The 72089-nt window shown below is 35.1% G+C and overlaps 3 protein-coding genes across 12 annotated transcripts; 2 read left to right on the forward strand and 1 right to left on the reverse strand.

Moving 5' to 3' along the window:
• Positions 1–5215: 5215 nt before the first annotated feature.
• Positions 5216–18286, forward strand: LOC132636448 (uncharacterized). Of its 8 annotated transcripts, none has more exons than XM_060353315.1 (11): positions 5216–5336; positions 6376–6424; positions 8302–8706; positions 9581–9697; positions 10599–10681; positions 11918–12378; positions 13361–13536; positions 14395–14480; positions 15677–15810; positions 16811–17116; positions 18076–18286. In XM_060353315.1, exons 3-11 carry the CDS (start codon positions 8362–8364, stop codon positions 18255–18257), a joined length of 1890 nt encoding a protein of 629 aa, XP_060209298.1. In that variant the 5' UTR covers positions 5216–5336; positions 6376–6424; positions 8302–8361; the 3' UTR covers positions 18258–18286. The 8 variants fall into 8 exon arrangements, with proteins under 8 accessions (XP_060209298.1, XP_060209303.1, XP_060209300.1 ...); XM_060353317.1 differs by having other exon boundaries at positions 5261–5336; positions 6344–6424; XM_060353316.1 differs by lacking the exon at positions 5216–5336 and adding an exon at positions 5622–5922 and having other exon boundaries at positions 6344–6424.
• Positions 18287–23076: 4790 nt separating this feature from the next.
• On the forward strand, positions 23077–28910 carry LOC132636449 (ras-related protein Rab11B). Its single transcript, XM_060353322.1, has 2 exons — positions 23077–23507; positions 28199–28910. Exons 1-2 carry the CDS (start codon positions 23284–23286, stop codon positions 28626–28628), a joined length of 654 nt encoding a protein of 217 aa, XP_060209305.1. The 5' UTR covers positions 23077–23283; the 3' UTR covers positions 28629–28910.
• Positions 28911–34041: 5131 nt separating this feature from the next.
• LOC132636450 (probable E3 ubiquitin-protein ligase ZFP1) lies at positions 34042–43336 on the reverse strand. Of its 3 annotated transcripts, XM_060353323.1 has the most exons (7): positions 43180–43334; positions 42602–42697; positions 38248–39073; positions 37480–37868; positions 36507–36605; positions 36173–36340; positions 34042–34511 (listed from the first exon to the last, which is right to left on the reverse strand). In XM_060353323.1, exons 3-7 carry the CDS (start codon positions 39026–39028, stop codon positions 34380–34382), a joined length of 1569 nt encoding a protein of 522 aa, XP_060209306.1. In that variant the 5' UTR covers positions 39029–39073; positions 42602–42697; positions 43180–43334; the 3' UTR covers positions 34042–34379. The 3 variants fall into 3 exon arrangements, with proteins under 3 accessions (XP_060209306.1, XP_060209307.1, XP_060209308.1); XM_060353324.1 differs by lacking the exon at positions 42602–42697 and having other exon boundaries at positions 43180–43336; XM_060353325.1 differs by lacking the exons at positions 42602–42697; positions 43180–43334 and adding an exon at positions 40769–41215.
• Between the last annotated feature and the right edge of the window lie 28753 nt (positions 43337–72089).

Here is a 72089-nt window from a genome sequence, read left to right on the forward strand (position 1 = left end):
TCATGGACAACACATATGCCCGAATCACTCAATTGCTTGACAGATTGACTACACATAATCAAGCATGGTATTCGGGTAGTACTGACGGTGTAGCATACGGGCTCCGTTAATCAACAATATTGTGAAAGAAAACCAAGAGAGGAACCAAACTCTTGCTCAACTTGCAACCAACATTACTTTGCTTACCAAGAGGTTTGATGAAAAGGAGACAAAGAAAGCGAATGTTGTTGAAGATGTGCAGACTTTGCCAAAAGGATGTACCAAGGTCTCGAGTTTCCATATCAAAAGGGACTACCTATGAAATATGAAGATACTAATTATGTTAATAACTCTCAAGGGGGTTATCAAAGACAGAATTATCAAGGGCATGGCTATCAGAATCAGTGGAGACCTCAGCAATAAGGGCAAGACAATCAATATGGCCGAAATGATTATGATGGTTCGAACTAAGGGAACTACAATAACAACAACTTCGAGAATAGGAGTTTCAATCCCTATGTTCTGCCAAAGGGTCAATCAAATGATCAAGGGGGATCTAAGATGGAGAGCTTGCTCGAGAGGGTGCTAGCCAACAAAGAGAAATCCGATAAGACATTAAAGGGGTTGAACGAAACTGTGGGCTCTTACATTACTTCCATCCAAAAGCTTGAGTCACATATGAGAGAGATCTTACATTACTTCCATCCAAAAGCTTGAGTCACACATGAGAGATATTTCGAGAGAGCAATACCCTCCAAAAAGGGGAGCTTACCCGAGTGATACAGTTCCACATCCAAAAGGTGGAGGTAGTGATCCAATAGCCAAATGCCATGCCATCACTATTTAAAATGGGAAACTACTTCAAGGTGTGGGTGCGAAAGCAGTTGAAAAGGGGCCTATAGAAGAAGCAGATGCAGAGGCGCCATTAGAGGTGCCAAAGAGGTTGAGGAGGTGCAAGATGAAATTCCTAGTATGGTTGAAGTGGACCTGTGCCAGAGATTCCAAAGGCTCAAGATGTGAGCAATGTCAAAATAAAAAGTAAGGTGACGGGGGCACTCAGGCCCTTAACTTAATAGATAAAATATTCACCTCCCTTTCCTCAAAGTTTGGTGAAGACGATTGAGGATGCCAAGTGCCAACGATTTTATGATCAATTGAAGCAGCTATCGATAAATATTCCATTCATTGATTCTTTCAAGAGATGTCGGGTTTTGCTAAATATTTGAAAGATTTATTGACAAAGAAGCCATCAATCAAACATGATACAGTGAGTGTCACTCACCATGTTAGTTCTGTCATCTCCACAACCAGAGTTCAGAAGAAAGAGGATCCAAGGGCTTTTACTATTCCTTGCACTATTGGCTATCATGATTTTACACGTGCTCTTTGTGATAATAGGGCAAGCATTAACCTAATGCCGCTTGCTATCTATAAGTAATCGGGCTGGGAATGCCTAGACCAACTAGCATGTGGTTGTAGATGGCTGACAGATCGATAAAGAGGTCAGTTGGGGTCGTTGATGATGTGTTTGTTCGAGTTGGCGAATTTCTTCTCCCGGCAAATTTTGTGATTCTTGATTATGCAGTAGATAGAGATATTCCTATCATCTTAGGAAGAATTTCCTTACTACCGAAGGGCTCTATAGATTCGGATAAGAACGAGATCAAGCTTCGAGTGAATGATGAAGATGTAACCTTTCAGGCCAGCAAAGGGATGAAATTACCAAGTGCTTATGAAAGCATTTCGGTTATTGATACTATAGATGTGATAGATGAGGCTGTTGAATTCAAGATAGAGGAAGAGTGCCTTGGGGAAATATTAGCGGCTATCATGGTTAATTTATATGTAGATGACATGGAGGGATATGTGGAGATAGTAAATTCGCTTGAAGGATTGGGATATTATTCTTATCAATCGAAGACATTGTCTCTTAATCTTGAGAATTGGACCACTTCTCCAACCAAGCCATCAATTATTAAGCCTCCAAAGCTTGAGCTCAAGCAACTCCCACCACATTTGAGGTATGAGTTCCTCAGTCCGGATAATACATTAAAAGTTATTGTGTTTGCATTGCTGAATAATAAGCAAACGAAGAGGTTACTTGAAATTCAACTTGAAGAAGATAGTTCGCCGAGTGTTGAATATCATGAAGACTGAACACACCTATGCAAGAGATGGTCAAGAAGGAGATTATTAAGTGGTTTGATGATTAGTTACCCTATTGCGGATAGCAAATGGGTTAGACCGGTACAATATGTTCTGAAGAAGTGTGGCATCACAGTGTTGCTAAATGCTCTGTGACATGCAAGGACCATTTCCATATGCCTTTTATTGATCAATTGTTTGATCGGTTAGCGAGGAGGTCCTACTATTTCTTCTTGGATGGGTATTCCGGCTACAACCAGATAAATATTTCCTTAGAGGATTAGGAGAAGACCACGTTCACTTGTCCTTATGGGACTTTTGCGTTTAGCCGAATGCCATTCGGCCTATCAATGCTCCAGCCACTTTCCAGCGTTGTATGATGTCTATCTTTTCTGATATGGTTGAGGACTTCTTGGAGGTCTTCATGGATGATTTCTCTGTTGTCGGTGATTCATTTGATAATTGTCTTGACCATCTGGGTCGAGTATTTAAGAGGTGTTAGGATACCAACCTTGTTCTAAACTAGGAGAAATTTCACTTCATGGTGAAGGAAGGGATTGGTCTTTTCTCATAAAATCTTTGAAAAACAAATTGAGGTTGATCAAGCCAAGATTGATGTTATTGCCAAGCTTCCTCCTCCCTTCTCAATCAAAGGGGTTCATATTATCTTGGGGCACTCGGGGTTCCATCGGTGGTTCATTAAAGATTTCTCGAAAATAGCCAATCCTATGTGCAAGATTCTTGAAAAAGAGACTACGTTCGACTTCGATGAAAAGTTTCACAAGGCATTTAAGGAATTGAAGGAGCGACTTACTTCGGCTCCCGTTATTGTATCACCTGATTGGTCTCTTCCTTTTGAACTTATGTGTGATGCTGGAGGATTTGCTATCGGAGCAGTGCTCGGTAGAAGGCACAACAAGATCATGCACTCGATTTATTATGCTAGCAAGACATTGAGCGATGCACAGATGAACTGCATAGTGACTGAGCAAGAACTACTTGCCATTGTATATGCTTTCGAGAAGTTCAGGGCCTATTTGTTGGGGTCCCAAGTGGTGGTGTATACCGACCATGTTACACTGCGGTACTTGATGGTGAAGAAAGATGCCAAGCCACAGTTGATTCGCCGGATTCTCTTATTGTAAGAATTCAAATTTGAAGTCAAAGATCGGAAACGGTTAGAGAACCAAGTTGCTGATCATCTATCCAGGCTTGAGGAAGCCGTTAGACCGATGGGAGAACTTGAAATCAATGATGCTTTCCCGGATGAGAGGCTCTTAGCAGTGTCATGTGATATAGCACCATGGTATGCTGACATAGAAAATTTCTTAGTGACTGGCCTTATACCCGATGAAATCAAGGTATATTAGAAAAAGAAGTTCTTGAGAGATTGTCGGCAATACTATTGGGATGAACCTTACTTGTTCTGAACATACACCGACAATATCATTTGACATTGTGTTCCCAAATCTGAAGTGATAGATATCTTAAGAGCATGTCATGACTCTCCGATTGGAGGTCATCATGGTGGAAATCGAACGACGGCTAAGGTACTCGAGTGCGGGTATTACTGGCCAACTCTCTACCATGATGCAAACACGATGGCAAAGTCTTGTGACCAATGCCAACTCTGAGGATCAATTGCTAAAAGACACGAGATGTCTATGAACTTTGTGTTGGAGGTAGAACTCTTTGATGTTTGGGGCATTGATTTCATGGGGCCCTTTGTGAGTTCATGTGGAATGAGATACATTTTGGTGGCCGTCGACTACGTCTCCAAATAGGTAGAAGTAGTGGTTTTACCCAACAATGAGGCGAAAAGTGTAACAAGCTTTCTGAAGAACTTTTTCACCCGTTTTGGCACCCCAAGGGCAATTATCAGTGACGGTTCTCTTTTTGCAACAAAGCTTTTGCGGGACTGCTAAAAAAATATGGTGTCAAGCATAGGTTGGCCACCCCATATCACCCTCAAACTAGTAGCCAGGTGGAAGTCTCTAATCGGGAGATAAAGAGCATTTTGGCCAAGACGGTCAATGCAAATAGGACCAACTGGTCCCGCAAGCTTGATTATGCTCTTTAGGCTTACAGAACGGGATTCGAAACTCCCACTGGAACTTCCCCTTACAAGCTGGAGTTTGGCAAGGCGTGCCATTTGCCAGTTGAACTTGAACACAAGGCTATGTGGGCATTGAAAAAGTTGAATATGGATTGGGAGGAGGCAACCAAGCTTCGGTTGTTTCAACTTAATGAAATGGATGAATTCCGGTATCAAACATATGAGGGTGTTTCCTTGTACAAGGAGAGGATGAAGCATTATCATGATAAAAAGATCCTCAAACGGGATATCCAACCATATGATGATGTCCTATTGTACAACTCACGACTGGAGCTTTTCTCGGGCAAACTGAAATTCAAGTGGTCCGGGCCTTTCCAAGTGTAAGTGTTTCACCCAATGAAGCAATTGAATTGAAGTCTTAAGATGGGACTTGAACTTTTAAGGTGAATGGCCAAAGGGTGAAGCAATACCATGGCTGTACTAACGGTGACATTTTTGTATTATGATATGATATTTTGCTTGTATCAATTTAATACTGACAATAATCAATTTAATATTTACATATATTGTCAGAATACAATAAATTTATTTACTTTAAAAGTTAAAAAAATGAAAAAGAAAAAGAAATTAGTACACGTATGATGTTAGAAAGTGTAAAACATAAGAAATACACATAAAAATAAATAAACAAATTACACAATTGAATATTTTCCTCATTTTTATGTATTTTTTAAAAATTACAACTTTTAAAAATATTTACTCTACGTAACCCAATATACAACATTATAATGGGGAAAAATCATTATACATAATGTATCAACTTCGTATAAAGTGTATAAAAGATTTTTATGCACGATATATTGAAAATTGGATGTTTATACATAAATATAGGCTACATATAGTAGTCTCTCTGTCTCAAAAAGAATATTACATTTCTATATTTAAAAATAAATTAGCTTAAAACTTTCTTCTTTACCTTTAATAAAATAATTTACAACCACATAAATATAAATATAAATATGTACCAATTGTTCTGGGTAAAGCATATTTTAAAAAATAGACATAGAACTTAATTTTGCAGGAGTCAAAATTTTGCGTTCTCTACCAAAGAAAGCTCTCACTGCATCCAACGTTTCTCTCAAATCCTCAACAAAAAGTAAGTTCTATGCCCACTCTAATCTACATATTTTGTTTGTTTTCTGTCTGCAAATTTTCTTCTAGCATTATTATTAGGCAATTGGGTTGCGGAATATACTTCAAAGATAAAAGTATATACTCGTTTCTTGTTATGTGAATTTTTGTTTTCTATATAATAAAGAAAATTAAAAACGGAAACAGGTGGTATTACTTGGTTGTGAACCAATGGGACTTGCTAATAATATAGTTCTGGGATGAACAACATAACTTCATAAAATATTCAAGTCATTATCGATTAAATGAGTACTACTTAGTAGGAAAATAATTTTCCTTTTTGTGAATTTCATATTTTAGTATCAAAATCAGTTAAGAAAGACAAAAAATTAAAAAGTTATGCAGGGCGGGGCGGGGCGGGGCGGGTTGGAGCCTTCACGGGTTTGCCCCGCACCGTTTGCCCTGCCTAGGTGTGGGTAAGTTGGGGGTATTGTAAATGAATTTGAGTTTAGCAGATTTGGCTTGTATTTTGACAAAAAAAACATGTGTTTGGGGGCCTTGGGTAACACCAATGAGGTAGAATAATTACTATTTTGGTGTTTTATGCCAAGGTAAGTCCTATGCCACTCTAATCTCCATATTTTGGTGTTTTCTCCTTTTCTGCAAATTTTCTTGTAGTATGCAATTGGGTTGCAGAAGATACTTGAATGGTTGGGGAGCATGAGGTGTGGGTAGGTTAGGGTCTTGCAAATGAATTTGAGGTTAGCAGATTTGTTTTGTAACAACCCACAAGTAAGGTCTGGGGAGGGTAGGATGTCTACAGACCTTACCCCTACCTTTGTGGGTGTGGGGTAGAGAGGTTGTTTCCTATAGAGCACAAAAAAACATGTGCTGGGGGCCTTGGATCCTTTGGTGGGGCTCGTTATGTTTTTTGGGGTTGATAACTACAAGTGCTGATATAATGCTATTGAATTTGATTTTTGGGTTTTCTCTAGTTTTAGCCCTTCGTGATAAAGGTTTTAACTTTTGTAGATTTGGCCTTGGTTTTTGTCATATATATGCAGATAATAGGAGTGTTTCAGTGCCGACAATCCATAACAGGGGCCAGAAAAGGTAAGTCCTATGCCACCCCGATCTCTATATTTTCTGTTTTATGTCTCCCTCTTCTGCAATTTTTTGTTTTTAGTATCATTAGGCAATTGGGTTGAAGAAGATACGAGAATGGTTTTATGGGTAGGTTAGGGGTCTTGTAAATGAATTTGAGGTTAGCAGATTTGATTTGTATTTTGACTATAAAAAGCATGTGTTTTGGGCTTTGAGTCCTTTAGAAGGGATTGTAATGTTTTTTGGGGTTGAAAACTACAAGTACTGATATAATGCTTCAATTTTGATTTTTGGGTTTTCTCTAGTTTTAACCCTTGAAGCTTGTTTCTCTGTATTGGTCTGACTGTGATGCAAGAACGGAATTGGGAAGAAATCTAGCTAAGAACTAAGCTAAGCTAAAATTATACCACTAAAGAAAGTTAAGGGATATTTTCATTGATAGAAACCCAGAATGGTTACATGGTAGGAATATAAGGGAGAAGCCCTACCTAGCTTATGGGATCTAAAGAATTATTACAAGGAAAGTTGGGGTAATTGAGTAAATAGATAAACTAAACTTAGGTACAATAGATGAAACTTGTGTCCTTCTGCTATAAATCAACTCTCTACAGCTGTGAACTACACCAATTGCACTTGGTACAACCATTGCAAGCATCAGCTCATCTTTCTTACAATAGCTCCTAAATTGATATTGCATCAGAATGTCCTTCATGAGAAAGGTTTCACTTTTGTAAGATTTGGCCTTGGTTTTTGTCCTACTAATGCAGATAAAATTGGCCAAGTAATTATGGAGAAACGTATGCTGTGATGACCGAAAGTTTTAGAGTGAACGTGTCACGTGTGTACTATCTATGTTAGATACAATAACAGTCCCGTAGTTGAAGGGTTATTATCATTGAAACAACGTGTTAGAAGGAAAGAACATCGCTTCTTAGTTGCCGGATAATTTTTTCTTTTGTTCTAATGTTGGTGAGATTGCTGATAAAATTTGAAGGTTACAAAAATAGTCTTTGGACCAAAAATGTGAATGAATATGAAATCTGACAGTTGAGACTTCGTACTATTTTGAACTAGATGTTGTCTTAGATTGTCCAGCTGATGACAATAAGTTTCAGTTATGAAAACATGACCATCTACAAGACTACAACATCTTACACTAGGTCCTTTTGTCCAAGTGGAGTGCTCGACGTAGACAATTAGCCAAAAGGTTGAATTTTGCAATTTGTGCTTCATAAGAATATTAAGATGTGTAGACCCTTGTAGAGTTTCCAGTGTAGACGGATCCAGAAGTGAGTCCATAAACTCGCAGAACTTGTCTAGCTGACTTTTATACCTATAATTAGGTGACACTTGGTAACTCAAAATTTACACTGGGTATGTTGTTGTTGTTGGTAACTCAAATTTTAGAATGATAATAATAGATAAAACGATGAGCAGAAAGAACTAATATAGAATTCTCATACAGATTTTAGGATTCTAAGCAAGCTCAATCCTCAAATTCCTAATTATCATCTAGTTCCCTGCCTGGAACTTACTGAATGATTTGTCAAGCTTCCACTCTCTTAAAGTATACATGGTTATTTAACAAGCTAACCCTTAAAAGGCTGAAGCTCCCCTTCTCCTTTTCTTTTATTTGGAAGGAAACAAAGTTTCCAGAAATTGTCATTGAAAAAAAATTAAGACTAACAAGTTACTCCCTCTGTCAAATCCTATGATGACTACCATAAATGATTGTAATGGTTAGGTCTCACTCTATTGTTTTGTGCCTTCACTAATTGTTTAGTGTCTAAATGACATTGTTAATGTGTTTAGATATATTTATCTTTTGTTTTGTGCCTTCACTAATTTTTTTCATGTTTCACTACTCTTCTCTGAAACCGCACCAGCTGCTTCTTCTTAAACCCTATTATATCATAGTAGAGGTTTATCTCCAAACTAAACTGTCAATGGATATGGAAGAAGATACTCCGACCGCCCAAAAATCCCATATGAGGAAACGTGGAAGGCCTGAAGATGATTATGATCGTGGAGTGAATCCATCCACCCAAACTAGAAGGATAAATGCAATCATATTAGCAAATACAAAACCAAGTTACTGTCTAAAGAGAGGGATAGGGAGTTTACACCATGATTGTCAAAGTTTACGGTCTGAACATCGGAGAAGACTGAGGCGTTTGCTGCAAAAGTTGATGAGGCAACATAAATATGCTGAGGCTAGTGGTGTAATGAGTGTACTTCTTAAAGGGACAACCAAAGAAAAAGCCATATTGAAAACTCGGACCAAGTTTACGGTACTAATCATTTCAATCCAATTACTCCCTCTATCCCAATTTATTTGATACAGTTCGGATTTCAAGAGTCAAACTTCTTTATTTTGACCTTGAATTCGGACATACAATCTTAAGTTTTTGAAAAACAATAGACATTTAGAACTATATAAAAAGTACTACAAGTCACAATAATTAACAATTTAAAATATTTAAAGGGCATACGAATAGATTGCGGTCAAAGATTTTCTTGTTTCACTCTGGAAATCCGAACTGTATCACATAAATTGGGACAGAGTACTTCGTTTCTTATAAGTCGTTTGGTTGCTGGTTCGAGACTTAAGAGTTATGCAGATATTAGTAATGCAGGGATTAGTTATAAGGGAATCTAGAGGGGTTGTTTGGTTGCTGGAATAAGGATAATAATCACGGGATATTCCATAAGATTATTTTACCGCGTTTGTTAATGGGTATTATTTAGTCTCAGGATAAGTTATCCCATATAGAAGGTGGGATGAAATAATCCCATGGAATATCCTTGTCTGTCCCATCCTACCAACCTAACGACTCCAATTTATGTATTATTTATGCAGGGATTAGTTATGTAGTGCTTAGTTATTCATGTATTAGTTGTTCCGTCTTCTATCCTGCATAAAATAATACATATATTCCCTTATAACTTATGCTTGTATGAGTTATGTGGGTTTCTAAAGTGCAAACGAAGCACCGGATTAGATGTGTTGAGTTTTATACAGAGCAAAAGAATGACACCAAACATGGTATTACTTGTCCAGGATTTAATTCATGAAGAACTTTGCTCCTAACCAGCTACCAAATGCCCCTAAAAGTTTTATTGAGCAAGAATAGTTATGATTTAATATGATTTCTAACATTTTAGGCTGCTTTGGAGCTCATTGAGCATATTAAAGGCGAGACTATCAGTACAAGAAGGATACAAAACATTTATGAGCTCTGGATGAAGAAGCTTGGACCTATGAAATACTGGGCTATGAAGGTACAATTAAAAAATATTAAGTATTTGCTTATATGTTTGTTCATTAGTTATATATTTCTCCAAGTTGCTCTTTTTCAAATTTTCTGTATCATTTACTATTTCCTTGTGAACCTTTATATGCAATATACTACCAGTAAATTTACTTTTCTTTAACCCAAAAGAAGTTCTAAAGAACAAGATCTTCTTTTCGTGGAAATTCTAAGTTTGTTGTTGTTGTTCATTAGCTTTATACTTCTCATTGTTGCCTTTTTTTCAACTGTTTTCTATAACATTTACTATTTCCTTATCGGGTACCTTTTATATGCAATGTGTTAGTAAATTTACTTTTAGTAATCCAAAAATAGTTCTAAAGAACAAAATTTCCTTTTCCTGGAAATGCTAAGTACATTGACTATTGTTTTTGTTGTTATTTTGGAAATCGAATATATAATATATAGTTCAAGGTGGTTAAAATACTAGTGACATAACTATATGGCCTCTGTAACTACTTTTGATGAAGATGATTGACATTGTATAGTTAAGATAGCCATGGAGCTCTTCAGGATCCCTGAGGGTAAAATTGCCATTGATTATCATGTTTATAAATGGATTTGTGTCTTTGTATTATGTATGTAACTATGTAAGTCACAAGGTGCTACTGATAATGAAGTTTGAGATTGAATTACTATATGTCTGATGGCATGTCACATGTGAACCCTGACTTTGAGGAGTTTGATTAATTATCATAAATTTGATGCTAAAATTAGTAATCATAGATGTTTGGAGCTCACTTTTAAAAGCATTGGGTTTGTAAGTGGTAGTGGTAGAGATGTTAGTATGATTTTGTGTTGCAAACTTTATGAAAGAGTTATAATTGAATTTCACCTTTATGGTAGCTCATTTGAAGTGTGAATTGTGGCAGGATCGTTTTGCTGTTCAGTTGGAATTCATCCTTTTCTGTCTCAGAAGTGGGAACACACAGGATGCACATCAGGGTGCCTTATAGTAAGTCTTGGCATTTAATGAATAAGAATTTATCTTTCTCATCTAGGTTGGCGAAAATCAATTGCCTATTAACGGAAGAAAGTTTCATTTAGTTTTTGAGAAAAGAGCTAAAGTTCTAAAATAGGGTCCAGAGCTGAAAACTGTTGTGCTACATCCCACTCTTTATAATGGTGTCGATATTGTAAACTAACATTGTACTATCACCTTCAGAGGAAAATGACATTCTCTTGGAGAGAAAGACTCCTAATTAATGATAATTCTATTTGCAATTTTTTTTTTTTTTTTTTAAGAATGATAATTCTTTTGCAACTTTATTTATGAAGCTGCAGCACTATTGGCTTATTGGTGTGATTCTTCTTAAACTAAATCATTACAATAATGTGGTTGACACTGTCAAAGGAGCAGGTTCTTGTAATATTTTGCGGTGCTTAATGTCGTCAAAAGAGTAAGAGAATAACCCTGCCACTCCTCCACCCCAAGTTGTCATTGTACATTGAAAAATAAGAACCCACCTTCTCATAAATAGTAGAATAATGGAGAACAAGGGTGGTCCATGGATAGGCCAGAATAGTCCAATTAGGAGAAGTATGTCACATGAAATAAAGTGACTGATTACACATTCAGGGTGTGTCAAACTTGTTCCACATTTTAGGATGACACCAATTATTATATAAACTAGATGGTCTTTCTTCGGGAGCGGTGTTGATAGTTGCTACTATTGGAGTTAATAAAAAGAATTTTAACCGTAAATACCTGTTTGATTTTTGAAAATGGCTGGTTTGACAAGAGTGGTTTGGATTGCGCAGCCATTACATTTCGGAAGATACAACCTACTTTTCTTATATATTTCACTTGGATTTAGATGAATCAGAAATCTGCCTTTGCGAAACGTGGTGGATATGTTAATCTTAAATGTGTCCATGATAGTCTGATCAGGCAAAATTGAGAAATATCACTTTCTTCTGTTTCTCTGGATGTCCAACTTTAAACCAAGTAAATATGAGTTGCATATTGAGAAAGCTCTGTGTTCTGTTATCAATGTTTAATATAAAAATTTGTTGGACAAATATGTAGGAAATGATAGTTCGTCAAATTTTTGGTGGCAAAACTGGCTACACAAAATCTTTTCTTTTAGGATGAATGCTCTTTTGGAATGTCAATCTAGTGTAGCATTTTTATATATGTTCGTTAAATTCCAAAGGCTTAATGTACCCCCCTGGCTGTGATTTGTATCAGTCTCATGCAGGAACGTGGTTTTGAGAGTGATCCAGTCTCTAATTTACTTGTGGGCTTGACCTTTTACCAGTTATGGTATTCTACTATCCCAAAGGAGTTGCATTTGCAAGAGTTGGATAAATCTGATAGCCCGGTGCAGTCAGAGACCTTTGAGGACAGATTATTTATGTCCATTTTAAATTCAGAGGGGCATGATGCTGTTGAAGGCGAAGAGGCTAATTCTCCATTCCATTGTGATTCAAACACCTCTATTAGGAATGATAAAGAGATCTTGGGAATTGATGTCAGTCAACAGAGAGAAGTCCCCATGGTCGTTGATGATAATGTGCCGGGAGAAACACAAAATTACAATTTTCAGCCACAAGATTTTTACGTGAATTCTGCTGAAAGAAGTGATCATGAAGGTTCTTCTATGGATCTGAGTGGTGATGTGCCCTATCATTCCATATTCTACAATCGCGGTGAGTTGTGCTCATGGCTTAAATATAGGCTGCTGTATAGTCATATATGAATTTCAAAAGTTTAGAAAAATTTGCTTTTACATGCAGAAAACACTAGAGCCTGGTTTATGGCAATTAGATTTGGACTGAAAAAACATTGTCGGAAACAGCCTCCCTACCTCCCAAGGTGGGGGTAAAGTCTGTGTACACTTTACCCTCCCCAGACCCCACATTGTGGGATTTCACTGGGTATATTGTGTGGTTGTGGTTGGACTGAAAAAACGAGTTTACCTCGTCTTGAAGCAAAGTTGAAATTATTGATGACTGATTAGAGTTGATTTCAAGAATGAACGTGTCTCATAATCATTTGAATAATTACCTTTAGTTTGTACAGGTTATTCTATAATATGAATTTAGCCACTAATTTTGCTTTGGGTTTAGCCATTTAGGTAAGTTTCAAGTATTAGCATAGGTATACTTTAGCCAAAAAAACAGTTACATATAATAGCATAGGCATGTAGTTATAGGCAAGGATTGTCTGGATCTTCTTTGGGCCATTTAGAATGAGTGGCACTAGCATGCTTCTGAGTGCGATGAGAGGGAGAAGCAGCCATAAGCCTCCCCTTATTTTGGGTTGTTGCAAAAACATGCCTCATGGGAGAGAGAATTGGACTTTTAAATTAATTTATACTTCGGATGGTGGCAACTGGTCCTCGAGTGTATGCTTCAGTTTTCGAACGGGATGATGTGGAGATGAAGGAGTCACAACTTTAGGTGAGAGAACATCCTCTTGGAATGTTCTCAAAAGGCTGAAAAGGCAGTTGACATGAGGTGTATAGAATATGTAATTTCTAAGCCCTTCAATCCCTGTGAAGGTGGATATTGTGTTAAGCTTCAAAGTTCATGTATTTCTATCTGCTAAGAATCGTATTTGAGATATCTTATGTTCTTCTTACTGATAAAAGATTTAAATCCTGATATTTCTTACTCTATTCAAATGTAGGTCTTCCATTGTGGTTATTGCCTTTACAATTGCCTTCCTCAAATGAAAATTTAGAGGATGACCTCAATATGCACCGGACCTTGCGTAATGACCACTATAAGAGTGCAATAAAGTATTTACGACATGCTTTGTATTCGAGTCCGCCAGTACTCGAAGCTTTTCATCCTTTAATACAGGTAATTTCTTATGTCCAAGAAAGAATTCGTACGGGTAATTTTTCATCAACAAAAAGAAATCATACGGGGATTTTTTCAAATTATATTTAGAACAGCTTTTATGTACACGTGCTAGGAAGTTCATGCATGTTCACGCTATCCCCAACTCTCGAAAGAGGATTCCATAACCCCTTATTGGTTGGTTATATGTGTCTGTTTGTGTATCTCTATTTTCTGCATGCTGCTCAAGAAAGATACATGTCCTTTGTGTTAGCTTCATCAGATTAAACCAACAGAGGAGACCTCCTTTTTGTAAAGAAACCTAAATGAGACAAGTTGAACGCAGCTTGAGCTCAAAATTAATCTTGTATATTAAACCCGCCCCTAAAATTAGTTTCATCTCAAGCTGTTTGTGCTCAAGAACGTTAAAAAATGTAATACTTATGAAAGCTTTGTAAATATAAACTTCTTTAATGGTATGTCCGGATAAATCAATTATGCAGTTGTCTCGATATTTGCATGATAAGATATTAATGTTTCCTAGTATAATTCAAAATGTTTATTTTCATATATTAAAAATATAAATTAAAGCTTGAACTTGCTTATTGGCCTTTTCACTTTATTGAGCAAGCTGGACTTTGCTTGGCTGAATGACACCTCTACCTACCCTGCAAAAAAGGAGGTTTGGGGTGGGTGTTTTGGTGGTATGGGGGGGGGGGGGGGATGGAAGCAATACAAAACGGAAATGCTAAAGAATTCAAGAATATCTTTGCAAATATTCCATCTTATTTATCCTATATTTCAATGTGCTTTTGAGTGATACATTTAAGTTAATGTATGATATGCTTTTCATTTACTTGAACGTCACTATCTTGGCAGATGCTGCTGCTTGGGGATCAGGTGAAGGAGGCTCTTGATGAGGTGGAAAAAAATTCTCCATACTCCAACACATCATTTCAGTTGAGGTAACTGTTTCTTCCTTGTAAAGTTGAATATAAGCCTAAAAGATAATAGCGATGACGACTTTGAACTTCTCAGACAAAAACAGTGTTGGGTACTAGTATATCAGGATTTCTGATATTGGGTTTGATGTGAAATGAATGATCAAAGATTGAAGTGGTGTTGGTTATACATGTTGCCACTTAAACTTTTATTCACTATTTACAAGAGATCATTTATGGAAAGTGATCCAACCTTTAGTTTCTCTTAACCAGCCCCAATTTCTATATCTATCAAGCGAATCTCCAATTCCTGAAACAAGATGCATTTGACTCGATATTTACATGAAAAGATATGATCAACCCTAACTTTGTCTATATCAATATTAAGCCAAGCCCCAATTCGTAAAAGAATTTATCCGGAAATTTGGGGATTGATCATTTGTGACATAGATTATAGCGCTTCCAGTGAACAGTGATCTTCTTGTAGGGCCTTTTGTGCAGTGTGCAACTTTTTGTGGTCCATTGTTCAGTACTTAGCTTCAAGGTACCCTGTTCTGTACCATATGCCTATGTTAGAACATAAAAGCTCTTAAAACTGAATAAAGCGTAAAAACAGCAAGAAAGGATTAAAATTCCAGCATATCATTAAACATGGAAACTTCAAAATTGAAACAAGGAAAAAATAGCCAACTTCATATCTAACGTTCACTTACAAAGTGGGTTGAGATAGGAAGGTGGAAATTTTTTCCTTGTTTAAATTCTGAAGTTTCCATGTTCTTGATATGCTGGAATTTTAATCCTTTCTTGCTGTTTTTATTCTTTATTCAGTTTTAGGAGCTTTTATGTTCTAACAGCTTCATCATCTTTTACTGCTGCACCAGCTTTCTCTGTCTGTTGGAAGGATTTGATACCATCATTTGCTCCCTCACTCTTCAGCTATCTTACTCCTTATACAAACAAAAGGCATTTACCACTTGTGCAATGGTACTAACACAAATGCGCTGCTCCCCGTATCTTAGAGCTCATGGGCCAGGATCCTTCTCTTCAGACGTACTTTATTAAAACAAAAGGATTACAAGAGAATATTCAATAATATATGACAATTTTCTGTATTGAGTTTCTTGTCATGTCATTAGTTGAGTGCTTGCTGTAAATCCAATCATTATCTCTTTCTCCGGTTCATCTAATTTCTTCTGGTTTCGTTGTTCTTTATCATGCAGGTTGAAAGCAACTATCTTGGAGCATTTTGACAGTGGAAACTATGTCAAACTTGCAGCAATCTTTGAGGAAAATTTGGAAAAGGATCCTACATGTAGCCACTCATTAGGGAGACTCATCAGATTGCATAGAAGTGGTACATCCTTACCTGAAAAATCATTTTATTCACTTTATTTTGGACAACTTTGTAGCAAGTGTTTGGATCAGTCCAGACTGATAGAAAAGCGTACCCCAATGCCAGAAGGCTCCTGCTCAGACAGGCTCTGGGGGAGGCAAATGTAGACAGCCTTACCTCCTCATTGGAGAGGTTGGTTATTCGAATCTTGGTCACCCATATAAACAAGAGCTTCCTCCATTGCTACAAGGCCGCATTCACAGTCCAAACTGATAAGGCAAAGCAAATTAGGAAATTGGAAGTCGAGACTATTTGCTCGGCTTATTGATGTACCCCCTAGAGAACTGAATGATCTGCATTAGCATTACATATATATATATACACACACCAGCGAGTTTCAGATCTCAAAATATAAGGAAACCAGCTTTGTTTATTTACAGAAAACTCTTAGGAAACAAGCTTTGGAGGATTACCTTAGTTTTAGATTTGTTGATTATAGGAGATGATCACTGGAAAATCAGAGGGTGTTTGAAACTTGTGCAGTAGATTCTACCACCCCTCAGACCCTTACCTAATCGATGAAGACATCTGTTTGCAACAAGAAGATGCACGTGATATTGACGGAAGGAGAATTCAATTAACTTAATAGAGAGATCTTGACATCTTTTGGTTGGTTGGGTTAAGCTCATGCATTTGGAGTCCTTGCATGTTTTTCAAGTTCCTCTCCATGAAAGTATAATTGCAGGAAAAAAAAAAACACCAAATAACATTTTTTTTTAGAAGTGCAAATTATGATTTCATTTGATTACATCGACCTTATTTGTGTGTGTGTGTTAGGGGGGGGGGGGGGGGGGGGATTATATTTTGACTTGAAGTCATGTGTTCTTCAACCTGAAGAGAAGTCCCATTTTGTGGAACTGTCCCAAACGAAACCTTATTTTGCAATTGATGCATCATTCATTGTATATTGATTTTTTTTTTTTTTGTCCTGTTTTTCCTTGGGCTTGGTTCATATCAACAGCAGGAGAGTATAGCACTGAAAAGCTGGTGGAAATGATAGCTTTGCATTTGGATGCTACTCATGCAAAATGTGACACATGGAAGGAGTTGGCTTGTTGCTTCCTGAAACTTTCTCAATGTGAAGAAGACTGCATGTCTGTGTGCTCCAATGGTGAAGATAGCAAGAAGCAAAAATTCACGAACCGGATTAGTCAGATTCCAAGAATATTTAGCGATTATGAATCCAGCAAGTCATGGAGGTTCCGTTGCAAATGGTGGCTGACACGCCACTTCAGCCAGAATATACTCACTTCAGATATTGCTTCAGGTACTGCTTCATGGCTTTCTCGATAGCATGTAACTTACTTGACATGTTTACCATAATAAATGTCCAAAATTGAAGCTTTTGGGGGCTTGATCTTGTTTCGAGGTGATCTATTCTGCCGTATTGGATTATTTGGGTCTAAGCTCTCAACCACCTTGCCCCTTACGTTTCATAGTTGGAGGAATTTCTTGTGTTTGTCTATTCTCAACTTTCTATCAGCACGACAATCTGTTCACGTATTGCTGAACCACTTTCGAGTTTTCTTTGCCTAAAAAGAGTTGTGAAAAGCCCATGGACTCCAACAGAGAAAGCGTCTGGTGATCCGGCCCTTACGTTTTTGTAGTTTTTCGAAACCAAACTCTTATTTGATGCCAAAGCCAAAAATTGTTTTTAGCTAGTAGAACAGATGTACAAGTTTAGTTTAGAAGTCTTAAAATCCCAATTATTAAAAATTCTTATGACATGGTATTCTGATGATTTTGTTTGTACTGCTGAAGTACGGCATCCTGCTTTAAAGTAGTTACCATGGTTTTTAATTTTCTTCCGCTGAAGTAAAACATCTTGCTTTAAAGTGAGGCATAGTACTTCTAAGGGATTTTCATCCTTTTAGACGGACTTATTTAGGTATTGCTAGTATGTGTTTGTATTCAACGTTGTATTGGATGTGAAGCAATGCATATAGAGTTTACCTACATACACTACAAGGTCATCTGAAAGATATCTACAGGGAACACTCTGTAAAAAGTGAGATTTATAATATTGAAAATAAGTTAGATTACCTACTATACCTAGTAATGGCTACTTGAGTGTAAAATTGCTTTATATTTTAAGTGAGATGTATATAAGTTAAACTCATATATATATATATGTATATGTGTATATATATATATATATATATATATATATATATATATCCGACAAATCTTTACATTTTAATATTCTGGTTTGCTTGTTGAGCGCAGGTGATTGGGAACTGCTGACATACAAGGCAGCCGCTGCATGTTACCTTTATGGACGAGAATTTATCTATGTTGTAAAGGTTAGGGAGTGTTTGGAAGAGGAACCAAATAACAAGAATATGTCTTCCATTTTGCAAATGCATGCCAACAATTGTACTGGATTTTATTTCAATGTACAAAAGTAATGAATATGCAGAATTGCCATCTTCTTTCCCTTCTCTTTCTTTGAATTTAGGCAAGTTATCCCCCCCCCCCAACCCCACCCCACCCCGGGCGTGCGACGGTTTCCTTCTTGGAGTTATTGTCGTTTCAGGCAGTGCTTGTTTAGTCATAGTCCATTTGAAGATAGGGTATAGGCCAGAAATTAGAACCCACTGATTTGCTTGTTTCCGTCTTCTCCCTCGGTGTGGCCTGGATCCATGTGTTCCTAGTTGAGCCTAAATGGATGAATGAAGAAGCGCGCCCGGGTAAAACTTCAAAAGCTCTTGATTTGCCTATCCTCCTAATTCTTATTCTGGAGATCATTACGAACTGCCTACTTTTAAGCTTATATCTTACCGTTGCAGTCAGACTTATTTTATGTTTCTTTTCTCTTCAAAACGATTAGAAGGAAGGCAATAGCTCTTCAAAAGTCCTCTTACATGCAAGTAGGGAGTTCAAGAGATCTTGAACTGAGGGGTAATTCCATTGCTTGGACTTTACACAGTATATAGGATTGAAGGCGGCCAAGAGTGTTATGTAAATATGACCGGTAAATGGTTCCTGAGAATATTGGGTCATGTCTAAATCAGGATTTATAGACATTTTTTTGGTTGTATCAAAGAGGTGTTCCCTCTGCTAAAAGGCAAAAGATTTTGCCTTAAAAACTTTTTATTACCTTTTTTTTTTTTTCAAATATCAATTTTGACAGATCTTTACTGTAATAAATTTGAATTCAGTTACAATTGGATTTTGCCATTCTTAAGCCGTAAAAGTTGGTACTTTTGTCTTGATGCATGAGGATTTACATCTAACCCCTACTTCCTCTATTTCTACTATTTGTCATAAATTCTCATGTATCAAGACAAAAGCACCAACTAAAATTAGAAATAAACAAATTTAAATATGGTAACATCTAATTCTACTTCTTTATCACTAAGCGATCATTTAGAAGACATGGCTGGTGATCCCGTTTGTGTTTCCTTTCAACGATGAAGCTTAGCCCCTATCGTCTCACTGATCCCTATTATTTGGAGGTCATATCTAGCATTCAGAATTTGTCTGGATTAGGTATTGTTCTCGCTGCTCGCACCTAAACAACGTTTTACCTCTAGATGTTCAATCAATTCTTGCGCATGTATTTCGGGAAGAACTCGCTTGCTCTGATTCGAGTGGCATTTCACCAATAACCATAACTCATTCTTCAACATCAGTCGGTTCGGATCTTAATTTCTTCATTCTAATTATAGATAGATTACTCAGGCTCGGATCCATAAGCGATGATAATCTCTTATAAAGACTTGTTTTTGCTACGGTCCGGTAGGTTCCCTTTAGTGTAAAGTTCACATTACTTTTTAGCCTAGGATATACATGATTTTAGTTTACATCGCTACTACCCCATGTCGATGCAAATTGAATTTCCAACGCAACAAGAGGCTTTTGCCAATGCCACCGACATTGCAATTTAATACACCTTACCCCACCTTGTAAGTCAACAAGCCTTGAAATTGATTAATTACACTTGAAAATGAGGTTCTCTTTTTATTATTATTACTTAAATAGGAAGGTATTGACATTTTTCTCTATGATATGATGAAGAATATTCTTAGCAAAATATTAAATAATTATTTTTGGCGTTTGGTTGTCATAAATATTTTTTCAGTAAAAGGCAAAAATGACTTATTTATAAGTATCTCCACTATCAAATTCATATTAGTGTTCCAAACAACACTTGAAAAAAGTATTGTATATATCTTGTAAAAGGACTACTGAACTAGGATAATACAAAGAATCATTTGGACCTTAGCACTGTTCACACAAATGCAGATATCAGGATGACCTATCTTGTAACACCTCGTAAAATTCGTACTAAATTATATTCATGACTCAGGAGGTTAGAAACCCAAGAAGGAGAGTGTTGGAATCGAAAAATATGTTTCAGTTCAGAGAACCCAGTGTTACGCTCCAAGGGACGGTCCGTAACGTGTGTTACGACTCATCATTCATACCGTAATGGGTAGGCTTGAAAAATCACCGTCTCGTAACTTTTGGACCAAAGGACGGTTCATCGTGACAAACCGTAACATGAGTTACGGCCCGTAACGTGGCAGCGTAACCCGACCCCAAAATTCAGAACCTCATTGGAAATTTCACGCATGTTACGGTCCAGTGTTATGGACCGTAACATGTGTTACAGACCGTAACATGTGTTACGGACTGTAACAAGGTCTGTAACGGTGCCGCGACTGAGACTATTAAAAGACGGGAATTCAGTTTTTATTTCACAATTCCCATTCCTCTCAAGCCCTAACACGAAAATTCTCTCCTCTCAACTTCTCCAAGCATCAAGGTAAGCCCCTTAAGACTATCCTAAGTGAATTCCATCAATTTCTCATGAATCCTAAGTAGAAATTTCATGTTCTTAACATAAGGTTTTCAAGAAAACCCACCTAAAGAAATTCAAGGCCAAGGATTTGGATTCTTCTTCCAAGAACAAATTTTTAATACAAGTTTGGAGCATTAACAGGTATGTAGAGTTTTTATTCACGTGTGGGAACATCTTTGTTCTTCCCCACGCCATATACTTCCATGATTATACGCAAGTTTTCCAGAAACTAGGGTTTTAGCCATGTTCATGATAACCGTAGGTACATGTACTATATTATATTAAGCTTTGTGATATAATCTCGTTCTTGTGTTTTTGATATTTCATTTTGATTATTGAGAATCTATCCGTATTCCATGAAAACCCATATCCCGTGTTCCATAGGTTTTTGCATGCATGTTATTGAATAAAAATGCTTATTTCATGAATATCCTAAATGTCTACAAGTTTTCATGCAATTGTATTAGATAATTATCTTCATGCCATAATTCAAGATACATACATGCTAAATACAAGTTATTTCATGAAACCATATTTGCAAGTTATTTTGTGAATTCATGATTACAAGTCATTTACAAGTTAATTCACGAAAATCATGGGCTTCTTAGCCAACTATATCATGTTCATATTTTTGGGAGTTGCACAAGTTACCGAGAAGGCTAAGATAACCTGAAACTACGTAGCCACTGTAGGACAAGGATCGCTCCGCCCAGTTAGGATGATTCCTTAATTTTCCACTGAATGGATCCATCAGGCACGTTACACCTTATACCCTGGCAAGGTATGGGGGCTCTGCTGGTCCGGCGAGGTACCAGACTCCACGCACCCACGTGGTGATACCATGTTGTCGGTTTATGAAATGTTCTCCCTACTTACCATGTTATTCCATGTCCCACTTATTTCTTTCAGTTGCTTTACATACCAGTACATCCAATGTGCTGGCGTCCCCTTTTATTGCCCGAGGGCCTGTATTTCACGATGCAGGTACTGATTTACAGGACGACGCATCTGTTTAGTAGGACTCTGCACGTATCAGCTTATTGGTGAGCCCCATCTCATTCGGGGTTTAGACATTGTCTCTCTTTATTTAGTTATGCATTTAAAGGTATGCTGGGGGCCTTGTCCCAACAAGTATGTTTCACGTTCAGACGTATGTTAGAGGTTTCATAGAATAGACAAGTCAGTTGTGTCATGTCAGACTTTCAGAGTTGGTTAGCCGGTTTGGCTCTTTTATGGTATTATCCGCATTCATGATTTAAACAAGTATTTCTATATTATATTGTGACTTACTATGTTTTACAAAAGCTCATCATGCATTTATGTTATATTTCCGCTCATGTATGCCTCATGATGATTCAACAAGCCATGTGGGTTGCTCGGTCACATGCAGTCAGGCACTGAGTGTCGTGTTACGCCCAGGCCACGGTTCGGGACGTGACATATTACAGAGTTATCTGGTACTTGTGCGGGTGGGAGACGACATGTATCCCATAAAATTATTCGACGTGCGCGCAAGCTCGCTCGGACATTACAATTTTACAAAAAAAGAGACTTTTACCTTTCTTCTGTATAAAACTTAAATTCATAAATTTCAATATTTTAAATGTATTTCATGTTTAAGGGTGATTTGATTTTAAAGTACACTATAAAAATTGTTTAAATTAATTGCCAAAAAAAAAAATTGTTTTAATTGTATGATCTTTTTATAGAAAATCACTAAATAAAATAATAATCTAATTTTCTTTTTATAGAAAATCACTAAATAAAATAATTAATCTAATTTTCTTTTTATAGACACATGTTTTCTATTTTAGTAGAAAATGAACCTGAGTAAACTGATTTTATAGCCCTTTATAAATTTATTTATAGTTACATTTTTTTTCTTCCAAAAATCTTTAATTTTACACCTAAGAAATGTGAAATAACACACAAAAAATTTAGTAAAATAATTTTCTTCTATTAAAATCGTAAATGGTCGACCTCAACAATATTCCACTCATTTTCTTCATCATCACCATCTTATATTTTTCACACCAATTTCCTCATTATCACTATCTTATTTTTCACACCAATTTCCACTCATTTTCTTCATTATTATCACCATCTTATTTTTCACTACCGTAAAGGAAACTTAATTCTACTTTCAAATTGATAACATAACTGATAACACTGTAGCAAACAACGACAACAACATACTAGTGTAATCTCATAAGTGAGGTCTGAAGAGGTTAGAATGCACGCAGATTTTATATCTATCTTTGTGGGATAGAGAAACCGTTTTCGATAGACGCTCGCTTAAAAAACATAGTCGATGCAGAATGGTAAAAAAATAAGACAGCAAAATATCAATATATAAAACAGATAAAATAACACATAGTAATACTGTAGCACTTTAACAATTAACTCAAAACTGAAAACTCCCCGTGTCTCCCATTAATAATCCTTAAACACCCTTTATTGCCACCTACCTTCTTAGCATTAAACCTCAACTTTCTTGAACTCTGAACTCTATTCACTTCATATATCTCCAAGTTTGATTTACTCAAAAAGCAAAACCTCAAGACCCATTTTTTTCGTTTTAGTTACTACATATATATTTGTTGTTGAATTAAGAGATAAGTTTTAGTATGGCAGGTGGATATAGAGCTGAAGATGACTATGATTATCTGTTTAAGTTGGTGTTAATTGGAGATTCTGGTGTTGGTAAATCTAATCTGCTTTCTCGATTTTCAAGAAATGAGTTTAATCTTGAATCTAAATCTACTATTGGGGTTGAATTTGCTACAAGAAGTATTAAGGTTGATGATAAGATTGTTAAAGCTCAGATTTGGGACACTGCTGGCCAAGAAAGGTGAAGTTTTTCTTTTTCTGAGATTCATCTTTTCATTGCTATAACTTGTTGCTTGTATGTTTGATCTATAAATACTGGAAATCCCATCATATAGCTGAAACCACTTGACTGATCTAATCCTACTTCAAATTTGTGGATAAGTTGCTAATTTAACTTGCTAAGGTGGGGTTTGTTCCAATGTTTGCTAGAATTTGAAAAAAAAAATGAGTTACTCCCACCGTCCCAATATAAGTGTCTTAGTTTGACTAGGCACGAAGTTAAGAAATAAAGAGAGACTTTTGAATCTTGTAGTTCTAAATTAAAGATGTGCATAATGTACTAAAATGTCTTTTGAATCTTGTGGTTATAAACTTGCCATGTAGGATTTGGAGTTGTCAACTTATTAAATATAGAAAGAAGCACTCTCTTTGGGACAGATCAAAAAGGAAAGGAAGACATTTAAATTGGGACGAGGGAGTAACAAACTTCCCGTAGAAAAGTTACACTCTCCGTCCCAATATGTCTGACTCTCTTAAGGAACTTTCTATATTTAGTAACAATTTAACTTTAAACTTTCTATCAGCCACACAAATACATGTGGCTTGTTTTAGACCACAAGTTTCAAAAAGTGTTTCTTTTATTCTTAAACTCCGTGCCCAATCTCTAAGTCGACTATGAAGTATTCGGGTCGATGATAAGATCGTTAAGGCCCAGATTGTCGACACTGGTGGCCAAGAAAGGTGAAATTTCTATGTTATGAGTTTGCTTTCATCTTTAGTGATAAATAGCATGCTAGGATTTTTTGGACTTCAAATTGGGTTGAATCTCGTTTGATCTATTAACATTGAAAATCCCATTTTGTAACTGATCTTGTCTACTTGAGATTTATGTATGAGTTGAACTTTCTGAGTTGGGGTTTGTTTCAATTCTTGCAAGAATTAGAAAAAAGATGAGTTACTGCCTCCGCTTCAATTTGTTCGTCTTAGTTTGACTCGATACGGAGTTTAAGAAAATATAGAACTTTTGAATCTTGTGGTCTTAAACTAAAGATTGTGTGTGGTCTATCAAACTGGCCTTTGAATCTTGTGGTCTTAAATATGCCAAGTAGGATGTTTGGTGTAAACAATTACTTCACCAAGAATCTTGTGGTCTTAAAGTTGTGTGTAAGTTGCTAATTTAAGCTGGGTTTGTTTCAGTTTATGTTAGGATTTGGAAAAAAACGGAGTTAATAAACTCCCCCCCCCCCCCAGAAAAAGTTGCATCTTTTTGAGTTTATGCAAGATTTAGAAGTTTGGTAGTTCCAGAGCTAAGAGAGAAAGTTTCATAATTCAATTAAGATATATAAAATCTAGCTATGTTACTCGGACTTTCCAGTTGTCGCACCCGTATCCTATCCTCCAAAATACACTACTTTGGAAGATCCGACATGCACCCGTTGGCATTCTTGAAGAGCCCGAGCAACAGCTAGAATGCCTCTTCAGAGAAAAACCACGCTACTTATGTTATGTTACCATCTAGATTTTTTTCCTTGATTCTTTTCTTGGGATTTGATTTTTTTCCTCTTTCCCTGTCTCTGTGGTACCTTGTCTTTGTATGTATATATCTTAACTCTATGGAGGATGTGAAGGATAGGATTACTCTGTCTCGCTGATGGTATTATAGAGTTGCTTCTGGTTTGTTAGCTAACAAGTACTCCTCCGTCCCGATTTGCGTGAGAGTGTTTGACTGGGCACGAAGTTTAAGAATGAAAGGAGTACTTTTGAAACTTTTGGTCTAAAATAAGTCATAGATGTTTATGTGGCTATAAATCATCTCATTAAGGGGAAAATGGGAAGCTTAAAGTTAAATAGTTACTATTAAATATAGAAAGGTGTCAGTTTTTTGGGCCTAACTAAAAAGGAAAGAGTTTCACATAAATTTGGACGGAAGGACTATATAACTTAGCGGAACGGATTTTTCCTATGGGTCAATGCCTCCAGTTAGTGCCTCCAGTTAGTGACTATAGATTCTTTTAGACAACGAGCAAGTGTAGTTGTGGATCAGGTCTTCACTGATCGACCTGAATTTACTTCTGACTATGGGTAAACTCTACTTATTTTTCTTCTACGGTGGTAAATTAGAGGAGGGAACACACTTGCGGGAAACTCCTTGCCGAGGGCCTGTGCACCCCCGGGATTAGTCGGGGCTCAAAGAGACCCGGACACCCGGCGCTAATCAAAAAAAAATTAGAGGAGGGAACAAAGGACATCTACACGTTGAACTTCCATACAGACGTGATTCTTCTTTACCACAAGGGATAATTATCTTGAGGTTTAAGGATTCAATTATGGATATCATCTAATTAAAGGAAAAAAAAGAAGCGCTTCAAGAATGGATAATAAGGAGTGGAGCAAATTTGACCTCAGGGCTTTGGATTTGTGGGTCAGGGCCTCAGGGGTATGTATAGGTTGGAATCCTACTGCAGTCAAAAGCCTAGTATTTAAATGGAAAAGGGCAGAGGGGTGGGCCTATTATCTGTCAAGTTTCGAAACGTGCGCCCCTACCCCGCAAGAATTTCTCAGTTATTCCAAAAAATGGAGCAAATTTAGCTGGCTGGCAATGTTATGTTTTGGAAAAAAGTTGAACATGTGCATGTATGGTAGTATTAGTCTATTATCTCCTAGCTAACATCATCTCATTTAATCGTTCATTGACTTCTGCTAGAAACTTTCCTTTTCAGGGGAGACTAGAGGGCTTATTTAATGAATGGGTACTATTTTCCATAACTTATCTTAAAGAAAAGGGGTACCATTTGCACTTTATTAATTCACGACAGTTGACTGTTATCTACTTCAGCAGCTTAGGTGTAAGAAATAATCTCCCTCATAATGTCATTTTTAGGTGGTGGTTCAGTATTTCAGTACCAGTTACTCAAAAATAAAAGTGGTGGTTCACTATTTGAAATTTCGGGCTAGACGCTATTACTATACATGTGCTTGAAATAGTTAACCGTTTTCCTAAGAGAAAGAATAAGGTGTTTATCCTTATAGTTCTTCGGTTGTGGTTCTCTTTGGTTAGTCTTATCTTTTTTGCTTCGCTTCTTCGCCGTTTTATTGTTTAGCCTGCGTTTTTCTTCTGGCAGCTGGTCTAATTCCTGATAAGTTCATCTTAGGGTTTGGTTTTGAGTATGGAAATATATGCTTGAGGTCTGTTCAACTCGGTTCAATCTTTGCTTTGAAATCTTTTCTGTTCTACTTTGGCACGGTTAGATTGACACTTTATTAGAAGTGGAGACTAGGGCCCGTTCGTCCATGAGAATTATTCGCTTTTTCCCAAAATAATTTATCACTTTATCTCAGAATGAGTGTTTAATTATAAAATTTTCAAATCTAACTGGAGTTGGATTCCAAATTTGGAAAAGTGCTCCAAACTTGTTTTCCAGCTCCATCTTTATAAATTCCAAATTAAGTGCTCTTGTCTCTCCTTCGCGAGAAGTATAACCAAAACAATCTAGAAAGAAAGGAATTCTAGATGTTTTGATGATATTAGCAGTTCAGTTCAGAAGATTAAGTTGGATTGCTTTAGACTCTTTTGCTTTTTGTCCAATCAGAGATATATAGAAGATATCGCTTCAATGATAGACACCCTCGTTTTTTGTTAGGTTTCTGAAGCAGTTTTTCTGCTTTCACTTGTAAATATGGTTTCAGCACAACCTCAGGTGTTGTTTATATAAATATATACAATATGTTACCTTCTCAGAAAAAAGGGTATAACCGAACACAACTCCATCTTCAGCTCCAACTTCATAAACTCCAACAACAACCCAGTGAACTCCCACAACGTGGGGTCTGGGGAGGGTAGAGTGTACGTAGACCTTACTCCTACCAAAGTAGGACGGCTGTTTCCGAAAGACCCTCGGCTCAATAGAATGCATAAAAAGAGGTCAAATAAGGCCAAGAAATTCAAAGCGATATGAAATGAAAATAACGAAAGCGACTAAGCCATGATGAAGCAGTTTGCAAAGGGGCAGTAGCTATCACAGATAAAATAAAATAATCAAAGTACAGGAAATAATAGATAGTAGCAGAAATCAAAGCACAAGAACTTATATCGCGATAATGCGACTACTAATATGAAAGGATAAACAATACTATCTACTAGCCTTCTACCATAATCTGAGTCCTCCATACCCTCCTATCTAAAGACATGTCCTCGGTAAGCTGTGACTGCGCTATGTCCTGTCTAATCACCTCTTCCCAATACTTTTTCGGCCTAACCCCTACCTCTTCTGAAACCATCCATGACCAACCTCTCACACCTCCGCACTGGGGCATCTGTGTCTCTCCTCTTCACATGTCCAAACCATCTCAGTCTCGCTTCCCGCATTTTGTCTTCCACCGAGGCCACTCCCACCTTGTCTCGGATAGCCTCATTCCTAATCCTGTCACTCTTGGTGTGCCCACACATCCATCTCAACATTCTCATCTCGGCAGCTTTCATCTTTTGAACGTGAGAGATCTTAACTGGCCAGCACTTCGCCCCATACAACATAGTCGGTCTAACCACCACTTTGTAGAACTTGCCCTTAAGTTGTGGTGACACCTTCTTATCACATAGCACTCCAGAAGCGAGCCTCCATTAACTTCATAAACTCCAAATAAAGTGAAAAATATTTGGAATCTATGGACGAACACCTACTAATTTATTCTTCCTTTTCTGGTGTCGGATAGCAGGTACCGTGCAATTACAAGTGCATACTACAGAGGTGCGGTTGGTGCATTGCTTGTATATGATATCACTCGACATGTCACATTTGAAAATGTCGAGAGATGGTTAAAAGAGCTTCGAGACCATACCGACCAAAATATCGTCATAATGCTCGTTGGGAACAAGGCCGACTTACGTCACTTGCGTGCTGTGTCAACAGAGGACGCCAAGGCCTTTGCTGAAAGAGAGAGTACTTTCTTTATGGAGACTTCGGCACTTGAGTCCTTGAATGTTGAGAATGCCTTTACGGAAGTATTGGCCGAGATATACAGGGTGGTCTGTCGGAAAGCGCTCGAAGTTGGGGACGATCCTGCTGCCTTGCCAAAGGGGCAAACTATAAATGTTGGCAAGGATGATGTTTCAGCTGTTAAAAAAGTTGGTTGCTGCTCTGTCTAAGCAAAAATTCAAGAAATCAGTGAGTTAAGCATCCAAATGCTTACTGCAACCAGCAAATGCTTCTCCTATAGTTGCATTCAGTATTCTCAGTTTTGATTATCTTAGGACTGATGTCTCTACTTATATTATTCCAACCTTGTATTGTTTCATTAACTTACTTTTAGTTTGTACCCTATTTTGCTATAGTCTGACTCTTGCATCTTGCATTTTCACACAATTCAAGGCAGTGTTACTGAAAGATTTTTACTAGTATTTATATATATTTACGTTCTTCTTTTTTTACCTTTTTTTATGCGGTATGGTTATGGCATGAGATGATTTTTTAAAATGGAGAAATATGGTTTCGTGAAGATTCATATAGCCGTCCACAATTTGTTCGGGACAGAGGTGTAGTAGTTGTTTTGTATGACAGGTAAAAGATCATCTTGTATACTGACAGTTGAGAGTCTAGTGAAGTTTCTTTCAGTGGCTTTAGGCTTTTCTGAAGAACAATATTTCTTGAATTGTTCAATTAGTTGTCATTTGTCTTATATTAGAACAAGAACTTTGACGCAGTATTATTTTAGCCGGGTAAATGAAATAATTTCTATTGTTTTGGGTAAGTAAATAAGGTTATCAATCACTATTATTCATTTACAATCCCAAAAACTAATATCGCATGTTTGGCCAAGTATTTGGGAAGTCAAAACTACTTATTTTTTGAGGTATTTGGCCAAGTTTTAAGGGGAAAAAAAATGAGTGTTCCAAGCACAAATTCCTGCTCTAATATTGGGAGAAGTAATTTTCAGATTGAGTAGCTAATTACAAACTACTAATCTCTAAAAGTACTTACTGACAAAAAATACTTTTTAGTAGTATCTGTAGCTCCTTGAATTAGGCAGGAACTTCTATGTTCAGTAAGACTACACTATACAACATGTATGTGCCTAATAATTTGGTAAGGTCAATATGAGTATCAAAATCTTGAACTCCTGCCTTGAGTTTTAGGGAAGTACGGGAAATAACTAATTTTTGTAGTCATAATCTACTAGTGGTAATTTACCAGAATCTTTCTTGGTTTATGCATCAACAGTAGCAGTCTCACTAATTAACCAGTGTTACTTACCTCTTAAAGGCCCACCAAAATGATGGAAGTGCTTTCCTGAATGAATGCTGTAAATCAATCAATTTTTTCGTTATATATATCGACTATCGAGGATAGGGAACCAGTCCCACTAATTCAATTTCCCGAAGAAAAGACAACATTTTTCCACTATCGAGCTCCTAGCTCTACCTATCTATTTTGTGAAGTATATAGAAATAGTTGTTATGTTGCATTTTGTGATCTCCGCTACCGTCTGCATTTTTTAAATAATCGGGATCCGATGTTGATTTAATTATCAGATCTAGTTAGGACAGCCCATCTGATTAGTTAATTTATCACTGCAAGAAAGTAGAAACCCAGCAGTTGTTCGGCTACACACTCCTCTCTAGGGCTGGCGTTCGGTCGATTCGGTTCGGTTTCACAAATTCGATTCGGTTTTTGGGTTTGTAAAACATGTGAACCGAAATAACTTCGGTTCAGTTCGGTTTTTGCAATTTCGGTTCGATTTATTCGGTTTAGATATGGAAACTTTCCCACAGCCACAAGTAGGCGTTTGGACAATTTCAAGCAATTTTTAACAAACATAAGCTAAAATTAGAGCAATGTTTTCTATGCTCGGAGGAAACAGAAAACAATAACAGTATTAGTACATCTGAACAGGAGCAAAGCCGTATAGAGAGACCAGAAAGAGACATACAATACATATATATATATATATATATATATATATATATATATAAAAATATAACACAGTCACAACACGGACCATACATTAGCTAAAAGGGCTACTAATTGGGTTGGATATTTTATTTTGGGATTGGGATTTAGGCCTCTTTAGTTTATTATTTATGGGCAGAAGCCCAATATATTTTATATATATCTATAATATATGTTTCAAGAAAAAAGTGAGGGCAATTCGCGCGAATGCCCTTCAAATGCGTTGGTCTTTAATTTTTGCCCCCGTAATGCGTGGTCTTTAATATTTGCCCTTCTAAGCTAAAAAATAATAAGAAAAGACATTATTACCCCTACCCATCACATATAAAAACCTGAAAGTCTGTAACGAACCCCAAACATCCAATTAAACTTATCCATCATTCCAACAACAAATCTTTCAATCGTTCCAACATTTCACCGGAGAAATCTCCATTGATTTTGCTACTACAACATCGGAAAAGATAAATACATAATATATAGCATTTCAATTGAACGTAATTCAACTCAATTTGATGTTTTATTAAGTTTAGATTTGTTAATATTTGAAAATAACAACAAATCATCTTCTATGAACTAAACAACTGATATTCAGTTGAGATTCAACATTGCGAATCATAATTTTACTCAACAACATAGAATTGATCAAATTTATTGCTTTGCTCTGATTTTGATTAGTTTATACGTTCCATTTGATTAGTATACAATGCTCAATGACTTAGACTTGAAATTATAGTAACTTCAGTTGACAAAAAATAATCAGGCAAAGTTCTGAACAAGTATGCCGGAGGAGGTAGAAGTTCAACTTGCAAAAGAACAAAGTATGTCGCTAGAGTCAAACTTTCATTTTCATAAGCAAAACATCAAGTATACAAGTGTTAAAGAACTAGAAAAGTATGCCGGAGGAGGCAGAAGTTTACTTTACAAAAGAACAAAGTATGCTGTTAGAGACAACTTTTATTTTCATGAGCAAAACAAAAATTTACGCAAGTGTTAAGAACTAGAAAAGTATGCCGGAGGAGGCAGAAGTTTACTTTACAAAAGAACAAAGTATGCTGTTAGAGGCAACTTTCATTTTCATAAGCAAAATAAAAAAGTACACAAGTGTTAAGAATTAGACAAGTCTGCCGGAGGAGGCAGAAGTTCACTTTACAAAAGAACAAATTATGCTGTTAGAGGCAAACTTTCATTTTCAAAAGCAAAACATCAAGTATATAAGTGTTAAGAACTAGAAAAGTATACCGGATGAGGCAGAAGTTTACTTTACAAAAGAACAAAGTATGCTGTTAGAGGCAACTTTCATTTTCATAAGCAAAATAAAAAAGTACACAAGTGTTAAGAATTAGACAAGTCTGTCGGAGGGGGCAGAAGTTCACGTTACAAAAGAACAAAGTATGCTGTTAGTGGCAAACTTTTATTTTCATGAGCAAAATAAAAATTTACGCAAGTGTTAAGAACTAGAAAAGTATGCCGGAGGAGGCAGAAGTTCACTTTACAAAAGAATAAAATATGCTGTTAGAGGCAACTTTCGTTTTCATAAGCAAAACAAAAACATTATTAACAAAACAACACCAAAAACACATAAGATTGCATAAAAACCAAAATTATTAACAAGACAACACCAAAAAACCAAGCACACATAAATTAACTTAATTCATGAAGTTATGCCGGAACAAGCATAACTTTATGCCGGAACCAGCATAACTTCAGTTTACAAAATTACAAAGTATGCCGTGAGAGGCAAACTTTCATTTTTCATAACCAAAACAAAACATTATTAACAAAACACCAAAAACACATAAGATTGCATAAAAACTAAAATTATTAACAAGACAACACCAAAAAACCAAGCACACATAAATTAACTTAATTCATGAAGTTATGCCGGAACAAGCATAACTTTATGCCGGAACCGGCATAACTTCAGTTTCAAAAACCAAGAACTCTGCCGGACCCGACATATGTTGCCTCAGACAAACACATTCTTCACAAAAACCAGATTATTAAATAAAAACAGCAGCAACAACATAAAACAGCTGTTCACAGGCAAAACTTCAACGATTCAACAAAGAGAAAACCAAAACGCATATCAAAATCAACTAAAACATATTACGACCTTCAAAATATTAAAATATATACATGGGGAATGAAACTAAAGTTCAAAAAATCATACAGACACTACAACAAAACACTATAATTTTAAATAAAAAATGATCAATTAAATATAAAAAAACGATGAAGACAAGGATATAACAATTTAACATAAAAACAAATATTGAAACAAGCAAAAGATCCAAATTCGTATCTAAGTTTTAGAACAGATGAGACAAACACAAAACAGGGGAGGAAAGAAGAAGCAAAAAAAGAAAAGAAAAAGGCAAATGACGAAATAAAAAAGATTTTAATGGGGTAAGGGTAATTTTGTCAAAAAACTTTCATTAAATAGGCGACAAGGGCAAAATTTAAAGAAGACATAAATGAGGGGCAAAATATAAAGACCAGCCCAAAAGAAGGGCACTCCGCGCAAAAAATTGAAATAGTGGCTTGTTAAAATTCGATTTTTCGGTTTAACCCAATTAAATTTTGCATAAATCGAAAACTGAACAGAATTGTTGAAATCTTATAAATTTAAATCGAACCGAACCGAAATTAACTTCGGTTCGGTTCAGTTCGGTCAGTTTTTCGGTTTGAACCGAAATATGCCCAGCCCTACTCCCCTCTGCCTATCTCACACTCCAAGGCAAATTTTGATTTCTTTATAGAAGGGAAGGGAAGGGGTATACACACATTTATTTATTTTAGGAAAACCTGGGACTTGGTAGAACTCATTTATTGTACCTGTCTATTTTGTGTAGTATACAGAACTCATTTGTCGTCTAAAACAAGCCTTGATGTTTCGGTTGTAAATCATTTCATTAAGGGTAAAAAGGAAATTTATTTCTAAATATAGAAAGCTAACATTCTTTTTAGGACATGCCAAAAAGAAAAATGTTAGCCACATAAAATTAGGACAGGAGGGAGTAGACCTTTTTTGTTTGGAAAAAGAGTGGGTTTCTCCATTAAATACTTAAAAGAAGGGATCATACTCATTCAAAAGATGTTACTGAAATTACACAGATCCACTGTCGCAGCAGGTTAAGAAAGAACTATCCTAAAGAGTTGCACATAAGTTTTTGTCACTTAATAGCAATCAAATGATATGTAGTATCACTTTATTTTATGACCCATAGGGTTAGACTTGCTCAGTTTGGTGTAAACATGAGGTTCCGGTAAGGATTTTCCCAAGAAGTGATCACATGCCAATGGTGATAAACATGCTCAATACTATAGGAAATTATCACTAACTAGATATACAACGTGCAGTAAAAACATAGCATAATGACTTACTAGTTGAAAAGCAAGAGCACCATTACTTGTATAGCAGCAGCAGTAACAAAAAGAATCAATGACTATCACCTTAGCTACAAATTCAGGAACATGAATCCAGCATTCATTTGTGGATGTGTGTCATACACAACATAACACATTAATCCATAAAGGATACAGTAATCATGCCTGGTCGAACAAGAATATATCACCTTAGCTACAAATTCAGGAACATGAATCCAGCATTCATTTGTGGATGTGTGTCATACACAACATAACACATTAATCCATAAAGGATACAGTAATCATGCCTGGTCGAACAAGAATATTTAAGATGTCTATACAAAATTCACAATCATGCATGGTGGTTCCAACAAAATTAAGAGGTCTGTACAAATTCAAGGTGACAAATTAAGGTCACCAAGTTATATGCTAACATCTAGCCAAGTATATACAAATATATATATAATACAGGTTCAGGAACGTTTCCTCTTGATAGAGAATAAATATTTAGCAAGAGAACAAAATGTCCAACTCTTATAAATATTCATCCACCAACCAACTTCCTGTATCCACAAATTCTTTCTTTATGTTGACAATCCTGTGGATTTGCAGATGGGGCAAATGTTCTTCACAACCAACCACTTCTTTACACAATCTGCGTGATATTCATGCCCGCAATCAAGAGTTCCTATAGTTTCTTGGTTGTTGTAATCAGTCTGAAAAAGAAGGCATAACATACAATGCAAGCCATCAGAAATATAAGGATAATTAAAAGAAAGAAAAAGAAACAAAGACATGTAGCTCCATAGGATAGCACAGTAAAGAGTTAACAGCAAATGATCGAAAAATAACCATGCAGTACAAATCCAGACAACGTAAATAACGATAGACAGCATTCTATGTGAACATAAAAAAAAATTAAAAAAAAAGATACAGAAACACCTCGGCTGCAGAGGCAATACTTTGCGTGGTGGAAATCCAAAAATTCACAATGCCATCATACTGTGATGGTAGGAAAGATTATAAAGATTTAGGAAAGAATAAAAAGCATCGTCTTTAGTTTATAGTAAACTGTTGTCAATAATTCAGCTGACAGTGTACGCTATGCTCTGGCTTACATAGATACCTCCACCCAAGAGAACACTTAGGGGTCGTTTAATTGCTGGTTAAAATTATGCAGGTATCTAGATTAGTTATGAAGGGTTTAGTTATTCATGTATTAGTTATTCCATCTTCTATCCCGCATAAAATACTACAAAGATTTCCTCATAACTTATACATGAATTCGTTATGCGGGATTGTACAGAATCCCTCATAACTTATACATATATTACTTAAACGGGATTGCAAACTGGTCACCAAACACTGTACTTGGTGCACTAAATTTTATACATAGCAACTAAAATGCTAGCAAAAATGGTACTAGTTATGCTGATTTAGAGCCCGTTTGGATTGGCTTACAGCTTAAAGCTGTTTGCAGCTTATAAGCTGAAAAAAATAAGTTGGGGTAGTCCAACTTATTTTTTTTGGCTTATAAGCTGTTTTCAGCTTATAAGCTGCTTTAGATAAACTAAGTCAAATGGGTCCAATTATTTTTTTGAGCTTATTTTAAGCATAAAATGACTTTAAGCTGGCCAGCCAAACACTCAAAAAAGCTGAAAACAGCTTATAAGCTAACTTATAAGCCAATCCAAACGGGCTCTTAGTACATGAATAATTCACCTACTAACCAGCAACCAAACGACCTCTTAGTTCTTATATTTAGATATCAATCTATCTTTCTCCATAATATTCTATACTGTCACTTTTAGAGTTACAAGAAATATAGGAAAAGAAAAAGAAATCAATTTGGAATGCAAAAGTTTCCATGTGGATGGATTTGTAAAGTCATTATATTCTTTATTATGATAAAGAATAAAAGCATTATAGGGACAATTGTACCAACTTCATATTTCTGATTAATACAATTTGTCTCCCAAACTTGACTCAGTTACCACATGAAGTATCGAAAGAAGTTTCTTTTAACCATGGTAAGAGAGAAAATAAAACATTTTTTTGAGAAAGAAAAGCGTGAATAGAAGATTGATGATTATGAGAGTGAAAACCAGAATAAATAGTAGATGTAAGAACATAAATTAAGAGATGTTAAGTTGATTTGGAATGAAGTTAAAGTTGATAACAAATTAGAACTTACTAATGTGGTTGTTTGTGCAAGAGTTTAACTAATATCATTTGTCTTGGTTAGTGTACTTAATCAGGACCTAAAATGAAAACAGATGGGAAAAAAGGAGACTGAAGCAGAGCCATCCCTAGTGTTATCCCTACAGAAGTCATAGGCAAACCTAGTCCTACTCAAAGTAAAAGTTAATAGTGATACCTGGCATATGACACAGAAATCGGTTTTGTGATCCAAACATGCAGCAGTTTCCAGGGTGCAAGGAATCTCGGGGGAGGAAAATGATCTTGTTTTCAAACGGCTAACAATTATTTCATCTGACAACCCAGTTGTTACACTGCCAATCTGCTCCCCCAGTGCAAGAAGCTCCTGGTACAGAATTTAAAGTTGCAGATATTTTATTGTTAGATGTTATGCAAATCAAGCGCAGAGCAGACTATAAAACACACAAATAAAATAGAGAATTTGCATATACTGATCAAACCATCAGGACAAACCTGAGACAGTAAATATAATCAAGAAAGCGATTGCTCACCTCGTAGGACATGTGATCTATGTCCAAACGCATATCTCTGTGCTGATCAGTGGGATTGTTAACTTCATGGTAGCCTGAAACATCCAGCATTGCCACTCCCTAAATATAACAACCATGAAGAGATAATCCCATTAGCATTCAATTCTATAATTTCAACAACAACAACCACCCAGTGTAATCCCACAAGTGGGGTCTGGGAGGTACGCAGACCTTACCCCTACCGCATAGAGGTAGAGAGGCTGTTTACAATAGTAATTCTAATAATTTCAAATGGAGATAATAAAGTCCAATGCCTTCGATGATCTAATTTACAAAATAGCCCGCATATATATATATATATATAATCAGTGTGCCATGGATGGTTTCAGACGAGGTAGGGGTAGGCCAAAGAAGTATTGGGGAGAGGTAATTAGACACGACATGGCGCAGTTACAGCTTACCGAGGACATGACCTTAGATAGGAGGGTTTGGAGGACCCATATTAGGGTAGAAGGCTAGTAGATAGTCTCATTACCCTGCCTTATTAATAGTCGCATTATCGTAGTATAATTTCTTGTGCTCTAATTTATGCTATTATGCTATTATCTGTTATTTCCTGTGCTTTGATTATTCTATGTTATCTGTGTCGCTTGCGTTACTTCATTTCCATATCGCTTTGAATCTCTTAGCCGTATCTGACCTCTTTTTATGTTTTTATTGAGTCGAGGGTCTCTCGGAAACAGCCATCCTACCTTGGTAGGAGTAAGGTCTGCGTACACTCTACCCTCCCCAGACCCCACGTTGTGGGATTTCACTGGGTTGTTGTTGTTGTTGTATATATAATCAGTGTATAGATTTTGTACATTTCGGCTCGGGGCCGTAATTAATTTTGGCTGACGGGCCAAAAGTGAAAAAATCCCTTTCAAATGCATCAAATTAGACAACAATAAAGACAAAGGAAGTGACTAGACATGGTCAAACAGAGAAAGTTTACATCTTCTGGCAGAACTCTCATGTTAGGAAGGTTCCGATGTCTCGCATTTCTTTCAAGTACGATAGCCCTTTGATGAGGTCTGTACAACCCAAAGCCAGTTGGTAGGGAGGGCATATATCTGGGTCCAGCCTCTACAACGCCTTGCATTAGGTTAGTGGTGATGTTGGACGGATTAGGTAGGTGTCGGTGTGAGGATGATGCCGTCATTTGTGGAGGGAAGGTGATAGGCTGGCCTCTCATTCCTTGAATATTAGGTGGCATATGATGAAGGCCTGGGTGCCCTTGAGGAACAGGTGGATACAGAAAACTAGTCAAACCTCCATTGCTAGATGTCATTGGATAACCTCGCACGCCCATGTTTCCAGCATCTACGCAGCCTCCAATGCCTCCTAGAGTAATAAATAAAAGCAAACAGATGCAATAAGTTCCTGAAGTTATTACTGGAGGAGATATAGAAAAAAGGGGGCAAGTCGTTTATCAAAGTCAACTTTTAGCACTTAAAATCAATACGAGATAAATTAACAAAATGGTAGTAAAGGTAAAAGCAAAATAAGACGTGTTTCCTGTGGATTTTTCCATTTAATATAAGAGGCCAAAAGGAAGCTGAAAGATTCATTGTTCATCTGGGTTGGCATGCCAGCAGCACATAAGAAAACGCAACTTTAAAACAAAGGCCTTCAGAAAACGTTAAATAAGGAGAAGATTAACAATAGTAAACCTGGGAAAAACAGATCCCTAAATTTCAATTAAAAAATGAACATAAATTACCAGGTACATAGGGTAAAGGAGCAGCCTGATTCCAGGCCCAAGTTTGAGTCTCACTACCATTGCCGTTGAACTGCAAGTCCAACCAAGGATTGCCAGGCAACTGATGGGTCTGACTTATATAGTTTCCTTGAAATAACTGATTATTAAGGTTACGTCGTGCAACATTTTCTGTACCACTAGCACCAGATCTGTTACTCATATTTCTCGGTGCTCCATCTTCAATGAATGATGATGAATTGCCTCCATAATCTGGTGGTGTAAATGACGTAGCATCCATCGAAATATCAGATTCATGTGCCCTTGCAATCACTGGAGCAACAGCAGAGCTGGAACCTGCCAAAGCATGATGATATTGAAGATTTGCAGGAATTCCTTCAGCATTCTTTCTCTTAAATGAGCCTCTGACATCGTCCATGTAATGATTGTTCCTTCCATAGTCTGAATTCATTCCATGTGGCCCATGATTTACTGGAAATGGGAAATCTCCAGAAGCGGAAGGAACAGCCATGTACGGATTGTAATGATTGGATGAAGCAGAAATGGCTAGGTCAGGATTGGTGGGAGGATGCTGATGTTGAACCCCATTGTACTGTGTCAACCCATATGTTAAGGTACCCTCTTGATGGTCTGATACATGGTGCAAATAGATATTACCAACATTTCCAGGAGCTGCTACTGCATGGACATTAGGCTGTGCATAAAACATGCAAGGCGCAGAATGAAAAAACTCTTGACCTGGCTGATCTGCTTCCAAATCAATTATACGATTACCGTGTGACATGCTCCTTTGTCCTATCTTCGAGGTTACAATTTTGTGGGGTGATGCCTGCTTGGAGGAGAACAAGCTATAATACATACTGCACCTTAATAATATCATTGACTAAAGGAAGTGCATAAACTTGATAGATGGTTAGCTGATAATCATTTTGTTTGAGAATGGACATCTAGATCAATGGATGCTTATTTCAATATCTTACTCCATGTTCATTCCAATAAGTGAAGTTCAATATTGAACCTAGAAATTAACTAGTTCTTAATCAAGATCTTTAGGATTTACATCTTCGATTCAGAAAAATTGAGCTCGGCTAACACATATCATCACCTCAATATAACACTAATGACTATTAAAAAAAAACGCAGAACTCATGAGTGTTTCTTCTATAGTAGTTACGAGTGGTAAATATAATGAACCGAATAAATGCATGGGGAGACTTAGCGAGCTCTTCTTTCTGCATTCAAAATCACCTTAACCAGTCATTGGCGAATTCACTAGTCATAAAGGATATATCTTCAAGATGGCGAATTCACTAGTCATAAAGGCCATACCCTGCAGCAGTTATATTTGTAATTGGGCATTTGAAGGTGAAGGAGGGTGTGAATATCACTGATGGAGGAAACTGATGTACATCATAAATATTTTTTATAGGAGACCGATGTACACCATACATTTGATGATGTGTTAAAGTAGTCATTCAAGTAAAGGTATGACTAAACAAATATAACAGAGTGGAGAAGAGCACCCAAGGGTATGGCCTAGTGGTCAATGAAGTGGATTGAGCGCCATGAGGTCTCGGGTTCAATTCCTAGTAGAGACCAAACATTAGGTGATTTCCTCCCATCTGTTCTAGCCTTGGTGGACAGAGTTACCCGGTACTTGTTACTAGCGGGAGGTGGCAGGTATCCCGAGGAATTAGCGGAGGTGCATGCAAGCCGGCCCGGACACCACAGTTATCAAAAAGAAAAAAAAAGAGTGGAGAGGAGAAGCCATAGAGTTTGGCAGCACTAGGGTTTTGTTTCATTAGTAGTTTAGCGCAATTGAGTTTTTGCTGTATTAATAAAAAAGCATTAGAGGCCAGACATTTTCGATTCTACTGAGTCGCACTGTGGCTTCAGTTAAACGGAGTCTTTCTGCAATTTTCAACCAAAAAACACCCTTGTGAATGCACTAACTACAGTCCATTTGCAGCTAGCAAACCAAGAATTCACTGGTCACACAGATCAACCAAAATTAGAGTACAGATCTTATATCTGTTCATAAAATCCAACTTATTTGAAATAACAAAACTCATAACCTTCAAACAAAAACGAATAATAACCACAGTTCTGAATCATTCAGATTTATAAATAACCATAGCTGTGAAATAGATTCGAGTAATTGATATTATTACATCGCCACTTAAGTGATACACATAAATGCACATTCATGAAATTAAAACGAATTGCCAATTACAATCCATAGCTTTACCTCGAAACAATTACTAGGTAATAGTAAATTATTTCTTTTGGAAACTAAAGGAAATACTAGGTAAAACTACTAATTATTCTTAAGCAGAGATGAGGACTTAGCAGCAACCCATGCATCCATGGCCAAATATACTAACATAAAAAAGTGACTCACAGACTCATAGATATGAAGATGAGAAGTTGATATATATAATCGCAAGCATTTAACTGAGTAACAATAAAAATCAATTTAAACGAGTAGATAACAGGTCCAAATAGAAACCAATAAAGATTAGACCTGTCATCACGAGTTTTTCTCAATTCCTCTTGTATATCGTCGTAACGCCCTTAATGCTAGGTTTTGAAAAAGACTTTTCATGTCATACCCATTTAGGTCCGATTCGGATCCCTCCGCTGTTTCCTTTTCCTTCCGCACCTTTTCCTCGAATGCGGATATACTTATTTCCAGTTTAAAGATTCAAAAGATACACCTTGATATGTGATGATCGACACAAGACTCTGGTTAAAGATGAGTAACCTCCAACCAATGCTACTTATGGGAAACTCAAAATGTATCTTATTTTCAATTCATTTCTCGTGTGAATGCTTTGAATTTTAACCACTACGCACAGGCTGGCTCTTTTAGTTATGACCATCAATTCTGAAGTCCAGCTAGCTAACTTTGCAAGTTTGGCTTTGCTTTTCTTGTGGAGTTGCAGAACAACAACTCTTAGGAAGACTCAAACTAGAAAAAAAAAAAAAAAAAAAAAAAAGGAAAGAGATATAAAGAGAAATAATATAACGCAGAAAAGAATTAATTTGTCTCCTCTCTGGTGCAAAGCAGCAGGCAATCTAGGTATTAAAATGAATATTTTACCTATGTTGCTCGGACTCTTCAAAAATGCTGACCAGGTGCGTGTCGGGTCCTCCAAAAGCAGTGCATTCTTGGAAGATCCAACACGGGTGCGGCAGTATATTTGGAGAGTCCGAGCAACATAGTTAATTTCTCTTAAACAAGATAGGAGGAGTTGTTTGTCACCCATACAGGGTATGTTTCTTCGAGGAATACCTATCAACCATCATAGAGCTAGAACATGTTGTCAAACATACTCTGGCTTCAGAACCTACTTTAAGTAACTCAAAGAACCTTTAGGACAAGGAGTAGCCGAGGCAAGGAATTAAACCAAATCAAAAGAACTCCAAATTCTTAAAACCTTATAAATCAAAATACACCAGATAGACCCAGATACTATTTTAAGTTAGGAATGTTGAGAATATAATTAAGTAAATAAAGAGTGCGCTCTCTCTCTCTCTCTCTCTCTAACAGCTTAAGCTTTTAGATGACATGGTCACACACTTCAATATGGTATTAGAGCAGATAGAGGTCTTGAGATCGAATCTCATCGCCACCCATCAATAGAGTTTTCGTGTGCTTAACCATGAAAAATATCAAACCAGCACATGAGGGAGCGTGTTGAGAATATAATTAAGCAAATAAGGTGTGCCCTCTCTCTCTCTAACAGCTTAAGCTTTTAGATGATATGGTCGCACACTTCAATAAGGACACACCGGATAGAATCTCGGTTTTAGTTAAAGAAAAAACAGCCGAAAAGCTACATTAGGACTTTGTGATTAAATCATGTCCTGTTTGGCTACTTGAGAAGTGGGCAAGACAAATTACACAGTTTCCAATCAACTGCTTGTTGCTCGTGGAAAATACTACCGAGAAACTACATGAATTATTCAAAATCTACAAACCAACTTAGTCAACGGATGTATACACACATATACTAAATCAAAAAAACTCATAAAAGGAAAACCAAATTATACGGGCATACACCCAGACAGCAGTGGCAGAGCCACCTTATGCTAAGGCCTTCGCCGGAAAATCACATTTCGATAAGTCAAAATTTTAGTTTTGTGTGTGTATACTATATGTTGACTCCCTTATTTTTTACGTATGTCTTATTTTTTTATATTTTGACACCCCTTAATAAAATTCCGGGCTCCACCACTGCCAGACAGACACATAGAAAACATAATCTTCTGGCATTGTTAAGGTCAACATAAAATATATAACTAATACACAATCACATAACATATAAAACATATAGTAAATCAAAAGCCTAACCTTTTTATCATCTAAATATCCACTTCTTTCCCGATTTTCGCCTTAAATTATAACTCACAAAAACGCTCAGATAAAATTAACCGCGGTGAAAAACACCTACATAAATCACAAAACAAAAATTAAAAAAAAAAACACTAAAATTAAGTTAGATATGAAAATGGCGATCAATAATCATCAACTTAAAAATTTAGCAAAAATTATTTGGGTCTAATTATTTGCTTCCTATGCATGTTAAAAACAAGAAATAACAATACATTACCAAAACTCATGAAATTAATGATGATATTTTGAAATTTCAATCAAATGGGTCTAATTAGATAATTAAAAAAAAATCATAAACACCATAAAATATTCAAAAATAAAACCCTAAAATTTAAGTTAAATATCATAATGGCAATCAATAATCATCAACTTGAAAATTTAGCAAAAATACCCACAAATATTTGCTTCCTATGCATGCTAAAACAAGAATAACAAGAAATAGCTATACATTACCAAAATTTATGGTATATTCATCAAATTAAAGATAATCTTTAAAATTTTAATCAAATGGGTCTAATTAATTAATGGAAACTAACCAATTAGTGGTTTGATTAAGGCGATCGATAGATCCCAGATGAGAGGAAAATTGAAGAGAAGAGAAGTTTCAATGGAAAAGTGGAAATTTTATGGTTAAGTTGCTAATTGGTTGTTTGATTCTCATATTAATTGGCCACGTTATATTTTTCTCTAATTTATTTATCTTCTGTCATCCTTGATAACAAGATAAGGCATTTGGGGGGTATTTCAGTAATTTAATATATATATTTTTTTATTTTTTTTTTGGTTTTTCATTCTGGTACGACTCGACTAAATACCACTCCCTCTGTATCAATTTAGGTGATACAGTCCGGATATCGATAGTCAAACTGTTTAATTTTGATTGTGAATTCGAGCATGAGTTCGTTACGTTTTTTTTTAAATAAACTTTAAATATTTGAAAACTACGTAAAAAGTATTATAAGTCGCAATAATTGATAGTTCAAAATATTTAAAAGATATATGAAAAACTACTGTCAAAGAATGACTTGTTTGAATGTCACATAGAGTGAGACGAAGGGAGTAATTCGTGCCAGAAAATCTCACATTAAGGTAAAGCGTTCCCTAATAAAGACGATTTTTATATTCAATAACGCTCGAACCCGAGACCTCGAATAAAGAAATTCATTACTACTATAATAATGAATTTGGTATTATGAAAAAGGACAATTCCAACTCATGTAGAAAACGGTCCTAATGTAATGGTCAAGTCAAAGTCATGTGGAAAACAGTTCAACAAAAATCTTATGTGGTGGATTGTATTTAGGTGAAAGTATAGGAGAAAGAAAGCATTTGGACAATATTGACTTGACATTACAAGAAATGTTTTCCGCAAAATCTTTTGTGGTAGATTATATTTAGGTAAAAAAATATAAGAGAAAGAAAGCATTAGGACAATATTTGACTTGATTTACAAGAAAATATTTTTAAAGTTGGAGTCAACAAAGAGTATGTTGTAGAAATTAGCATTTACATATGAAGTTCATTAGTTAGAAAAAATATTTTGTAAATTTTGAGGAGTTGTGAGAGTAAAAATTAATATTTCACTTAGAATAGGCATACAAACTAAGTAGTATATTGGATAATTGGAATAATATTTTACTTAAGATTTTGTAAATTTTGAAGAGTTGTGAGAGTAAAAATTAATATCTCACTTAGAATAGGCATACAAACTAAGTAGTATATTGGATAATTGGAATAACATTTTTCTTAAAATTTTAAACATGAAATTCACTATTCACAAATTTTCATGCCGATATAAATTTTTAAATTTCAAAGTATTGTTTCATGTCCAAACGGGCAAGCACTAAAAAAAACCAGATGAAGGTGAAAAATGGAAAAATATCCTACCAAACTCAATTAATTTTATAAGTACTACTCCTACAATTGACTGGTGTAATATGATGGTTATTGTTATTTATTATTTACTGAATTTTGAATTCCACTTAATACTGATGACAGTTTAAACAATTGTTTGAGCGTTAAGATATTTATTTACATCAAAGCCTAAATATATTTTTAAGAATCTAATCGCAGAAAGCTGATCAATCACAAATTATATATTATTAAAATCGCGATTCAAATTGTAATAGCTTAATTACTCTTATTATATTAATAGTTTAGTGGAAGGAGTGCAAATTAAAATGTGTGATCAAATGATCAATAAAGTTGATGAAAACCTTAAAAGTCATCCATGTATGTGAACTTTTATGATGAAGTTACTAGATATCTAGTTAATAGGATATAGCAGATAATCGGAGGCGGATGCATCCTCAACTGGATTTGTCTGAATCCAATACTTTCAATGCGTAACATTAATTTATATATATAAACTCACAAAAATTGCAATAAATAATAGGTTTGAAACCCATTATTTTAAAATTATAATAGATTCATATAAAAAAATGAATCCATAAAATTTAAATTCTAAATTCGCTTCTACAAATAGTAATTGAGGACTCGATGAACGCACAAGCTAACTCGATACCATTTTATTAAAATAGCTTAGTTGAGGGGATGAAGTGTGCACATTATGTTGCTTTCTTCTGCCACACAGAGAGTAGGGACGATGCTTGCACTGCTAGCTAACGGCTAATGTCATTTCCCTTTCTTTGCAATTTGCATAACCGTCCACGAATATTCTTATTTTGAACCATCACAAAAGAAAAGGTATATCCTCCCAAAAACTAATAATTCACAAATAAAAATGAAAAACATAAAAAGACAAGATCATATGTTTTGACCTAAATTTTGGTAATTTTAACTTGTTTTCCTTCAAAAGGAAAAAAACGAGTTATCTTCACATGAAGCACATAACAATCTTTTTTAAAACTATGTCAAGTAAAAAAAGCAAAAAAAAAAAAAAAAAAAAACCTATAAAATCACGGTCATCAATATTCTTATCCTTGTTTTAAGAGGGTGATGTTCGAATACATGCACCTCAAATAATTTATTCTTGTATCATCTATTTTCCACTGGTACAAGTACCGGGTAACTATAGCCACTAAAAATTGGACAGATGAAAAGACATAACTTTCTATTGAAATGTAAACTTGAGTCTTGAGAGTTGAGACCTAAAATATTTTTGAATAAAAGCATAACAAAATTCCAACACTTTTTCCTGAAAATTGATCCTAATTGATTCCCCTTCACGATTAATCTTAATCCTCCCTTCGCGATTAATCTTAATCCTCGCTTCACGATTAAATTATGCACATTTTAGAAATTCAAAAATTTAGAGGAAGTCCTAGATTAACGTAGAGTGCTCATGGTGAAGCTTCTTTCTATTGAGAACTTTTAAGTACTATAAGTTTTGCATTACTTGAATGATGATAAAGAAAGTAATACGCTTTAAAACACAATAAGCAATTAGGAAAAAAAAAAAGAGTCAAATGGGTTTTAACTTTTAAGTACTTCTCCAATTTAATAACGGAAAGAATGGGTTTAAGTTAAGTATATGGAAATTCAAATGCCTCAATATAATGAAGATGATGCGCAGTACTACAAAATACAAAGTAATATAATTCAGAACTCCACTAAGCTTCCTCTATGTGCGGGGTTTGGGGAAGGACCGGATCACAAGGGCTATTTTAGGCAGTCTTATCTTGCATTCGGTAAGATGTTGTTTCCACGATTTATAATTCAGAACTAATAAATGTTGTAAGTTGTAATAGAGTGCTAAGTATACTTTATCATTAACTAAATATTTCGGGTTCAAGCACGGAATATGAAATCGCTTTTGGTAAAGAGCGCCTTATGGCACTGTGGAACTATTCGATGCTTATCCGAATTTAGTCCAACAACAATATAAATATATAACATAGAATAAAAAAAATTAAAATAAAAAGAGGGTAAATAAAATGGTTATATTTCCATTATTTATTTATGACGTCAAAGTGGGGCAAGGTTTCTTGGAAAGTTGTTTAGTTCATTTGAACAACCAAAGCAAAGTGCAATTTTTTTGTCGTTTGGGAAAGCATCATCCCAACTCCCAGGTTGTCCAACCTTGTAAGTCTGCTTATACCAAAAGTTGGCTAAAGCTTGAGATGAAAGAGTGATTTTTGAGATGCATATATATTTTGAGTGTGCTTGTATAAAGGAAAATATTTTTTACGAATTTCTTTTTAAAATAAATAAATAGTTCTCTTACTTTCTTTTGTATGTATGGTAAATAAGCAGAAATATGTTCTTAAATATTTTATATAATAAACTCCGCAAATACTTGGCGGTGAGGGTGGGGTGTGTAAGCCGTCAAAATGGACTTGGCCCGTGAGGCTGCCCCAACTCAACCTACTATCTAAGTAGGGGTGGGCTACATTTTTTTAGGCCCTTTTAGAACTGAGGCTATTAAGTCAAATTCGCGACTTTTGTAGCACAAAAAAAAAATTGAACCAAACTAGTACAAAAAAAAAACACATTAATAGGTTTCACGCATGAATTTCGTGCGTGAAGCAGCTCTTCTGTTTTTTTTTTTTTTTTTGTGTTACCTTTCAAATCACATTTTTTTTCATACTTTGGGCAAAGATTGGTCATGTTTCAAAACCCCAAAATATCAATATTTTATATAAAACTTAATATCTTTTTTTGCGTACAATAATGTCGGCTCATTACATCAAGTCCACCTAAACATTTGGATCGTCGTTTTAGGGGTTCTAAAGTGTCCCGAAGTAAGTTTTGAAACTTGTTATATTTATAGGGTTTTGATTTAAGTGTTTTATTATATTTGAATGTACAAATATAAATATTTGATTTAATAATAATTCATCCAATACGAGAGGTTTATACTAATTAAAAAATAATTCATTCCATTTAATTACAATACTAATTCAAAGCAATACAATAATAAATTACAATAATAATACAATCTTCAAGTTCTAGAGGCTCTATTACTTCGAGACGTGCTTGTACTACCACGGCCTTATTGCCCACACGAACGCTTGTCATGGCCATATTGCTTACATGTAGAGCACTTGCGAGAATAAGTTCTTTCACTAACATCCATTTGATTGGGTCTACGACTCCGTGAGTTAATGCCCAATTTCCTGATGTAATCCTTGTTAGCAACCATCGAAAACGACTCGTTTGGCCAATAAACTTCATTACCAAGTGGGTGGAATTAGCCGGAATATGCTCTAAGGTAACTGTGGACCTTGTATTCCCCCGTCACATAGCTTATTATCGTTTTTCTCATTCTCTCGAAGCACTTGACAGCATGAGAACACGGCATGTGGTACGTTTGCCACTTACCGCAAGTGCATGTTCTTGTTGCCTCATAAACAGTATGCACGTTTCCACTCTTACCGTTGTGATAACCCGTTCTAACTTCATACACATGTCCTAACAACAAATCGCTCCACAACCTGCTTGAAAGTCATTCTCACCATTGCGGTGACAGGTAGTCCTCGAGCAGATTTCAGCAAGCCATTGAAAGACTCTGAGCTGTTTGTTGTGAGCATGCCCCATCTTTTGCCTCCATCAGCATGAAGCGTCCATTTTTCAACTTCGAGTTTCATCAACCAAACATATACGGGTTCACTCACTGCCCTGATCAGATCCATTTTTGCAGCCCATTTTCGTTGTTGATGCTCCATCGCAGCCCCCCACATCAATTTGTTTAGAGTGCCATTGTGAAACGTTGATTGCAAATTTTCCTTCAAGTGCCTTAAACAATAGCGATGGTAAACAAAGGGAGGCTGCCACCCTGGTAAATTAGCCATATTGTGCAATATGTCTTTATGATGATCAGACAACACGTATATGCCGGTACGATCCTTAATAACATGAGTTTTCAAATGGGTCAAAAAGATCCCCCATGTGTCGTTGCTCTCGTTAGCGGCAATTGCGAAAGCAAGAGGAAATATTGACCCATTGGCATCCATTCCTATTGCAATTAGGATCTTGATGTCGTAGGCACCATATACATGCGTACCATCTATGGATATCACTGGTCGGCAGTGAGCAAAACCATCAATGCATGGTTTGAATGTCCAAAATACGAAGTTGAAGATTTTACCCTCTATAAGCCGCCACTCTACAACAGTACCATTATTAAAATGTTGTAGAGCTGCCATATACCTTGGCAGCGATTGAAAAGAAGTATGCCAATTTCCAAAGACCATCTCAAAAGCGCGTCTACGCCCGAGAAATCCCTTTCTGTTGCTTATAGTTTTACTATATACAGTTTGAACGTTTCGAATACAATCTTTGATGGGGATCCTGCACAAGTTTAAACAAACAACATTTAGTAATGATCTTTTAATCGATATAAGACATATAATGTACTAGGTAGGATAAGTTACCTGGGCGTTTTAGCAACGTCTTTAAGTAATACTTGAGCAATCATGTTTGTATCTAAATTATAATGATCTGCTCGATTTTCTTCCATATCACAAGTGTGTCTTTCGCGGAATTTTGTGATAGCCCACATACCATCATTGCTTAACAATTCCCCGAAGTAACCACTCACAGCCTTGATACCGTCGTTTACAAACTAGTCTCCATATCTTTGTGTTTGACTGATCAACCTTAAACTCCCTCGTGTCCTTAAAACAATAAATTTTGACAGCCCGTTGCAACGCCTTTTTGGATGCGAACAACATTCCCTTTGCAAGGTAGCATCAATCTTTGTTGATATCCTTTGGTTCAATCCAGGTTTTTTGGCAACTATCATCATCTTCTCTTGTGAAGACAAATGCATCATCACGAACCTACAGGCTGTCAAGATAAGGGATATTGTTAGAATGCCACTGAATTGGGCTTTCAGAAGTTGGGTTTTCAGCCATCGGTGGTGGTACGTGGTGGTGCATTGGTTCTTGTTGGTTTTGGCTTTGAGGAATATTGTTGGTCATACCAACTTGAACATCATCATCATCTTCATCATCGGTTACCTCTGCATTATTAGTTATTTCATCGTCATCACTTGATGATGACTCATAATAATTAGGAAAATCTTCATTATCAAGTGCATTCATCCTCCTACACGAAAAGTAACATATTTTAAATACCAACATTATATATATATAGATAATTTAATATCAAGGTGATGAACTTACTGTCGTTCATAAGCACTGTCATGGTGTGGAGAATGATAAACTCCACCGAACTGAGAGGATTGACCAACATCCATATTTGGTACCACTGGCGAGTTTTGAGAATAGTTCCTATAAAGATTTGAAAACTGGTTATTTACCAATTCATACAACAAACACGTACTACTACACATAATAATATGAAAAACCCATATTTACCAATTTTCATTGTAAGCTTGATTAAATTGCTGCCTTAGATTTTCCAGCGGCACTTGACCACTCAAAATGTCTCCATAAGAACAAAAGTCCCCATAAGTGTTACCATGAATAGGATGGACTTGAGGGACTTCTTCTCGAGGTATCTGTTCAACATACATCTCAAGAACATTAATGAATACTAAATCACGATATTCTTCCGACGATCCCAAATAATCACTCAAAGATTCATCATCGTTGATATTGTGCATGCCATAACGCACTACACCATTTGATATTGTTTGTGGATATCTGCCAGTTATTGAGATTCCAAACCCAGTGGGTGTAGTTTTCATTCTTTTGTGCATGTAACTGACTAGTGTTTCATAATTTAAAGTTGTTGGAAATTTAACATGGGCTTTTGGTTTGATACTATAACGAATGGAGTAATTGTCCTCGACGATATCTCCATCCCAAAATAGTGAAACCTTAACAGTTGAAGCATTTTGAGACATTTTTTCTATGAAGTTTGATTTTTTTTTGAATGACTTGTAAGACTTAGACTTATGAACTTGATGAGTTTTTCACTCGTCAAGCCTTCAAGTTAAATAGACCACTCAAAATTGTAATGCGTGGTGTGTTGTCAAATCAACACTTAGATTGTGCATTAAAATGGTGCGCAATACAACTCGTATTAAAACGGTCAAATAATGCAGCAATGTATTATCAAATCAAGGCCTTTATGTGTCATAGATTCCTAAAATTGTCATGCGTGGTGTTACATTGCGCGTTAAAATGGTGCGCAATACAAGTCGTGTTAAAATGGTCAAATAATGCAGCAACGTATTGTCAAATCAAGGCTTTATGTGTCATAGATTCCTGAAGTTGTCATGCGTGGTGTTACATTGCGCATTAAAATGGTGTGCAATACAAGTCGTGTTAAAACGGTCAAATAATGTAGCAACGTATTGTCAAATCAAGGCTTTATGTGTCATAGATTCCTGAAATTGTCATGCGTGTTGTGTTGTCAAATCAATACTTACAGTGCGCATTAAAATGGTGTGCAATACAAGTCGTGTTAAAACGGTCAAATAATGCAGCAACGTATTGTCAAATCAAGGCTTTATGTGTCATAGATTCCTGAAATTGTCATGCGTGGTGTTACATTGCGCATTAAAATGGTGCGCAATACAAGTCGTATTAAAACAGTCAAATAATGCATTGTCAAATCAAGGTGCTGGGGGAGGGAGGCCTTTTCACACACGAAATTAGTGCGTGAAAGGATAACGGCCTTTCGCGCACAGTTTCTGTGCGTGAAAGGTTAATTTTCCTAACACTTTAAGATGTTAAGCCTCCTGAATTCGTGCGTGAAAGGCCAAAGCTTATTTTTGCACTTTGGTCATTACGTGCGTGAAAGGCCCAAGTTGCATTTGTGCAGTTTGGTCCTTTCACGCACGAAATTCGTGCGTAAAACCTATTAATGTTTTTTTTTTGTACTAGTTTGGTTCAACTTTTTTTTGTGCTAGAAAAGTCGCGGATTCCTATTAAGTCCAACCTCAGTTGGCCCGCCAACCTCAAGGGCTGGGCCGAGGCTGGCCTGCGAGGCCAAAAATTAAAAAGAAACTATTATTATTTGATGAGCTTTTTCAATGATTCATGATCGTCAAATAGGAACTTCTGACTTATGAAGATAAAATGTGACATATATAAGTGTCCACCGATTGACAATCTGGAAAGTTTTGTTGGCTATAGTTATAAAAAACATACAGATTACCAGTAATAATCAAATAAACTTTAAACAATTATCTATTATTTACTTCATTAGCTAGCCTCACTGTTTAAAGTGGTCACATACTATATAAAATCATTGTTTCTGTTTAGTTGACTGATGGGTATAGTCATTATTATAGATAGGCACTCTTTTTGTACTAATTTGGAGTATCATTATATTAGTATAATCGCTGCTTTGTATTAGCTTTGCTATTCAAAGTACTCTACGTAGTCTAGTCACATAACGACTTGGATTTAGTTGCGCACAATATTACTATTACACTCCAGTAGAATTGTGGAGATTCTAACATCTTTTGCTAGCAAAAAAATACCAAGAGATAGTACTTATCTTATCAATTCTCCTTTCAAACTACTACTATATTTTATTTGCCAAAAAAATTCTCCATGGAATACAGTTGAGAGGGAGGAAAAATGGAGCATTTTGAGAAGAAAAACTATTAAAAAAACACACCATTTTGAGAAGAAAAATAATATGACGTGCACATATATAAATCTTTTTTTTTTGCGCGGAGTGCCGTTCTTTTGGGCTGGTCTTTATATTTTACCCCTCATTTATGCCTTCTTTAATTTTTGCCCTTGCCGCCTGTTTAAAGAAAGTTTTTTGACGAAATTACCCTTACCCCATTAAAACCCTTTCTATTTTGTCATTTGCCCCTTTCTTTTCTTTTTTTGCTTCTTCGTTCCTCCGCTGTTTTGTGTTTGTCTTATCTGTTCTAAAATTTAGGTACGAATTTGGATCTTTTGCTCGTTTCAATATTTGTTTTTATGTTAAATTGTTGTTTGTTGAATTGATATTTTTGTCTTCGTCGTTTTTTATATTTAATTGATCCTTTTTTATTTAAAATTATAATGTTTTGTTAAAGTGTCTGTATGATTTTTTGAACTTTAGTTTCGTTCCCCGTGTATATATTTTGGTTTTTTGAATGTCGTATTATGAATGTCGTAATATGTTTTAGTTGATTTTGATATGCGTTTTGATTTTCTCTTTGTTGAATCTTTGAAGTTTACTTACTGACTTTTCTAGTTCTTAACACTTGCGTAAATTTTTGTTTTGCTCATGAAAATGAAAGTTTGCCTCTAACAACATACTTTGTTCTTTTGTAAAGTGAACTTCTGCCTCCTCCGGCAGACTTGTCTAATTCTTAACACTTGTGTACTTTTTTATTTTGCTTATGAATATGAAAGTTGCCTCTAACAGCATACTTTGTTCATTTGTAAAGTGCACTTCTGCCTCCTCCGGCATACTTTTCTAGTTCTTAACACTTGCGTAAATTTTTGTTTTGCTCATGAAAATGAAAGTTTGCCTCTAACAGCATACTTTGTTCTTTTGTAAAGTGAACTTCTGCCTCCTCCGGCAGACTTGTCTAATTCTTAACACTTGTGTACTTTTTTATTTTGCTTATGAAAATGAAAGTTGCCTCTAACAGCATACTTTGTTCTTTTGTAAAGTGAACTTCTGCCTCCTCCGGCATATTTTTGTAGTTCTTAATACTTGCGTAAATTTTTGTTTTGCTTATGAAAATGAAAGTTTGCCTCTAACAGCATACTTTGTTCTTTTGTAAAGTGAACTTCTGCCTCCTCCGGCAAACTTATCTAATTCTTAACACTTGTGTACTTTTTTGTTTTGCTCATGAAAATGAAAGTTTGCTTCTAACAGCATACTTTGTTCTTTTGTAAAGTGAACTTCTGCCTCCTCCAGCATACTTTTCTAGTTCTTAACACTTGCGTAAATTTTTGTTTTGCTCATGAAAATGAAAGTTTGCCTCTAACAGCATACTTTGTTCTTTTGTAAAGTGAACTTCTGCCTCCTCCGGCAGACTTGTCTAATTCTTAACACTTGTGTACTTTTTTGTTTTGCTCATGAAAATGAAAGTTTGCCTCTAACAGCATACTTTGTTCTTTTGTAAAGTGAACTTCTGCCTCCTCCGGCATACTTTTCTAGTTCTTAACACTTGCGTAAATTTTTGTTTTGCTCATGAAAATGAAAGTCTGCCTCTAACAGCATACTTTGTTCTTTTGTAAAGTGAACTTCTGCCTCCTCCGGCAGACTTGTCTAATTCTTAACACTTGTGTACTTTTTTATTTTGCTTATGAAAATGAAAGTTGCCTCTAACAGCATACTTTGTTCTTTTGTAAAGTAAACTTCTGTCTCCTCCGGCATACTTTTCTAGTTCTTAACACTTGTATGCTTGATGTTTTGCTTATGAAAATGAAAGTTTGACTCTAACGGCATACTTTGTTCTTTTGCAAGGCGAACTTCTGCCTCCTCCGACATACTTGTTCAGAACTTTGCCTGATTATTTTTTGTCAAGTGAAGTTACTGTAATTTCAAGTCTAGGTCATTGAGCATTGTATACTAATCAAATGGAACGTATAAACTAATCAAAATCAGAACAAAGCAATAAATTTGATCAATTCTATGTTGTTGAGTAAAATTATGATTCGCAATGTTGAATCTCAACTAAATATCAGTCGTTTAGTTCATAGAAGATGATTTGTTGTTATTTTCAATTATTAACAAATCTAAACATAATAAAGCATCAAATTGAGTTGAATTACGTTCAATTGAAACGCTATATATTATGTATTTACCTTTTCCGACGTTGTAGCAGCAAAATCAATGGAGATTTCTCCGGTGAAATGTTGGAACGATGGAACGATTGAAAGGTTTGTTGTTGGAATGATGGATAAGTTTAATTAGATGTTTGGGGTTCGTTACGGACTTTCAGGTTTTTATATGTTATGGGTAGGGGTAGTAACGTCTTTTTCTTATTATCTTTTAGCTCAGAAGGACAAATATTAAAGACCACACATTACAGGGGCAAAAATTAAAGACCAGCGCATTGAAGGGCATTCGCGCCAATTGCCCTATATAAATTGAAGGCCCAGCCCGTCCTAGCTCGCGGCACGCTTAGGGCTGGGTTCGGTTGACATTTTGTGGGCCCTTTAGTAAAAAGAGTCAGCCCATCCTAGCCCGTTTAAGTCTATAGCCCGTGAGGGTTGGGCTAGGCTAGATAGGGTCAGCCCGTTTTGACACCTCTATGTGTTGGAATGTGGAGAGAAGACAATCAGTACGGATGCCATTTGTAAAATTTGTTTTTACTTACTTCTAACAAGGAAATTATTTCTCATTTTTAAGGAACTTATTTTCCTGAAGTAAAAGTTTTGACAAACCAAACATTAAAAACTTAAAATACATATTTTCAAAAAATATTTTTCTTTCATACCAAGAACACCTTTTATCTATACTCTTTTTTTGACACATATACATAATTCATTCTCAAAATATATTGTATTTTATCAAACCCCGCAAAGTTTTTCTTGATCTGTCAATATAATTGTGAGGATCAAAAAGATATCTCAAACTTGAAACATGGGGAGTGAGCTGGTTAATTATCAGTTGAGTTGAAATGAATATATTAATTAAAGCATCGATCATATGTATTTTTGGATGCAAATTCCTGCCCCCTCAAATCAATCTTCGATGGGTACATCATACATGCGTAAATTAATTGTTATAACGTGCATGCATTAGTTTTTTTTTTTTTTTTTTTAACATGTAAAGCGTTAATGACTTAAAAAAGCAGAATTATATTTGGTACCACTTATCACGCAAACAGTGGTTTAATCAGACTTCAAAGAAGAGCATTTTGGAATCCTTAAAATGTTAAGAGTATTAACTAGTAGAAGTTAGATGTTGCATGATCTGTTACTATCACATTTTTTTTAAGAATAATTAATTGTGTAATTGTAGGAAAATTTAATATTTGACCTCCTAGAATATTCAGCTTTTTAATCATAGCAAAAATCTAATACTAATTTAATTCTAGGAGAATTTTACTACTTTATTTATGAGGCTATTTAAGCCTATGATTAATAAAATTTAACAGACATATTTTCATCAATATTTTCAATATTACTACTTGCATCTCTTAAAAAATCCTAACAAAGGTAAATTACCTCATGTATCGACCAATTTACTCCTCATTCTGTGAATTAAGCCACCGTTGCAAAAGTTGCTTTACAACGGACTCGGCTCCCCTCCAGTGGGATCTCCTCCATTTCATCCAGTACACCTTTAAATGAGCAACATCTGTCCACTTTTTCAATCAATGGTCCATATTTAATTTCCTTAACTGATTGTCTAACTAGAGTTAAAAAAAAAAATCTGCAAAGCAACGCAAATCAAAGGTGCATATCACTGACTCCATTCTCTGAAATTTGATATTTCAGTTGCACCCTATGGATCTTGTTCTTCTCTTTTTTGAATGATTTAAAGGAAAGATGTGTTATTTCTTAATTGTGCAAGAAACAGAGTAAAAGTCTTCTGTTAAATCAACAACAACGATTGACCCAAAAAAAAAAAAAAAAGGAAGTCAATCCTTCAAATTGGGGTCGTGTGAAAATGAACCAAAGCATGTAATTTGGAGGTGAAAATCCCACAAAAAACTATGAAATTTTCGTTTTCCCTCTCTGTTTCGCCATTGATTTTCTTCCATTATCAAACAACCAACAACAACAACTAAATTTAGTTGCAACAAGGTAGAACTCATAAATTAGTACTCATCTTCTTCTTTTCTGAGAAAGAAATGATAAAAGCAACAATTGGAGAGATTAGGAGAGAGAATATTTTATCATGGTTAAAACATCTTTGGTTAATCAAATAGATCTGATCCGTTAGATTATTTAAGAGACATGTGGCGAAATTTTAAGGCTGTACTTGGGGAAATGGAGGGATGAAGTACTGGAGGTGAGCCAAACCGCTTTACAACCATTGTTTCTCCCTTAACATGCCACGTGTACTTGATTAATTAATTACTTTGTTTATTTCTCCTGTCCACGAATAATTATATAGATACCTTACAATTATTAAACTAACTAAAGTACAATCTCCAGTTCAACACATATGTCCAAGTACAGAGAAGAGAATATTGCGTGAAAATATATTACGTGTTATAAATATTATTTAATTATGAATGTTTATTTTTAGGAGAAACTTTAGGATTTGTGACTTTTGCGTTAAGTCAACTTTTTCCTATAAATAGAGATGTTCTCTTTATTTTATTAAATCCCTAACAAGAGAAATAAAGAATTTTTCTCTCTCCTCTCTTTACCTGCAATATTCTTCTTGCTTGCTTTATTATTTTATAACACGTTATCAACATGAAGCTCTAATAACAAATATAACAAAGTTATTGATCACATCAAAGCTTCACTGCGTGAATTATTAGGGTGTTAATCACAATTGATAAGAAATCCTTGGACTCCCGTTACTATACCACTTCGTTACCAGGTATGTTTTCTTAAAAGCCTAAACAATGGTATGTGTTTGTCAATCTTGTGGGGCAGAAAATAAATCCGTAAAGATTCTTTTTATGTGGCTTTAGTTATATTTAACTAGTGTACGTACCCGCGCGATGCGCGGATCGTTTCAAAAAAAAAAAAAAAAAGAGGAGAGAGATAATAGAAATAGACGTGTCTAAACCATGTGTGACATATTGTAAATTTTATATTCTCATTTTTTTTTTGGATCAGTCTTATTACAGACAAACATCTTCCTATAGTATATGTAGCTTCCACTGCTTCTTCACATATTATACGGTCTTTTATACTCAGGAGCTAGTATCACAATAAGAGGATGTATCACAAACCTGATGATTATTGTGGACGTTACTTCAAAAATGAAGGAATCTCTGGGAAGTAATATTGTTTATTGTCTTAGTTTCAAAGGAATTTTTGAAAGCAAATAATATCTCAATCTTCTAGCTGCAAAGCAAAATAGTACATAATTTTTTTTATTGCTAAAAGATCCAGTAGAAGAAATACAAAGAACAATTATTGAAAGAAATTGACTACACAAGTAAATACATAAAAATCCCAAAGTGGCTATTGACAATTGATTCCACGTACCACACAACCACAAAAACTCAACTTCCTGTGGATATGTTCACACATCACATTAGATTCAAATTTTATTTCAGCTCCTCAATGTTAGTGTAATGACCCGCACGTTGTGCGAATAGTACTAAAAAACAAATTAACCACATCAAAATATGATGTTGCACATTTGAGCATATTAAATTTAATTGTTATATCCACTTGCCAAATGCCATATTAATTTTCTAATGTATTATTTTAAATAACAACACAAATGATGGTCATGTTATTCACATCATGCTAAGCAATTCAAAACAATATTTCTGATACAAAAGCTTTTTGTGACTTAGAATATCATTAGCCTTAATTTAGATATGTAACAAAATACATGATCAGGACTAAATGTACTCAAGAGTTGAATGTTAAAAAAAAATGGAAAATAAAGATTTTCAACATAGACTAAACAAAAAAAATTGAGTTAGTAAAACATGTGTTAAAACGACACAAGAACACCAATCAAACATTTGCACAATGTCGATTTTCACTCACAGGATAAAGGAACGCTAAAAATTTAACACACAACATTTTTATATGAATCAAAGAAAATATGTCTAGCAGAGAGAATCAAATTTATTAGTTCCTTAAATAAAGTCTAGGCCCAATTGATTTAGACAGTCCCATTGACTATCTCATTTATTCATTATTAATTATTTAAGAAAACCATTCACATTCAAATTTCCCGAAGCTTGCAATGAAAAAAATGTTAACATCAGCATACATGACTAAGAATACAGAGATTTAATTAATAAAAAAAACGCAAGCTATATAGCATAATTGTTCTCACGAATTAACTACATGCAAAATCCTCAACCTAATATTCATTTTAAGACATTTAGCATTATATTAGAACGTATATGACAACTAAAAAAATATATATGCATGACAGCTCCATTGGATATCCAAACCAGAACATGTATTAAATTTTAAGACAACTTTAGATGAAAGAACACCATTTATTTCGAAAAACAAAAAGTTAAACTGCTAAACATTAAAAAAAAAACAAAAAAAAAAAACAAACTTTGATTCATACAAAATATTGAAATAGACATGTAATAACGGGAACGAACCTTCAAATTCTATTCAATTTTTTTTTGTATTAAGTAACCTAATAAATATTGTATTATGGGAATGCTCCTACCATTAAAGCTTCAAACAATACTCCCGGTAGAGATGCCGTCAAATATTTGAACCCAGCTAGCATTGAGTAGAATGCGGAGGACAAATTTTTCATGAGATGCCTAAAGTTTGATTACTTCGAGCGTTGTGATTTTCAAGATTCTGGTTCTCATCTCAAGTTATAATAAGACGATTAGAAGTCAATTCTTTGCAATCTGAGCAGAATATTATCACCATATATTATTTTTCTCACAGCTTGTGTAACATAAGTTAACGAACAATATAAATGTGTAACTGTTAGCTCATGTCAAAACTTTTACTCAGTAAATACACTGTTGGAAACAAAGCATTGATGGTATATATGAAGAGGAAAAGATATGATTTACCGTTAATTATACATGAAGAGAAAAAAGATTTATAGTTCATTATTTTTTAATTACCACCATTCAGAAGAGGACATGATTATCAGTGTTGATGGCAATAAATTGGATATCGTTTTCGGCTCCTTATAAATTTTATCTACTAAGTGTTCCTTCTCAACAACTCTGCATAAACTAAACTATGAAAATTTGAGTAGTTGTAATGCTTCATCTAGATAACTAATTTGATGTTCATGTTCAATAATCAACTGAAAGACACGGGAGGAAGGACCGTTACTCTTTATTTAGCTTTATAGTTAATTATAATTTAAAAGTAATTAGGACTCACAACCTCTCATACACCTAGTGATAATATTTAATCATATAAGCACAATATGTATATGGTGCTCATTCCTTGTAAATATTCAGGCAATTTTAACAATTATCAACCATAATAAAATTGTACTCTGCCTATCCACATACTAATTTCAAATATTTCAAAGTGGTCAAAACACAAACGTACATTTTAGCAATACTTGATATCATTTGTTTGTCGCTCTTCAAGGCTATAGGGAGATCCCAAGAGTTTCAGTTGCCTACTTTTCGTGAACAATATTCATCATCCAATAAATGAAATCTATAGAAAAACATGATTAGGAATCATCACAAAAATACTTTAGTAATTGACGTTGTAAAACATCTAATGAAAGAATTTCATAAAAACTTCAATTAGTTATTTGAAGGAACCATACAAAAGATACATATGAGCGCAAAGGATTATAATTAAAAAAAAAGGGACAAAAATATTGTGCTTACTGTATATTATGTGAGAGAGAAAAACCTCTGATTAGATATGCGTGATTTATGCATAGAGCTTACTTTTAAGAGTTCTTTGTTCCACTTGTTGGAAGTTAGCGCCTTCCGAGATGACAATATTTGAGCAGATGCATCTTTGACCGGTAGCGACTTAGTAACCGTGACAAATTATCTGTGCATCTAAAACCTACATACAACAAAGAAGAAAAGCAATATTATTAATTTTAATTAATCCAGTCGTGATAATTTCAGAAAATGAAATGCACAGTAGGAATAACAAATGGAATAAAAATCCATACCAATGTAATTTCGGAAAATGAAGTGCACAGTAAGTTATAACAATGGAATAAGAAGCCATATCGTAAAACTTCTTCTGAATTTTGTAGTGTCCAAAGGTACATATCAACAAAATACACAAAACAAATTATAAAGAAGAAAATGGGATGAAAGGTAAGATTGCACAAATGAGAGAGCAAGAGGGTTGCTATTTAATGAAGGATTGCTTCATATGTGAAGAGCCCTCGTTTCATGGACTGGAATTCAAAAAATTACATATTTGTTATGATGTAAGTAATTGCTCCATTATGTTAGACGTTACAATCTTCATTAGTGGAAGAAAGAATTAAACATATATTTAATAGGAGAAATTAAATAAGAAGAAAATGTCAAAGTTTATCACTTCCGATTCTTTGTTTGTGTGTAAGAAACGGTAAGAAAGAGAAGGAAGACGAATGATTTTAAGTGAAAGAAATTATTTTTGAGATTAAGAATATGTACACAACGTTACATAGAGAGAATTAAATCACTCATTTATAAGTCATTTATTTTGAAGCATCCATTTACATAACACATAAATGACATTTTGAACTTTTTAATATAGCACATAAATGGAAAAAAATAGAAAAAAAGGCCAAAAAAAGGAGAAAAAAGATAAATATCATTGGAGGCCATTGAGAGGTGCCACATAGGATTGTCTATGCCTAGCTTTATATTATATATAGATTTCACATGGCTTAACATTATTTTTCGTTCAAACTTTACTACCAGTCATATAGAGATTTCCTTTAAAATATGGCCACATCCATCAGTAACGTTTTTACCTTTTTATCTTTTTGTGGATTTATAACTTGATTATAAATATGAGCAGACACATTCTTACAGTACTCCGGCAGAGATTGAACAAAGAAAATTAGCCACCGGAAGTGGTGATATTTTGATCAGTTTGTTGTCATTATAATTGAGATGTGTTAGAGAAAAAATTTCTACATAATATATATGTCTTGATTTGCTCCTGAAGAAGCAATATCTTAAAAAGGTTCGCAAATAGAGATCCATTCCGGGAAGTGAATGTGACAATATTGTAAAGCCTATAAATACGAACATGTACTTGATTGTAAAGATATCACGACTCACCTCTAGAAGAGGTAGAATAATCGAGAAGAAATATTCTGAATTTCCTTACTCGTAGTAAATCTAAAGTTTACTCCTGAAGTAGTAAGATTCTAAAATCTACACCTGAAGTAGTAAATCTGAAGTTTACTCTCGAAATAGTAAGACTTTGAAATTTGCTCCTGAAGTAGTGAACTCTTAAATTTACCCTCGAAGTTGGTGGAACTTCTAACTTTACACTCAAATGGTTAAACTTTGAATTACTCCTTAAAAAGTAAAACTTTGAAATTTTCTCCTAAAGCAGAAAGAAGTTGTAAGATATATGACAAATAATTTGAAGCAATATCTTCTTGTGGTTGGAAAAAAAAAAGAGCTATTGAAAATCCTGTATAAAGCGCATCTAAGTGATCAGGTTCATTCCTCGAAGTGAATGAAGAAATACCACAACACCTTCTGAAGAGATAAAATAACAAAGAATATAAATGTTATTTTGTGGTATAAAGTCATTGTTGCACGTATTTATCGTACGTAGAAACATCTTGGTCAATTTTATTTTAAGGCAAAAGATGGCAGATCTTGTTGAATGTTTTCTACTGTATGTTTTTAATTTTCCCGAAGGAAATAACAATTTATATATTTTTCCCTCGAGGAAGTACACCAATATGTCGTGTAGTGCATATTCTTAATAATATGTCAAGACCAAGTGCACAACTATTATTTGTTTGTCGAATATTAAGGTACGTGTAAAACCACGAGTAGTACGTACTGTTGTTTTGGATTGAGCCTAAACCACATAGGCACTAGATACATTAATAAGAACCATAATAATTTCTGTGTTTTCATCCTTTGTTCTGGTATAAGGAGACATGGGTCACTACCCAATTTCATTAAATTAATATATTTATATTAAGTCTTCGATACATCATAAAAGGATTCTCTTTAGAAAGTACTATGTGTGTGCAAACCTTTTAAAGTTAGAAAAGTGAGTTATTGTATCCTAGTAGGATTTATTAATTAGTCTTTTTTTTTTATCATATTGAAAATTTATCAAGATGGATGTAATTCTATTTGATGAAAACAAGGACTTGAAACTTTAAGTATATGACGTGGAAGTGTCCATCACTTTGTTAATTAGACCATTACGAAATTATGGGAGGAAAGGTGAGAAATATATCTTAAACCATTTCTTTATAAGTTTTATAGTCTCTGTACATTTTTATTTTATGTCTATCACCATGTGTTTATGGTGTATATCCACAGCCAAAGAATGTTTTGCATGTGTGCGTGTAAACTGTACTGTATTCATTAGTCCATTTGATATCACATGTTTGTATTGGTTCTCATCAGAATATAACCATTGGTTTGTTATATTACTTAGTTTTTGCTTTGTACTTTCTAATAGTACTAATATTTAATGTGTATTTATTTTTTACTTTGCGCATGTCATTTCATTTGAAGATATGGATAACTCTCAAAGCAAGTTCAGATTAAAATTCAATTATGAATTTATTATTTCTAAATGTCCACTCGCTTACCGTTTTCTTTCATGACATCAGAAATATATAATCAAATTCTCTTTCTAGACACTTGCAGTGTCTAAGCAATACTTGGTAGTACAAAAGTAATAATCAAGGTCTAGAAAAACCTAATTGTTTATATACAAGAATTATGACACCAGTAGTGTCCAAACTATCTGATTATGAAATTGAAAGCTCTTGAAGAGTTTATTTATTATTATGGCATTCATCCTATCTCCAAAGTTGTTATGATCGAAATACAAGTAGTAAACTCGAAGTTTACTAAAGTAAATGACTATCATATTGCAGCTATTATTGATGGGATGATCAAATATCTACAAAATCATGGTGGGTAATAAATATCTATGTGAAAGATTACACGCCTTATTTTCCAACGTATACTACAGTATAACCATGATGAAATCACATGTTACGGTAAACCAGAAGTTTACTGGTACAAAAAAAAATCATGTCATAGTAAACCAGAAGTTTACTAAAACAAATAACACATGGCATGGTAAACTTGAAGTTTACTAGTATAAATAATTTTATTAGTCGGCATGAGCGGTTCGGCCATCCCGATTCAAAGATTATTGAGTATTTGACATATATTGAAGAACTAGAAGATTCTTCAAGAATTTATCTTTGTTGCTTGTTCTCATGATAAGTTGATTTTACTGGCTAATGTTGGGATTGAATTTCCTAAATTCTGAAAAAACAAAAATATAAAAGGTGAATATGGGCCCGTTCACCTGTTATGTGATGTCTTGAATAGATGCATCGATAAGACGGTCACATGTGTGTTTATTGTCAACCCGCAGTTTGACATATGCAAAGTTACTTGCTCAAATTAATTGAGTTGAGAGCACAATTTTCAGATTATGTAATCAAGATAATTCATCTTGTTAATGTTGGTTTATATCAAAGCTGGTTTGGCGTTGAATGCCTCCGATAAATAGCTAAACCATTGCTTATGAGAACAAAGCTTCATATGCTGGTCTAAGATATGATGTATTGTATACAACATCACTTGTATGCTTCAGACCAATAAATTATGATAAATTCCCCCCTCACAATTGATTCAGGGTTAGGAACCAGATATTTTCATCTAATAGTTTTTATGTGTAGTATACGATTAATTAATCTATCATGATGCACAAAGATGGATTCCCCCAAAGAAGATGGGATATATGTTAGTTTTTCTAACATAAGGGGGAGAGAATAAGCAACTGAGGAATATGTTATGATCATTAGTATGATCCTCATTTAAAGGATAATTCAACTCAAATGCTAGAAGCATTTACTAACCCAAAATTAATTTCTAATTTCAGCTGCAAAATGCTCCTATTACATTCATGTTCCTGAAGGACAGAGTCTACAACATGCATGAAGCGTGGTAGACTAATCGGTTCCAAACGCAATAATCATTGAAAAGAAAGAGGAACAAATGATTAATGATCATTTTAAGGAGGCAATGTGCTCTTGAAAAGCCTACGACATAACACTTCATGAAACCTCATGAGAGATTTAGGTACCTAAAAATAATGGAAGTGATGAGATCTCAATAAGTTATGTCACATTGCGAACCGATACAAATGATATATCGTCGACGATATCTTTGGTACAATATAGCGCAATATTGTAAAAGATTGTGAGGATCTAAATTCTACGTCTATTAAAGCATGCTAACGTAGAAATTATTATCAAGTGAAATGACGCACCTTGGTAAGCGTAAAGTTTATTGGACCTGCTGTCCGGACACCAGAAGATGTCATATATTTAAATAGAAGTAGATGTTGTCATATCCTATATGAATTACTTGACAAAATGATATGAAAATTCCTGAAGAATTTTGAATGCCTGAAGCATATACAAGTTCTAGAAGTTTTGTTCGTTATTATGAATTAAATCAAGCAAGGTGAATGTGATTTAATCACCTTAATGGATGTTTAATGATTAAGGGTCTATTTATCCCTACGTTTTTGTGAAAATCAAAATCTGTCATATTGTTAGTGCAAGTTGATGACTTGAGAATTATTGAAACTCTTGAAGAGTTTTGAAAAGAAATAGATTATCCGCTGAAAGAAGTTGAAATGAGAAACTTGCAGAATTTTTTGGCCCAGAAGTGCCATATCTTTGTGCAATTGATGCATTTATATATTTTGCTATGACTATGAGGGATTATGGTCATGCGATGTTGTTTTACATGACAGTCAAATCATATAAAGATGATATTTGTTTATAAAACAAGTTAGGAATGCACTTGGAGTGATTTCAACAATATTATATGCTGATGCATCTCTATCCAAAGACTAAAGATGCAGCAACATACATAGTCTAACTAAAGAGTGGATTCTTAAAAGGACAAAACTCATTTCACCAAAGTTGTTCTTCACAAACGAGCTCCAAAAGAATGGTGATATCAAGGTGCAACAAATTGTTCGAGTGATAATATGACTGATTATTCACCAAGTCTATACCAACTACAACTTTCTAGTGAAGATGTGAAGATTCAAGTTTTTGGATTGAAGTTCTCATCAAGAGGAGTTAATACGCGTTATACTCTTTTTCCCTTTCAAGGTTTTTGTCCCACTGAGTTTTTCCTTGTAAGGATTTTAATGAGGCAACCAAATAGCGTATTATTAGAAATGTGTACTCTTTTTCCTTCACTAGATTTTTTCCCATTGGGTTTTTTCTAGTAAGGTTTTAACGAGGCACATTATCTATCAAATAGACATCCAAGGGGGAGTGTTATAAATATTATTTAATTATGGATGTCTATCTTTAGGAGAAACTTTAGGGTTTGTGACTTTGACACCAAGTTAATTTTCTCCTATAAATAGAGATGTTCTCTTCATTATATTGAATCCCTAACAAGAGAAATAAAGAATTCCCCTATCTCTTCTCTTTACCTGCAATATTCTTCTTGCTGGCTTTATTATTTTATAACATTATGGATTATTAGACCTGAATTGTTTAAACATGTTATGAAAGGAATAAATAAGAAGAATTGCTCCCTCGCGTTAGTTGCGTTAAAAGTTTTGGTAATATAATTATGACATAATAAACCACAAAAGATGGCAAGCAACAATACTTAACACTATCCTCTAGAAAGTTTAAGCCATAATAATTTGTGTTTGAAAGAGGTTTTCTGAAAATTAATTAAAAGCATCTAGGATGAATCTCAATTAAGTTGTGATCAAACCAATGACACTTTTAAAGGCTTCGCTAATCAATGAGTCCTTCACATTTTGCACCCCTTATGTATGTAATCTTTCGTAGTTTGCACCTTGTCCTATTATTTTTTACAATATGTATCCAATCTCTTCATTTTCTTACAAACTACCAAAATTCTTATTTTTAAATTATTTTAAGAGGGTAAAGTAGGAAAAACATAATTAAAAAAAAAATTGCTTATCCCATCATCCGTTTTGTTCCTGTGCCATCGAAAATGATTGCGGTGACTTCGTCTTATCAAGAAATTAAAAGAAGTTTATTCCATTTTCACCTTTCTCTACAGGTTTGCAATTTGTCTCTTTATTGCTATTGAAATAACTTACTTACAGATATTCATACTGTAGCTAATTTATGATTAGTAAATGCCATTAAACACACCAGTGAGTACATTTCTCTTCAAATATGATGATTAAGAGAGTTTGACCCATTTTGGAAGGGACGAAGTGTTAGATAAAATTGTATTTCGAGTTTTTCATAGATACAAATGTGTATTCTGTATGACAAGTCTTTCTTAATTGGCGTTAAACCCCATTTTCTGGTTCTTAAAGGATGACTTCTTATCAAATTTGTTTCAATACTGAAGTATACCGGATTATCAATGATTATTCTGATTTGAACTCATTACTCTTTTTGTTTAAATTGCTTAAATAAATGATCCAAAAAATTTAAACAGCTAACGGTAATAGCATTGACGGGAAACATTCCACTAATATTAATCGTGGTTTGCATCAGCTACACATCTTCATAATCTTTCTAGATGACTTCCACGTTATTTACAGTGCTATAACTATGTTGCTCGCCTGCCTCCTATTGTCGCATCGAGTGGAGGTGATGGATTGTGCACCATGTCGATGGAGGCATCTGATTGAAAGCTAAATTCAGGCTTCCACCATTTTTTTGTGCTTCTTAATTGTGTTTTCCCTACTTTACCCTCTTTAAGTAATTGAAAAATAAGGGTTTTGTAGTTTTGTAAGAAAATTAAGAGATTGGGGTGCATATCGTAAAAAATAATAGGACAGGGTGTAAACTACAAATAAATGCATATGTCGGGGGTGCAAATTGCCAAGGACTCCTGATCAATATGTTGTCTTCAAATGATGTGTCAGTTGGTGATCGTGCGAGGAATTAATTATCAAAATTCACTAGTTCAAGGACGGTAAAAATTTATTCGTATAGGATTTATATCAAATCAATTGATGCATGATATGTGTTCGAAAATATATACTTATTATTATTATTATTATTATTATTATTATTATTATTATTATTATTATTATTATTATTATTATTTAATAATGGTTAATTAATGTATACATTCACTGCATTGAATCGCGTAACTACAATAAATTATCGATTTAATATAAATATCCGATGCGAATAAGTATTTACCGTTCAAGGACCCAAAACATGCAGATGCTCAAATGCCAAGCATATGGAGCTAAATAATCAAGATTGAGCAGCAACAAGATGGACTAAATTCGTATGATCGGGACTAAATAATAAAAGATTGAGCACCAGCAAGATCGGGAGTAGATTATTTTCCTATTGTCTTGCTAATCCTTTGAAGGGCATACTCATAAAAGAAATATACAATAACGTTAACAAAAGAGTTAATACGAGTTCTATTCTCCTTTTTTTTTTTTTTTTTTTTTGGCTCCTTTACATTATACTATATATGTGTGATGATTTTATAGAATGATTCTGAAAGTATTGGGATGATAAAAATAAAAGCATCAAAGAAAGAGGAAGAATTGTGGGGATTTTGCATAAAAATTGAAGGAAATGAGGATTTTACTGATTTTAGGCGAAAATCAGCACGAAAAAGTTGAAGAGAAAATTAACAAAAAATGAACTGAAAATAAAAGTAGATGACAATTTGCAGAGGTTATGAAAGAGGTGATGAGTGATTTTGAGGAAAAGTAAGGGGTAAAAAGAAATCGCCCGGTGCACGAAGCATTTTGCATTACTAGGGAAGTTACCGAACCCCAAGGGACAAAATGTAATAGAGAGAGAGAGAGAGAGAGAGAGAGGGAGAATTACATATAAGTATAGTCTACACATACATTGCAACAGGTGGCCTATATATAACTTCGCAAAGTTGTAGCCCAAAAACAATATGCCGAGACTCAACATCCAACTCCAAATAGGTTCTCAGAAGGGGAATAACACAAATACTATAACGATCCAACCGAAGGGCCATGACGGGCACCCGAGCCCTACCTGCCGAGCACCGCTAATCATGCTTTCATATCTTAATCATAAATAAGGTTGGACCACGAGGGTCATCAGATGGCAATCGGCTAGATCATAGATCATAAGAGAGCTATACTGAAAAGAAGTGAGCCCAAAAGGACATACGTATATAACCATGCTGGACAAACTGTACCGGCCGATAAGGCCATCATAGACAACTATACAACAAAATATAGGCCGAGAGAACCATATAACGTCTACTGTACCATAACTGTCTACAAGCCTCTACTAAAGTACATGACATAATAAGGTCGGGACAGGGCCCCGTCATACCTATATGTACATCAAAAGTATGACGTACCAAAATACGACAGCAACTCCGGGACAAGTGGAGTGCTCCAATATTAGCTGAACGGCAACCTACTGATGCCAACCGTCACCTTGTCTGTCTGAACTTGTGGGCATGAAACACAGCGTCCTCAGGCAAAGGGACCCCAGTACGTACAAATTACTGAATATGTAAGGCATGAAAGTAACATAAAGGTACATATGGTAAAAGGAATGCAACCTGAACATCTAACTACCCCTGAGGGCCAATGATATGCATAAGTACTGTGTGTATATATATATATATGTGTGTGTGTGTGTGCGTGCGCGCGCGTGCGCGTATATAACACCTGCCATACATATATATATGTGTATATAACACCTGTCAAGCCTCTGTGGACATAATCATCATCATATGACCAGCTGATCAGGTGGTAGTGCATATATAACGTCGTAATCTTCACCATAACCCATATAGATATAATATAAGTATCATATATATATATATGAGAGTGCATCCTAAATCTATCGGAGTGACGCAATGTTGTCACACCCCCTATCATCATTATGAGATAGCATTTTCATCAACCAGTGACTCTATGGAGCATATGGAATCTAGAGGAAGACTTACTAAGAACAATATTACTAGAACATGAATCAACATAGAACATCTCTAGCTAGTAAGAGGATCATTATGGAGTAGCGTTACGTTTACGTTTCGTTCGTATGGATCATGCCAAAGAAGGAAAGTTAGCCTTAACATACCTCAAGTCATCAACACAATCCCACAATGAATCTGTCGGACTAGTTCTCCAATTTCCTTAGTCATTATAGCACACCTAACAGCTAACAACAACAACAACCTCATATAGGTATCTTTAATTTCACATCACTACTTACCCCAAGATACACATCATAACAGCCCAATATACGTTTTGTATACGATACTTATACGCTTTGTTTTTCCAAATATACCAATTATAACATCCTCAATACAATATCAACATCAACTGCTATCGATACAACAAGATTTTAGCTCAAAAACACATTAACAACATGACTCAAGTTAGATTACAACTCAACATAAACTCAAGTTCATATTTGAACCTTCCGTCCCTCCAAACCTAGTATAACTATCACATAAACTCATAAACATGGAAATAAGATGGAATCTTACCTCAAGAACTCAAGAACACTTCAATTCCAAGATTACTTCACCTTGAAGTATCCTCCAAAGCTACTACAAAGATGAGAAACAAGCTCCAACAACACTTTGGAAACTTTAGGCACTTGATCTACTCTTTTAATCCTTGATTTCACTTAGGAATTGATTAATTATGTTGGAGAGGGTTTCTAGAAGGTTAGGGGTCTGGGGAAATGAAGAAAAAATGAGAGGGGTACGAAATACGTATAAAAGAAAGTTGCCATCGACATAAAAAACAGATATATATATATATATATATATATATATATATATATATATATATATATATATATTGTTCGTATTTATGGGCCATATATCTCCAACCAAAAATGGCCCTCTCTGTCTAGCTAAGTATGGACCATATCCCAAAATACGGTCCGTATTTTTTCTTTCAAAACAAAACTTTGATGAAACGTACTTTCTTCGATGCGTTTATCCTCTCATCCTCCCAACACATGCCAAACATGAACTTAAACCTTCGTATACTCAAGATGAACACGTCTAATCTTATAAGCCCTCAAAGATAATTCCGCTCTCCAAATATAAAACAACCAACTCATGAAGATGCTTAACGTACAAAAGTGTGGGGTATAGCATATACGCAGTCCATACATCTAGTTTGCAACCGATGTATTCTTTGTATGATAATTGTATAGATAATGTATATGTTCTGTATAACTATATATAAACATCATATACTCTGTATATATAATATATATGCTTTGTATAATCATGTATAAACACATGAAACCAACTCATATTAAAGTGTACAGGGTAATAATAATGTGTTTGTTCTCTATAGCTATATGCAAATTTCCCAAATTGAAATGACAAAAAAGGGGATGAATTGGACAGTATCCCGAAGTAAACGAAACCTTGCTATGAAAAAAATGAAAATTAACCCGGAATAGAAAAAGCGCAAAATTGAAATGCAAAAAAGACTGAAAATTGAACAAAAAGAACCTTACTATGGATAATCATACTCATATTTGGCATTTTCAGACTCACATTATATAAACCCATAATATAATTTTGAATGAAAATTGAAACAGTACCCAAAACAAAAAGAGAGAAGTGAAATCGAAAGACAGGCACTAGCTTCCGGAATATAATAAAAACAATGTCGACGAAGGTTATGACCAAGATCAAAGGATAGTACAAGCATCATGATCTGAAGAAGTATGGCTACTCCAGCTACTTGTTGTTCGGCAGATAAGGAAGGTCGGTCAAATTCGGCAAACTAGATGCTCCATGAGTATTGTTCTGTAACTATTTCTTCTCGAAATCGCTATCCATTTTTTTTTTTGAAAGCTCAATTTTCTAATTCAATCTCTGATAATTAATTATGACTCTAATATTAGTTCATTTAGGTGGTGAAAATTAGATTTTTACGCAATCCACCATTATTGAACAAGCGTAAATAAGTGGTCTAAATTTCAAATATATTTTGCGAGAACTTTGGAATAGGTGTTATTTAGACTTGTTAGAAATAGTCTGAGGAGGTTGTTTATAAAATGAAGTCATTTAATAGAGATTTGGACTGATTTTGAACAAAATTGCACCTGAAAGTAAAAGAAGTTCGTCTACAAACACTGATATATTTTTATACACCTATATGTTTACCCCGTATTTGGATAATCAATTGAATTTATAGGTGAGATATAGGATATGTGGACAAGATTTAATCTATTTTGGGTTGATGTGAAATATGTGTGGAACCGTATGCAATAATATGTATATGAGAATATATGAGTTAACGCCTTGAATAAATATGTAGATATTGATGATTAAGTTTACTAATGTTGAATAAATAAGAAAGATCAAACACCGTTGATCCGGACCAAAGAGAGAAGGCAGGAGAGCTTCAATGGGTCTTACATACAACACAAAACCCTTTTAGAATAAAGAAACCCTAAAAGGATAAGGTAGGACCGTACGGTCTGACACCCGTACGGTCGTCAGTACAAAATGACAGAACGGTATTGACGCGTGGCGATTCCGCAATTGGTTAACCGGACCAACGGCCACGATCAATTCAGATATGGAGAAATCGGACTAACGGCCACGAGAACTTGACTTGGAGAAAACAGACTAACGGCAACACAGAGTTTGGTCCGGATACAGTGGACTAACAGATTTACCTCTCTCTTCTTGAATCAGCCACATCCGGTGGATAACTCCAGTCTGAAGGAAAGACCGATCATACTCGTGTTCATTTGATCATACCCTCGGCCTACGGTCTCACCGGTGTTGCATATATCCGATTTTTACCGTATATAGATAGTCCCCACACTTTTCGGA

Source organism: Lycium barbarum, chromosome 4 (genome assembly GCF_019175385.1).
Source record: "Lycium barbarum isolate Lr01 chromosome 4, ASM1917538v2, whole genome shotgun sequence".
Lineage (NCBI taxonomy): Eukaryota > Viridiplantae > Streptophyta > Magnoliopsida > Solanales > Solanaceae > Lycium > Lycium barbarum.

Bases quoted from the DNA above. Each gene is read 5' to 3' on its own strand.
- LOC132636449 (XM_060353322.1), top strand. From the start codon at position 23,284: ATGGCAGGTGGATATAGAGCTGAAGATGACTATGATTATCTGTTTAAG. The intron at 23,508-28,198 runs GTGAAGTTTTTC...GTCGGATAGCAG, and splicing joins GACACTGCTGGCCAAGAAAG to GTACCGTGCAATTACAAGTG.
- LOC132636450 (XM_060353324.1), bottom strand. From the start codon at position 39,028: ATGTCACACGGTAATCGTATAATTGATTTGGAAGCAGATCAGCCAGGT. The intron at 37,869-38,247 runs GTAATTTATGTT...TTATTACTCTAG, and splicing joins TCCTTTACCCTATGTACCTG to GAGGCATTGGAGGCTGCGTA. The intron at 34,512-36,172 runs GTATCACTATTA...CTTCTTTTTCAG, and splicing joins ATTTCTGTGTCATATGCCAG to ACTGATTACAACAACCAAGA.
- LOC132636448 (XM_060353315.1), top strand. From the start codon at position 8,362: ATGGATATGGAAGAAGATACTCCGACCGCCCAAAAATCCCATATGAGG. The intron at 10,682-11,917 runs GTAAGTCTTGGC...GATTTGTATCAG, and splicing joins GCACATCAGGGTGCCTTATA to TCTCATGCAGGAACGTGGTT. The intron at 14,481-15,676 runs GTAACTGTTTCT...TTTATCATGCAG, and splicing joins AACACATCATTTCAGTTGAG to GTTGAAAGCAACTATCTTGG.